The sequence below is a fragment of the Leuciscus leuciscus genome (assembly GCF_965113295.1).
Source record: "Leuciscus leuciscus genome assembly, chromosome: 20".
Lineage (NCBI taxonomy): Eukaryota > Metazoa > Chordata > Actinopteri > Cypriniformes > Leuciscidae > Leuciscus > Leuciscus leuciscus.
The window spans coordinates 3,624,228-3,685,175 of NC_138744.1; the positions used below are offsets into that span (position 1 = coordinate 3,624,228).

General features: G+C 38.3%; 5 protein-coding genes and 1 long non-coding RNA gene across 6 annotated transcripts; 3 read left to right on the top strand and 3 right to left on the bottom strand.

Annotated features, from left to right (window-relative positions):
- The first annotated feature begins 1,079 nt into the window (after positions 1–1,079).
- LOC309484571 lies at positions 1,080–2,898 on the top strand. The gene is made up of 3 exons (XR_014200922.1): positions 1,080–1,212; positions 1,328–1,376; positions 1,574–2,898. It is a non-coding gene; the product is annotated as an uncharacterized lncRNA (long non-coding RNA).
- Positions 2,899–8,103: 5,205 nt separating this feature from the next.
- LOC309484491 (uncharacterized protein) lies at positions 8,104–19,664 on the top strand. Its single transcript, XM_082150865.1, has 4 exons — positions 8,104–8,244; positions 8,441–8,579; positions 18,593–18,700; positions 19,044–19,664. The coding sequence occupies exons 2-4, from the start codon at positions 8,502–8,504 to the stop codon at positions 19,419–19,421; spliced, it is 564 nt and encodes a 187-aa protein (XP_082006991.1). The 5' UTR covers positions 8,104–8,244; positions 8,441–8,501; the 3' UTR covers positions 19,422–19,664.
- Positions 19,665–28,374: 8,710 nt separating this feature from the next.
- On the top strand, positions 28,375–41,429 carry mex3a (mex-3 RNA binding family member A). Its single transcript, XM_082148783.1, has 2 exons — positions 28,375–28,824; positions 31,601–41,429. Exons 1-2 carry the CDS (start codon positions 28,419–28,421, stop codon positions 32,707–32,709), a joined length of 1,515 nt encoding a protein of 504 aa, XP_082004909.1. The 5' UTR covers positions 28,375–28,418; the 3' UTR covers positions 32,710–41,429.
- On the bottom strand, positions 39,601–49,131 carry rab11al (RAB11a, member RAS oncogene family, like). Its single transcript, XM_082148784.1, has 5 exons — positions 48,748–49,131; positions 45,897–46,092; positions 43,822–44,015; positions 43,192–43,272; positions 39,601–42,160 (listed from the first exon to the last, which is right to left on the bottom strand). The coding sequence occupies exons 1-5, from the start codon at positions 48,785–48,787 to the stop codon at positions 42,021–42,023; spliced, it is 651 nt and encodes a 216-aa protein (XP_082004910.1). The 5' UTR covers positions 48,788–49,131; the 3' UTR covers positions 39,601–42,020.
- Positions 49,132–50,927: 1,796 nt separating this feature from the next.
- On the bottom strand, positions 50,928–58,154 carry rab25b (RAB25, member RAS oncogene family b). Its single transcript, XM_082148785.1, has 5 exons — positions 57,870–58,154; positions 53,240–53,435; positions 52,208–52,401; positions 51,514–51,594; positions 50,928–51,383 (listed from the first exon to the last, which is right to left on the bottom strand). Exons 1-5 carry the CDS (start codon positions 57,904–57,906, stop codon positions 51,259–51,261), a joined length of 633 nt encoding a protein of 210 aa, XP_082004911.1. The 5' UTR covers positions 57,907–58,154; the 3' UTR covers positions 50,928–51,258.
- A 410-nt stretch (positions 58,155–58,564) lies between these two features.
- lamtor2 (late endosomal/lysosomal adaptor, MAPK and MTOR activator 2) lies at positions 58,565–60,631 on the bottom strand. The gene is made up of 4 exons (XM_082148786.1): positions 60,447–60,631; positions 59,619–59,781; positions 59,278–59,367; positions 58,565–59,179 (listed from the first exon to the last, which is right to left on the bottom strand). Exons 1-4 carry the CDS (start codon positions 60,512–60,514, stop codon positions 59,123–59,125), a joined length of 378 nt encoding a protein of 125 aa, XP_082004912.1. The 5' UTR covers positions 60,515–60,631; the 3' UTR covers positions 58,565–59,122.
- Positions 60,632–60,948: the final 317 nt, after the last annotated feature.

A 60,948-nucleotide genomic window follows, 5' to 3' on the forward strand; every position in this document is an offset into this window, starting at 1 on the left:
TGAAAAATTATCTAGTAATTCTGAGATAATTAACTCGTTAATTCAGAAAAACAGAGTAGATTTTTTTTCTCAAGTGAATGCAATACGCTTCCGTAGACTGGTAAAACTGAATCAAAAGCAAAAGTAAAATAGTATGAGCCGTATTTAGACTTAACATCATGCATGACATGGTGAAAAGAAAGGCGATAACAAAAACATGTTTATGTAACATGAGACAAGAAAAGAAGCAGGCTGGGAAGAGGATCCACGTGCAGGGTTAGATTTATTAAAATCCGAACACAAAGAAACTGATGAAAACACACTAAACCAGGGAATGTCCATTCAACGACTGACAGAGAACAAGTGAAACAAAGGGCTATATACATACACAGGCAGACAAGCTTAACAAGATAACAAGGGGGCGTGGCTAATTAGAAACACCTGGGGAGACTAATCACTAATCATAAACCTACAAAAAAACTGCAAAAAATGGAGCGAGACAGGAAATAACATAAAAGTCCAGGAACACAGGTTGGAATAAAAGAAGAGGGTAACCGATTTGCATTATTTAACTTCAGGTCACATGTCACACTTGAGTACTTATATTTGGCCTATCAATTTCTGTATCTATCATAAACACTGTTTTCAGTCTCATTTATACTCCTGACATCATCAACATCGTCATCATCATAAAATCTGGAAATATTACTGAAATGTTACGGTATAGTATTTGGAATTAGCTATTATTTTGTAGTGAATGTAAATAATTTGTCGTTACATGGTGAAAATTATTGAATAATAAATATTTCAGTAAATGATACGGAAACCATGGTATATTTGAGTGCATGATCTCATGATCAGTTATTTTTTTAATATCAGCCAAACAACAGCAACACAATGACTACTAATATTAATATAATTTATATTTTTAATCGTGCTCTCATTACAATGATCTCACAATATTTACAAAACACATAAAATTGTGTCTGCCATTGCCTATATGATCTAATTAAAGAAATATTTCATTGTAAAACAGCTGTTTTGCCTTGTCAAGTTCATGATATTCTCATTCTTGTACTGCATCTCTTTCAGTTTCTCTTCTGACTGCGTCAGGAACATTCCCACTGACAGATGGGTGGAGATATTGTTATTTGAGACTCTGAAATCTCTGTGGGTCTCAAGTATCAAGTCAGTTTGCATTTAGAATTTTGAAGAAGAGCATCAAGGAAAATGGTAAGAAAATAATGAATTGCATTTGGCATGTTTTATTAAAGTATTCAGTTATTTTTGTTTGTATAAAATCCAAGCTGCATCAATACTTCTTACACGGCTCATTTTTAAACTTAAGGTATAGATGTAAGTGTGACCCTGAGGAACAGCACAACCCTTTTCCTCTGGTAAGAGTGTCAAACAAATTCCAAAATATTTCTTTACAAGCAATGAAGTCCAAATGAACTAAAAGTAAAGATTTTTTTTTTTATTTAATTGTAACTTAGGACCGTGTTTACTACAAACCCAATAACAAAAAGGTTCAGTCAGTAAGTTACAACTTGTAGAAAAACATTTCTTATTTTATATTTTCTCTTAAATGCAGGAATTGTTTCAGTCAAACAACAACATCCAGAGGTCCATGGTCAAACCAACAAACGGGGTAATGACTCGACATTACAACAACATTGAGCAAGGTGTTCAAACATATCAACGTGTAATCATGAAGAACGGCCAGGCTGTTGAAACTGAAGAATTAAGGACTTATTCATGCGATTTAAAGGCTGATTAAGTCACCAAATCAATGTAATGATTCATGTAATGAAATTCTAAGTACTTGTGAGGGTTTATAAGTTATATGCTGTGTATTCTCAGTGATTTCTTTTGTCTGTAAATTGAGTTTAATTTGATCCATAATGTGTTGACATGTTGCCATTAAAACTTAATTGAACTTTCAGAAAGCAGTTGAGTTGACTGATAGTAGAAGAAACTGATCTTAAGGCTCCTAGACAGACTGAACATTTTGAAAAAACAAACTTTTCATGGTATTTAACAAGTTATTCATTACAAGGAATTGGAGAGGAATTGACCAATTAAACGCTGCTTGAAAATAAGGAAAATGTGTTTTTGATGTAATGAAAATGTCTTTCTGTGCTGTTTCATATCTTATGAAGTATAGAATGGCCTACATAAAATGATGATGACTGCTGAATCTAAATTAGATGTTAATTCTGTCTATGTGCTTTACTATACTGTAATTTGTTGTGGCGACTTTTTCCAAACCTCAGAGTCATGACATCAACTTAGTGCATGTAAGAGTTGATAAGTGAAATGCTGTGTAGGCTATTCTCAGTGATTTCTTTTGACAATAAACTGAGTTGGAAGTCCATAATGTGTTGACATTGCCATTAAAGTGTACAAATTCGATCGCTATTCCTCCCATTAGCTATTAACATCAAATCCATTTAGCTATTTAATGCCTTTAATAAAAAAATAAAAAAATTTATACAGGTAAATATTATTGTGTAATGGAAAAGTGACTTGATATACTGATTTTATATGAAACAAAATCGCATGAGAGCTGCCAGCTTTCAAATTCTGTCAATTTTATCACAAAATAAAAACAATAATAGCCTACCGTTTTGGCGCTCTTTATTGTGGCGCGAGAGATCACTGTAGGCCTACTTCCTCTTTACTAGGTTACAGAACGAAATAAACATGAATGAACATCAGAAAATATGTTGAAATGCAGTCCAACTTACCGAAATCCGTATCATGTCTCTCATGTAATCGCTCAATCAGTATTTCAACCACAGAAACAGCATGCAAACGTTTACCATTAACTTGATAGTCAGCAAGACCGCAGTCGCCAGTCGCCACCAAGTGGACAGGAGTGAGAATTACAGACAAGTCACAATCAGATCAACCTCAGTGTAATAATCACTGCTAAAAAAAAATCATTGACGAAAAATGTTCAGTTAACGCGACTTCTGGACGAAAGCTAAATTTGCTTGTAAGCCAGTGTTTTTCTGTTTATAGCTTTATTGGAGATGACTAAACTATTAATTAAAAAGATGGATAGCCTACAAAAAGGGAAAAGGGAAAATTAATCTTGGAAGTACCAGGTGAATTAATGCCATGCATCACAAGACAACTGCATACAAATCTGTTAGTAACATTTATCCCCTGTGACATTTTGCAAAGACAAGCTTTTCATGGTATTTAACAAGTTTTAGCCATTTAAAGGCTGTAACGGTCACCAGCTGGAGTGCCCTTGAGAGCCACCAGAGGGCACTCCACACCGGACTATCATATTTACTCAGACTACAATTCCCATCCTGCATCTACCTGGACTGATTACTTCATACACCTGCACTGCACTGATTACACACACCTGCACCTCATTCACACACACATAAAAGCCACTTCCACACTCCACTTCTCTGCGAAGTATTGCATTGCCCTGGCTTTCAATTCCGAGCGGTTATGCCTGTGTTTGCTGTTCTCATTTACTGACCTTGGACTGTGTATCTCGACTCCTGATTGTTCTCTGCCTGCCTTTACCCGGATTGTTAATTGGACTTTGCCTTTTGCTGCCTGCCCTGACTTCTGCCTGTGACCCCGATCTGCTCTGTGTTCTCTCCGTTGTTCTGTCTGCTGTTGTTTTACCCTGCCTGTCTGACCACTCTAAATAAAGCTGCAAATGGATCCCTCCTCGTGCGCTGCATCATTACAAAGGCTGTTTGAAAAATAATGAAAATGTTTTTTCTTTCTGTGCTGTTTCATATCGTAAGAAATATAGAATACATAAAATGATGACTGCTGTAGCCTATGCTTCATCTAAATTAGATGTTGATTCTTTCTACTGACTATTTGCTTTAAAGGGATACTCCACTTTTTGGGGAAATAGGCTCATTTTACAGCTCCCCCAGAGTTAAACAGTTGAGTTTTATCGTTTAGCCGATCTCCGGGTCTGGCGGTACCACTTTTAGCATAGCTTAGCATAGATCATTGAATCGGACAGGACCATTAGCATCTCTCTCAAAAAAATGACCAAAGAGTTTCGATATTTTTCCTATTTAAAACTTGACTCTTCTGTAGTTACATCGTGTACTAAGACCGACGGAAAATGTCCAGCAGGCGTAATGATATGACGCAGTGCCTGAAAATAGTCGACCCTATAGTCTACCGAGCTGGGGACTATTTTCAGGCGCTGCGTCATATCATTACGCCTGCTGGACTCATGGTACGGCAGCAAAGTTTCTTGATTATTACACAGGAATGAGAGTATAGTTCCTAGCCATATCAGCCTAGAAAATCGCAACTTTACATTTTCCGTCGGTCTTAGTACACGATGTAACTACAGAAGAGTCAAGTTTTAAATAGGAAAAATATCGAAACTCTTGGGTCATTTTTTTGAGAGAGATGCTAATGGTCCTGTCCGATTCAATGATCTATGCTAAGCTATGCTAAAAGTGGTACCGCCAGACCCGGAGATCGGCTGAATGGATTCGAAAACGGTAAAACTCAACTGTTTAACTCTGGGGGAGTTGTAAAATGAGCCTATTTCCAAAAAAAGTGGAGTATCCCTTTAAAGCCTTGTTCTGGCATGAAACTCTAGATGGCGCAGGCTGATAGGTCCTTAATTCATTTAGTAGTGATCACATCATTTTCTATGCGCAGCTTATTGGTTGCTGTTGCATCAGCAGCCAATGAGCTGCGGCTCAACATTCAAATACTGGTTGTGTTGCTGTTACAGAAACCCTCCACCTTCCCCAGCTCCACCTGTATAGATCTGCTATGGGGGGTATTTTATTTAATGTTATATGTGCAGCAGCAGCAGCAATATGTCTTACATTCTCACTGTAATGTCTGTGAATGTATTCGCAGTAGCAAGTCTCTGTACTTGCTCTGCAGCAGCAGCAGCGAAGCAGATCTACTCCACCAAGACCAAATAGCCTACATTAACATTGCCATATCCATTACCATGCCAATCTCTCAGAGAGTTGTTATGACAGAACTATACTGTAATTTGTTATGGCTTTTTTCAAACCTCTGAATCATCACATCAGCTTACATGTAAGGGTTGATAAATGAAATGAATGCTGTGTACTTTTTTTTTTTAGTTTTTTTTTTCATACAGGTAAATATGATTGTGTAATGACTGAGTATGTAAATACCTATGAATGAACAGTATGTAATTTCTAGTCACTAGAAATGACATACTGTTCATTCATATGTATATAGGCTACGGTATATTGTCATGCATGATCATGTACAGAAAGACACTGATCTGAAGACTGAACAGAAAACAAGAAAGAAATCAGAAATCCTTAAGATATTATAATCATTTTGCAAAGATGGTATTTAACAAGTTATTCATTACAAGGAATTATAGAGAGCTGTGATGAATTATGGGAACAAATGGGATGACAGGGACCTCTAGTGGTGAAACGGAGAATTCATCATTTTAAAATTGAGATTTCAAGGCTTGGAAAAGTCATGGAAATAAGTCAAATCTAAAACAGTCATGGACATTCCTACAGCGAATACACATTTTACATACTGATCTAAAATATTTCATCTGCTAGATTTGTGGAAAGCAGAAAATGCTTGCCAGTGTCTTTCTGTTTATAGCTTTATTTGGAGATGACTAAATCTATTCATTTAAAAGATGGATACACCCTCACATTTATGTTAAATGATTTCCTGAAAACCTTTATCTTTCATCTCTGATTACTGGAAAGGGGAAATTAATCGTAAAAAATTGTGCGAATCTTGGAAGTAGCAGGTGCATAAATTCCATTCATTACACGACAAATGCAAATCTGTCAGTAACATTTATCCTCTGTGACATAATATCAGGAGATTTGACATTTCCCAAGATCTTTTTGTTCAGTTTCAATAGCATGACTGATCAGTAAAATTTACTATTCTTTAAAATGTTCGGTTTCAAATCCATATAGAGACAATAATGCGCTTCTATGCACTGCTGTCCTTGTAAAGAACAACCAATAATTAAAAAAAAAGTCTTCTGTACATTTTTAAGTCTGTCTGGAAATCAGTGTGTCAATTCCTCTGAACAAAATTTGAGTAAATATTATTAATAATAAGAATAATACCTGAAATACGAAGGTATAGTCACTGATGAAACCAGAAGTTTTTAGAAGCATTCCTCTGACTCGGGACATTAGAAATGTTTTTCTGGCATGTCTATGTCATTTCTGATACTTTCCTGTTGTTCAAGAACTATGATTACTGTGACAGACCTGCTTTTCAAATAAGTGGATCCACAAACCCGCGGGAAAAAAAGAATCGCTCTGCTTTATCATCTTTAGCTTTCAAGCATTTAAAATTTGCAAACAATCCATGAATTCCTTGAATGATTACTGCGTCAGTCCCCTTTGTATAGCCTACTATATGTTTCAAACACATGAATTCTTAAAAAAAAATACTTTCATTTTCTTTTACAGATGGTGGAGATTCTATGATTTGAGGCTTGATCTCCGTGGGCTCAGTTTACTGTCACATGCAGAGGAGCTTTAACAGGGGAAATGGTGAGGAAATAATACATTACTTTTGTATTAAATATTTAACACTTTAGAATACTGTTCCGTAATTAATGAACTGAGTAACACAATATTAAAATTCTAATAACTACTATTAACTAACAAGAAACTCTGATTAACAAATTAGTAATTAATAGCGCTAAATGTGGTAGTTCACTATTGGCTAATCAGTTTTTTTTTTTATATACCATTCAGAGAACTACTAAGAACTACTATATTCAGGTTCATAATTAATGTGAATAATGCATAATGCATTAATCCTAAAGTGAAGATCATGGTAACCCCCTCGTAATGACTCAAGTATTACCAAATCCTTCAGAAGGAATGATTTATTTGGATCATGTATTCTAAAGTGAAAAGCATGATAACTCCTTATTATTGACTGAAGTCAAGGAATTACTATCTTACAAAGCTTACAATGACTTCAGTCATTACTGAGTTATCATGCTTTTCACTTTAGAAGCCTGATACAAAAATTAATTAGTAGTTCCTTCTGAAGGACGTAGTAAAACTTGAGTCATTACTATCCAAAAGCTACAATGATTTCAGACATTACTAGAGAATTATCATGTTTTTCACTTTGAATTCTGATCCAAATTATAAGTAATTCCTTCGGAAGGAAGAATTTGGTAATACTTGAGTCTTAATGTCGTTAACATTAACATTACAGTCGTAATGTTTTTAATGAATTGAGTGTTTATTGTGTAAGTTTTGTACTTGCTGTTTTACTTTTAGATTACTGATGACTGATAGTGGGTGGCGATCATCTGGTGATAGGTTGTTTTTTGTCTGTCTGTCTGTCTGTCTGTCTGTCTGTCTGTCTGACTAACTGTCTGTCTGTCTGTCTGTCTGTCTGACTGTCTGTCTGTCTGTCTGTCTGTCTGACTGTCTGTCTGTCTGTCTGTCTGACTAACTGTCTGTCTGTCTGTCTGTCTGTCTGTCTGTCTGACTGACTGTCTGTCTGTCTGTCTGACTAACTGTCTGTCTGTCTGTCTGTCTGTCTGTCTGACTGTCTGTCTGTCTGTCTGTCTGTCTGTCTGTCTGACTAACTGTCTGTCTGTCTGTCTGTCTGACTGTCTGTCTGTCTGTCTGACTAACTGTCTGTCTGTCTGTCTGTCTGTCTGACTGTCTGTCTGTCTGTCTGTCTGTCTGTCTGTCTGTCTGTCTGACTAACTGTCTGTCTGTCTGTCTGTCTGTCTGTCTGTCTGACTGATTGTCTGTCTGTCTGACTAACTGTCTGTCTGTCTGTCTGTCTGACTGTCTGTCTGACTAACTGTCTGTCTGTCTGACTGTCTGTCTGACTAACTGTCTGTCTGTCTGACTGTCTGTCTGACTGTCAGTCTGACTGTCACACACACACACCCACACACACACACACACACATCCTTTTATATCCTGTTTCTTTAAATAAATAAATAAACACTATTGCATTGTGTCAGTTCACATGGTCTTTGATGTAGAATTAATGTAACATGATGATACATTCCTCAGCATCAATACAATACATTTTATTACAATCAATTAAACAATGAATTAATCTGAATTTTTAATTGTTTCTCCAGATGGCTTTTTCAACTACTACTTATGGTAAAGGAAACTTTGGAAAGGTGTATAAAGTAACCTTTGGAAATACCCGTGCAGCTCTTAAGAAAGTGCCCTGTACTGTCGTAACTAAAGAAGAAATTCAGAAAGAGAAAAATATATATCGGTGAGTATTTGTATATACGCTCAAAAAAATTAAAATGATTTTTTTTTTTTTTTATGAACTAATGCAACACAATTCTTGCACATTTTGCACAACTTAACTGCATTAAATTCACCCAAATTTATACACTTCATATATTTATCCTGGATACTGCCTTTTATGATATATTTCATATTTTGCACAAGTGATCTTATTGTAGGTCATTGCGTCATTCCAATGTGGTGAAGCTCCTGGCAGATCCCTGGCTGGACTCTAATGGTATGTGGAACATTCCCTTGGAATTAATCTCTGGGAAAACTCTGGAAAAACTTATGTTCAGCTCACAGTCATACATGAAGGTAAAATTAAATTTTATTGATTTGTTTGTTTGTTTGTTTGTTTTGTTAAAAATTCAAAGATTCATTCATTTTTAACTGATATTTTCTTAAAGGTACACTATGTAACTTTTGGCCCTTTAGCAGTTAATAAACAATAAACATGCATGTCTGCGTGACTGTGTATATGACCCTTCACAATAGATATTGCTTTACACTGAACTCTGTTAAGCCCCTTTCACACAGATATTCCGGAAAATACACGGATAAAGTGACCCGGGATTTGACCCGGGTTCGTTTGATTTTGGTTCATTCACACTGCCAGTGATTTTCCGGAATCAGAGAGTTCACACACAACCCGTAAAAATTCCGTAAAGACACGTGACATCGATGTGACTTGTAATGTCTCCGCAGCGTGTTAAGTTTGCTTATGAGCTGCAATTTCTCTCTCTAGAAACCACGCTTGTGCATTTTTTCTCTGATTCGATCATAAACTTGCGCATTACGTACCGTTTCACAGCTGGCGAACGATCGCGGCTTCAGCGTCATCACTACGACACGGCATTGTTACGGCTTTTGTTCACACAGCGCGCGTTCCGGGACTGAACACGGCAATGTTACTAGGTCCCCAACCCGGCATCGATCCCGGCATCAATCCCGGGTCGTGTTTGCGTTCACACAGAAGGTGTTCTGGCAATTTGCCGGCAATTTGCCGGGTTCAAAGCGCTGTGTGAAAGGGGCTTTAGAGAGCTACTAATGACAATTAACCTCTACAATAAAATACCTTACTCACCTGTTGAAAAACGGCATCTCCGCAAAGTTTTTAACCTTTCAAATCCATCAGTTCTCACCATGTCCGAAAAGCTAAGCCATGTTGATTCTTGTTTTATTAAGAGCTCTGTCGCATTCTCTTTTTTTGCCAGCGTAGTTCACGATTCCCCAGAGGTTAGAGATTTAGCGTGCTGCATGTTAGTGTTGTCAAAAATATATATTTTTTGATAGGTATCGATACTGAAATATCTAAAATGGCTCCAATGCTCATTTTCCACAGTTTCAATTTGATTCTGTCCGACAGCAAGTTGATACACACCTTCCTCTCATTCGCTCGTCTCATTCGCTCGTCTCATTCCCTCGTCTCATTCCCTCGTCTCATTCGCTCGTCTCATTCCCTCGTCTCATCTCATTCGCTCGTCTCATTCGCTCGTCTCATTCCCTCGTCTCATTCGCTCGTCTCATCTCATTCGCTCGTCTCATTCGCTCGTCTCATTCGCTCGTCTCATTCGCTCGTCTCATCTCATTCGCTCGTCTCATTCGCTCGTCTCATTCCCTTGTCTCCTTCCCTCGTCTCATTCGCTCATCTCATTCCCTCGTCTCATCTCATTCGCTCGTCTCATTCGCTCGTCTCATTCCCTCGTCTCATTCGCTCGTCTCATCTCATTCGCTCGTCTCATTCACTCGTCTCATTCGCTCGTCTCATTCCCTCGTCTCATTCCCTCGTCTCATTCGCTCGTCTCATCTCATTCGCTCGTCTCATTCACTCGTCTCATTCGCTCGTCTCATTCCCTTGTCTCATTCCCTCGTCTCATTCGCTCATCTCATTCCCTCGTCTCATCTCATTCGCTCGTCTCATTCGCTCGTCTCATTCGCTCGTCTCATTCACTCGTCTCATTCCCTCGTCTCATTCGCTCGTCAAATTCGCTCGTCTCATTCGCTCGTCTCATTCGCTCGTCTCATCTCATTCACTCATCTCATTCACTCGTCTCATTTCCTCGTCTCATTCGCTCGTCTCATCTCATTCACTCATCTCATTCGCTCGTCTCAGTCGCTCGTCTCATCTCATTCACTCATCTCATTCGCTCGTCTCATTCGCTCGTCTCATTCGCTCGTCTCATTCGCTCGTCTCATTCGCTCATCTCATTCCCTCGTCTCATTCGCTCGTCAAATTCGCTCGTCTCATTCGCTCGTCTCATTCGCTCGTCTCATCTCATTCGCTCGTCTCATTCGCTCGTCTCATTCCCTCGTCTCATTCGCTCGTCTCATCTCATTCGCTCGTCTCATTCACTCGTCTCATTCACTCGTCTCATTCCCTCGTCTCATTCCCTCGTCTCATTCGCTCGTCTCATCTCATTCGGTCGTCTCATTCACTCGTCTCATTCGCTCGTCTCATTCCCTTGTCTCATTCCCTCGTCTCATTCGCTCATCTCATTCCCTCGTCTCATCTCATTCGCTCGTCTCATTCGCTCGTCTCATTCCCTCGTCTCATTCGCTCGTCTCATCTCATTCGCTCGTTTCATTCACTCGTCTCATTCACTCGTCTCATTCCCTCGTCTCATTCCCTCGTCTCATTCGCTCGTCTCATCTCATTCACTCATCTCATTCACTCATCTCATTCCCTCGTCTCATTCGCTCGTCTCATCTCATTCACTCATCTCATTCGCTCGTCTCATTCCCTCGTCTCATTCGCTCGTCTCATCTCATTCGCTCGTCTCATTCGCTCGTCTCATTCGCTCGTCTCATTCGCTCGTCTCATCTCATTCGCTCGTCTCATTCGCTCGTCTCATTCCCTTGTCTCCTTCCCTCGTCTCATTCGCTCATCTCATTCCCTCGTCTCATCTCATTCGCTCGTCTCATTCGCTCGTCTCATTCCCTCGTCTCATTCGCTCGTCTCATCTCATTCGCTCGTCTCATTCACTCGTCTCATTCGCTCGTCTCATTCCCTCGTCTCATTCCCTCGTCTCATTCGCTCGTCTCATCTCATTCGCTCGTCTCATTCACTCGTCTCATTCGCTCGTCTCATTCCCTTGTCTCATTCCCTCGTCTCATTCGCTCATCTCATTCCCTCGTCTCATCTCATTCGCTCGTCTCATTCGCTCGTCTCATTCGCTCGTCTCATTCACTCGTCTCATTCCCTCGTCTCATTCGCTCGTCAAATTCGCTCGTCTCATTCGCTCGTCTCATTCGCTCGTCTCATCTCATTCACTCATCTCATTCACTCGTCTCATTTCCTCGTCTCATTCGCTCGTCTCATCTCATTCACTCATCTCATTCGCTCGTCTCAGTCGCTCGTCTCATCTCATTCACTCATCTCATTCGCTCGTCTCATTCGCTCGTCTCATTCGCTCGTCTCATTCGCTCGTCTCATTCGCTCATCTCATTCCCTCGTCTCATTCGCTCGTCAAATTCGCTCGTCTCATTCGCTCGTCTCATTCGCTCGTCTCATCTCATTCGCTCGTCTCATTCGCTCGTCTCATTCCCTCGTCTCATTCGCTCGTCTCATCTCATTCGCTCGTCTCATTCACTCGTCTCATTCACTCGTCTCATTCCCTCGTCTCATTCCCTCGTCTCATTCGCTCGTCTCATCTCATTCGGTCGTCTCATTCACTCGTCTCATTCGCTCGTCTCATTCCCTTGTCTCATTCCCTCGTCTCATTCGCTCATCTCATTCCCTCGTCTCATCTCATTCGCTCGTCTCATTCGCTCGTCTCATTCCCTCGTCTCATTCGCTCGTCTCATCTCATTCGCTCGTTTCATTCACTCGTCTCATTCACTCGTCTCATTCCCTCGTCTCATTCCCTCGTCTCATTCGCTCGTCTCATCTCATTCACTCATCTCATTCACTCATCTCATTCCCTCGTCTCATTCGCTCGTCTCATCTCATTCACTCATCTCATTCCCTCGTCTCATTCGGTCGTCTCATTCGCTCGTCTCATCTCATTCACTCATCTCATTCACTCGTCTCATTCGCTCGTCTCATTCGCTCGTCTCATTCGCTCGTCTCATTCGCTCATCTCATTCCCTCGTCTCATTCGCTCGTCTCATCTCATTCACTCATCTCATTCACTCATCTCATTCCCTCGTCTCATTCGCTCGTCTCATCTCATTCACTCATCTCATTCCCTCGTCTCATTCGGTCGTCTCATTCGCTCGTCTCATCTCATTCACTCATCTCATTCACTCGTCTCATTCGCTCGTCTCATTCGCTCATCTCATTCCCTCGTCTCATTCGCTCGTCTCATCTCATTCACTCATCTCATTCACTCATCTCATTCCCTCGTCTCATTCGCTCGTCTCATCTCATTCACTCATCTCATTCGCTCGTCTCATTCGCTCGTCTCATCTCATTCACTCATCTCATTCACTCATCTCATTCGCTCATCTCATTCGCTCGTCTCATTCGCTCGTCTCATCTCATTCACTCGTCTCATTCGCTCGTCTCATTTGCTCGTCTCATCTCATTCACTCATCTCATTCACTCGTCTCATTCGCTCGTCTCATCTCATTCACTCATCTCATTCACTCATCTCATTCACTCGTCTCATTCGCTCGTCTCATCTCATTCACTCATCTCATTCACTCATCTCATTCGCTCGTCTCATTCGCTCGTCTCATTCGCTCGTCTCATTCGCTCGTCTCATCTCATTCACTCATCTCATTCACTCATCTCATTCCCTCGTCTCATTCGCTCGTCTCATCTCATTCACTCATCTCATTCACTCATCTCATTCCCTCGTCTCATTCGCTCGTCTCATCTCATTCACTCATCTCATTCGCTCGTCTCATTCGCTCGTCTCATCTCATTCACTCGTCTCATTCGCTCGTCTCATTCGCTCGTCTCATCTCATCTCATTCACTCGTCTCATTCGCTCGTCTCATTTGCTCGTCTCATCTCATTCACTCATCTCATTCACTCGTCTCATTCGCTCGTCTCATCTCATTCACTCATCTCATTCACTCATCTCATTCACTCGTCTCATTCGCTCGTCTCATCTCATTCACTCATCTCATTCACTCATCTCATTCCCTCGTCTCATTCGCTCGTCTCATCTCATTCACTCATCTCATTCGCTCGTCTCATTCGCTCGTCTCATTCGCTCGTCTCATCTCATTCACTCATCTCATTCACTCGTCTCATTCGCTCGTCTCATTCGCTCGTCTCATCTCATTCACTCATCTCATTCCCTCGTCTCATTCGCTCGTCTCATCTCATTCACTCATCTCATTCGCTCGTCTCATTCGCTCGTCTCATCTCATTTACTCATCTCATTCGCTCGTCTCATTCGCTCGTCTCATCTCATTCACTCATCTCATTCACTCGTCTCATTCGCTCGTCTCATTCGCTCGTCTCATTCACTCGTCTCATTCCCTCGTCTCATTCGCTCGTCTCATCTCATTCACTCATCTCATTCGCTCGTCTCATTCGCTCGTCTCATCTCATTCACTCATCTCATTCGCTCGTCTCATTCGCTCGTCTCATTCGCTCGTCTCATTCGCTCGTCTCATTCACTCGTCTCATTCCCTCGTCTCATTCGCTCGTCAAATTCGCTCGTCTCATTCGCTCGTCTCATTCGCTCGTCTCATCTCATTCACTCATCTCATTCACTCGTCTCATTTCCTCGTCTCATTCGCTCGTCTCATCTCATTCACTCATCTCATTCGCTCGTCTCAGTCGCTCGTCTCATCTCATTCACTCATCTCATTCGCTCGTCTCATTCGCTCGTCTCATTCGCTCGTCTCATTCGCTCGTCTCATTCACTCGTCTCATTCCCTCGTCTCATTCGCTCGTCAAATTCGCTCGTCTCATTCGCTCGTCTCATTCGCTCGTCTCATCTCATTCGCTCGTCTCATTCGCTCGTCTCATTCCCTCGTCTCATTCGCTCGTCTCATCTCATTCGCTCGTCTCATTCACTCGTCTCATTCACTCGTCTCATTCCCTCGTCTCATTCCCTCGTCTCATTCCCTCGTCTCATTCGCTCGTCTCATCTCATTCGGTCGTCTCATTCACTCGTCTCATTCGCTCGTCTCATTCCCTTGTCTCATTCCCTCGTCTCATTCGCTCATCTCATTCCCTCGTCTCATCTCATTCGCTCGTCTCATTCGCGCGTCTCATTCCCTCGTCTCATTCGCTCGTCTCATCTCATTCGCTCGTTTCATTCACTCGTCTCATTCACTCGTCTCATTCCCTCGTCTCATTCCCTCGTCTCATTCGCTCGTCTCATCTCATTCACTCATCTCATTCACTCATCTCATTCCCTCGTCTCATTCGCTCGTCTCATCTCATTCACTCATCTCATTCGCTCGTCTCATTCGCTCGTCTCATCTCATTCACTCATCTCATTCGCTCATCTCATTCCCTCGTCTCATTCGCTCGTCTCATCTCATTCACTCATCTCATTCCCTCGTCTCATTCGGTCGTCTCATTCGCTCGTCTCATCTCATTCACTCATCTCATTCACTCGTCTCATTCGCTCGTCTCATTCGCTCGTCTCATTCGCTCGTCTCATTCGCTCATCTCATTCCCTCGTCTCATTCGCTCGTCTCATCTCATTCACTCATCTCATTCACTCATCTCATTCCCTCGTCTCATTCGCTCGTCTCATCTCATTCACTCATCTCATTCCCTCGTCTCATTCGGTCGTCTCATTCGCTCGTCTCATCTCATTCACTCATCTCATTCACTCGTCTCATTCGCTCGTCTCATTCGCTCATCTCATTCCCTCGTCTCATTCGCTCGTCTCATCTCATTCACTCATCTCATTCACTCATCTCATTCCCTCGTCTCATTCGCTCGTCTCATCTCATTCACTCATCTCATTCGCTCGTCTCATTCGCTCGTCTCATCTCATTCACTCATCTCATTCACTCATCTCATTCGCTCATCTCATTCGCTCGTCTCATTCGCTCGTCTCATCTCATTCACTCGTCTCATTCGCTCGTCTCATTTGCTCGTCTCATCTCATTCACTCATCTCATTCACTCGTCTCATTCGCTCGTCTCATCTCATTCACTCATCTCATTCACTCATCTCATTCACTCGTCTCATTCGCTCGTCTCATCTCATTCACTCATCTCATTCACTCATCTCATTCGCTCGTCTCATTCGCTCGTCTCATTCGCTCGTCTCATTCGCTCGTCTCATCTCATTCACTCATCTCATTCACTCATCTCATTCCCTCGTCTCATTCGCTCGTCTCATCTCATTCACTCATCTCATTCACTCATCTCATTCCCTCGTCTCATTCGCTCGTCTCATCTCATTCACTCATCTCATTCGCTCGTCTCATTCGCTCGTCTCATCTCATTCACTCGTCTCATTCGCTCGTCTCATTCGCTCGTCTCATCTCATCTCATTCACTCGTCTCATTCGCTCGTCTCATTTGCTCGTCTCATCTCATTCACTCATCTCATTCACTCGTCTCATTCGCTCGTCTCATCTCATTCACTCATCTCATTCACTCATCTCATTCCCTCGTCTCATTCGCTCGTCTCATCTCATTCACTCATCTCATTCGCTCGTCTCATTCGCTCGTCTCATTCGCTCGTCTCATCTCATTCACTCATCTCATTCACTCGTCTCATTCGCTCGTCTCATTCGCTCGTCTCATCTCATTCACTCATCTCATTCCCTCGTCTCATTCGCTCGTCTCATCTCATTCACTCATCTCATTCGCTCGTCTCATTCGCTCGTCTCATCTCATTTACTCATCTCATTCGCTCGTCTCATTCGCTCGTCTCATCTCATTCACTCATCTCATTCACTCGTCTCATTCGCTCGTCTCATTCGCTCGTCTCATTCGCTCGTCTCATTCACTCGTCTCATTCCCTCGTCTCATTCGCTCGTCTCATCTCATTCACTCATCTCATTCGCTCGTCTCATTCGCTCGTCTCATCTCATTCACTCATCTCATTCGCTCGTCTCATTCGCTCGTCTCATTCGCTCGTCTCATTCACTCGTCTCATTCCCTCGTCTCATTCGCTCGTCAAATTCGCTCGTCTCATTCGCTCGTCTCATTCGCTCGTCTCATCTCATTCACTCATCTCATTCACTCGTCTCATTTCCTCGTCTCATTCGCTCGTCTCATCTCATTCACTCATCTCATTCGCTCGTCTCAGTCGCTCGTCTCATCTCATTCACTCATCTCATTCGCTCGTCTCATTCGCTCGTCTCATTCGCTCGTCTCATTCGCTCGTCTCATTCACTCGTCTCATTCCCTCGTCTCATTCGCTCGTCAAATTCGCTCGTCTCATTCGCTCGTCTCATTCGCTCGTCTCATCTCATTCACTCATCTCATTCACTCGTCTCATTCGCTCGTCTCATTCGCTCGTCTCATCTCATTCACTCGTCTCATTCGCTCGTCTCATCTCATTCACTCATCTCATTCACTCATCTCATTCGCTCGTCTCATTCGCTCGTCTCATCTCATTCACTCGTCTCATTCGCTCGTCTCATTCGCTCGTCTCATCTCATCTCATTCACTCGTCTCATTCGCTCGTCTCATTCGCTCGTCTCATCTCATTCACTCATCTCATTCACTCGTCTCATTCGCTCGTCTCATTCGCTCGTCTCATTCACTCATCTCATTCGCTCGTCTCATTCGCTCGTCTCATCTCATCTCATTCACTCGTCTCATTCGCTCGTCTCATTCGCTCGTCTCATCTCATTCACTCATCTCATTCACTCATCTCATTCACTCATCTCATTCACTCGTCTCATTCGCTCGTCTCATTCACTCATCTCATTCGCTCGTCTCATTCGCTCGTCTCATTCCCTCGTCTCATTCGCTCGTCTCATCTCATTCACTCATCTCATTCGCTCGTCTCATTCGCTCGTCTCATTCGCTCGTCTCATCTCATTCACTCATCTCATTCGCTCGTCTCATTCGCTCGTCTCATTCCCTCGTCTCATTCGCTCGTCTCATCTCATTCACTCATCTCATTCACTCGTCTCATTCGCTCGTCTCATTCGCTCGTCTCATCTCATTCACTCATCTCATTCCCTCGTCTCATTCGCTCGTCTCATCTCATTCACTCGTCTCATTCGCTCGTCTCATTCGCTCGTCTCATCTCATCTCATTCACTCGTCTCATTCGCTCGTCTCATTCGCTCGTCTCATCTCATTCACTCGTCTCATTCGCTCGTCTCATTCACTCATCTCATTCCCTCGTCTCATTCGCTCGTCTCATCTCATTCACTCATCTCATTCGCTCGTCTCATTCGCTCGTCTCATTCCCTCGTCTCATTCGCTCGTCTCATCTCATTCACTCATCTCATTCGCTCGTCTCATCTCATTCACTCATCTCATTCGCTCGTCTCATTCCCTCATCTCATTCACTCGTCTCATTCACTCATCTCATTCACTCATCTCATTCCCTCGTCTCATTCCCTCGTCTCATTCACTCGTCTCGTCTCATTCGCTCCAGTTGAACAAAGTTGGTGTTACAGGGCCTGAATTATAACAAATATTACACATTATGTAACTCATTCCCGCAGCTTTGACCCTCATTGCTCTTGACTAAATAACTTTATTAACTTTAATTGTAAGGATTATTCTTTAGCCTTTTTAACTTTTTTTCATGCTCATCCTTTCATGAAATCATGCTTCCTTTTAGCAACAAAATTACCCCATTGTAAAAACACAAATACATTGAGTGAGCAAACATTTAGGTGAGATAATTATAAAAAAATACATTTATATATGAATCTGGTCATCATATGATGGACAAAAACATATATTAAAAATATATATATATGGCAGGTTTTCCCCGTGGTTACGAAAATGGTATAGAGTATCGATATTTTTCACGGTATCATATCCAAATTCTAGTATCAGGCGCATATGCAATTTCCTGTGAAAACCATCCCGACAGAAAATATACACTTACTGGATAGTAGGCTTACCATAGTGAATCAGGGTAAGACAAAAACACATTTTGGAAGAAGGATTGATAATGTATTGACTCATTATTTAAATTTAGCAAACAAAGTTATACATAAAACCTAGCATAGTACACTAAAACAATAACCATTAAATAATGCATCTCATCCAAAAGGTTCCAAAAGATTTTTAATCGTGATGCAATAGAAAAAACATTTTGGAATCACTAAAGAACATTTTTTAAACATTTTTCCTTAGTGTAAAGAATATTTTAATAATCTGAGGAACCTTTTTCCACTATAAGAACCTTTTGTGCAATGAAAGTTTCCATGGATATTAACAGTTCTTCAAGGATTATATATTAATTTATTTTATTTCTCTACAGCTAACAAAGCCAGTCATAATCACTATTATTAATGGTATGTGTGAAGGCCTCGCTTACATGCACAGCAAGAGCATCGTCCACCAGGACCTCAAGCCTGACAACATCATGGTGAGATATGCTTTGTGTGTCGAGGGTTTTTCCCAAACAGTTGTCCTGTGGACAGATGATGTTTCCCCCCACATATAATTTTAAGTCAATTTAAAATATTTTGAGGAATTTTTCTCTAGAAATGTATCTTTCTAAAAAAGTTTATTTCAATCTGCTCTCCTAAATGTCTAATTAGCTCTATATTCTGATATATAAAATTGTACTGTATCTCAATATGGAAAGTTATGAATGAACTTCAATGGTTTTTCAGTGCATTTTACTAGTCATGAGTGACTCATAAACTAAAAATCCCAAAACAGTTGACTCTTATCAGCTCAGTCATTACAGTGTGTCTCGTTCACAGGTGGAACACAGCACTTATCGGGCCGTCATAATTGACTTGGGACTCGCCAGGTTTCAGAAGAACGGCCTTTGCTTTGGCACAGAAGGAGGCAATTGGTGTTACTCCGCTCCGGAGATTTTCCAAGGAAAATACAGAGACCAGTACTCTGATGTGTGGGCGATGGGGAAAATCCTAGCAGAGCTCCTGATCGTGCCCAGAGCGAGACTCCCTCCTAACATCACCCCTGTTTATGTGGTTGCAGCCATGAATATGTTTCCATATGGTCTCCCGGTCTCTAGAATGGTGAACAGACTTGTTTTATTCAGACCTACAATGGCGCAGATCTCAGGAAAGATTGTTCAGGCGGGGAGATTGTGGATTATGTTACTAGCTTTTTAGGGAATGAAGGAATAGCTTTTTAAAAGATTCTCACGAAGCTTAGATTTGCAATGAGTTTATTACTATTCTACATTTAGAAAACAAACTCCTTACATTTCACTCAATTCAGTAAAATCGAATTATTAATCAACTAATATATTAAAACGAACAACACAACTGTTTGCCACTGTTTGAAAAATAAATGATCATTTCAAATGAAGCCTGTTTTTATTCCATTAAACAGACACTGTTTATATACCTACCACAGATACCTATCTGACCGCTACCATTTTGTCTATTTAAATGGAGAAAAATCGATCATAACTCCAGTAAACTATGGAGTGCCGCAGGGATCTGTGTTAGGCCCTCTGTTATTCTCAATATATATGATGCCACTCGGATATATTATAAGGAAACATGGAATTTGTTTCCATTGTTATGCTGATGACACTCAAATATATATTTCATCACAGCCGGATGAAACCGCTAAATTTTCCAAATTGACAGAGTGTGTTAAAGATATAAAAGATTGGATGACGCGTAATTTTCTTTTATTAAATCCAGACAAGACAGAGGTAATACTTATCGGTTCAAAAAACCGCCCACAAAACCTCGCACAATACAACTTTAACATCATAGGATGTCCTGTTACTTTATCCTCTACAGTAAAAGACCTGGGTGTTATACTCGATTGCAACCTGTCTTTTGAAAATCATATTTCATATGTTACAAAAACAGCCTTTTTCCACCTTAGAAACATTGCTAAGCTACGTAATATGCTATCAGTTTCTGATGCAGAAAAGTTAGTTCATGCATTCATGACCTCGAGACTGGATTACTGTAATGCTTTATTAGCTGGTTGTCCTGCATCCTCAATAAACAAGCTACAGTTAGTCCAAAATGCCGCCGCTAGAGTTCTTACGAGATCAAGAAAATATGATCATATAACACCGATTTTATCATCACTGCATTGGTTACCTATAAAACTCCGTATTAATTACAAGTTATTGCTACTGACTTATAAAGCCCTAAACGGCTTAGCTCCAGTCTATTTAACGGATCTTCTATCACCCTATAATCCATCGCGCTCTTTAAGATCACTAAATTCAAGGCTTTTGGTCATACCTAGGATATCCAGAACCACCAAAGGAGGGAGAGCATTTTCACATTTGGCTCCAAAACTCTGGAATAGTCTTCCTGATACTGTTCGTTGCTCAGACTCGCTCTCCCAGTTTAAAACTAGATTAAAGTCGCATCTCTTCAGCCAGGCATTCATATAATCCTATAGTTCAAACTACAATCCGGCCTCTAGCTCATAAATGCCAGAGGAGAACTGGCCCCCGACTGAGCCTGGGTTCTCCCAAGGTTTTTTTCCTCCATTAGGTCACCTGATGGAGTTTTAGGACACCATTAGGTCACTTGATGGAGTTTTTCGGTTCCTTGCCACTGTTGCCTTTGGCTTGCTCAGTTGGGGATATTTTGGGGATATTTAATTTAATTTTATCAATCAATAAATTCCTCTTGAAACAAACTTTGTTGTATTATTTTAATTTAATACTGTGAAGCTGCTTTGATACAATCTGTATTGTGAAAAGCGCTATACAAATAAACTTGACTTGACTTGACTTGACACTGATCATAATCAAACTATATATATATATACACTACCGTTCAAAAGTTTGGGGTCTGTAAGATTTTTTATGTTTTTAAAAGAAGTATCTTCTGCTCACCAAGGCTGCATTTATTTGATTAAAAATACAAACAAAAACAGTAATATTGTGAAATATTATTCCAATTTAAAACAGATGTTTTCTATGTGAATATACAGTAAAGTGTAATTTATTCCTGTGATCAAAGCTGAATTTTCAGCATCATTACTCCAGTCTTCAGTGTGACATGATCCTTCAGAAATCATTCTAATATGATGATTTGATGCTCAAGAAACATTTATGATTATTATCAGTGTTGAAAACAGTTATATACATTTTTATTTCATGATGCTTTGATGAATAGAAAGTTCAAAAGAACAGCATTTATCTGAAATCTAAAGCTTTTGTAACATTAAACACTACCGGTCAAAAGTTTGGGGTCAGTAAGAATTTAATTTTATTTTTAGGGGAAGGAAATCAAATAAATCAATACTTTTATTCATCAAGGATGAGTTAAACTGATCAAAAGTTACAGTAAAGACATTTATAATGTTAGAAAATATTCTATTTTAAATAAATGCTGTTCTTTTGAACTTTCTATTCATCAAAGAATTGTGAAAAAAAAATTGTACACGACTGTTTTCAACACTGATAATAATAATGAATGTTTCTTGAGCATCAAATCATCATATTAGAATGATTTGATCACAGGAATAAATTACAGTTTAAAATATATTAAAATAGCAAAATGTCATTTTAAATTGTCATAATATTTCACAATATTACTGTTTTTTTTTTTTTTTTTATCAAATAAATGCAGCCTTGGTGAGCAGAAGATACTTCTTTTAAAAACATAAAAAAATCTTACTGACCCCAAACTTTTGAAGGGTAGTGTATATATGCATATATATATATATATATATATATATATATATATATATATCCGTATTACGGAAGCGTATTGCATTCACTTGAGAAAAAAAAATCTACTCTGTTTTTCTGAATTAACGAGTTAATTATCTCAGAATTAGTAGATAATTTTTCATAAAAAATTTTTTTTATTCTGTTTTTCTGAATTAACGAGTTAATTATCTCAGAATTACGAGATAATTTTTCATAAATAAAAAGTTTTTACTCTGTTTTTCTGAATTAATGACTTAATTATCTCAGAATTATGAGATAATTTTTCATATTTTTTTTTTATTCTGTTTTTCTGAATTAACGAGCTAATTATCTCAGAATTACGAGATAATTTTTCATGAATAAAAGTTTTTACTCTGTTTTTCTGAATTAATGAGTTAATTATCTCAGAATTCTGAGATAATTAAGTCATTAATTCAGAAAAACAGAACAATTTTTTTAAAATGAAAAATTATCTCATAATTCTGAGATAATTAAGTCATTAATTCAGAAAAACAGAGCAAATATTTTTATTTCAAGAAAAAATTATCTCATAATTTTTAGATAATTAAGTCATTAATTCAGAAAAACAGAGCAAAAACTTTTTATTCATGAAAAATTTTCTCGGAATTCTGAGATAATTAACTCGTTAATTCAGAAAAACAGAGCAAAAACTTTTTTTTCATGAAAAATTATCTCGTAATTCTGAGATAATTAACTCATTAATTCAGAAAAACAGAGTAGATTTTTTTTCCTCAAGTGAATGCAATACGCTTCCGTACTCAGAGGTTGCTCTTTCATGCCTCAGAACACTTAATGGAGATCTCATGCGTGTTTCAGATGTTTCTTTTAAAACAAAGTGTCAGTTTCTTTCAGTTTCAGTTCAACCACTAGAGGGTGTGTTTGGTCACAGATAATGTTCATCCAAGTTCCAACTGAAGGATGTTGGTTTAATAAATAGATATTGTTGTAATTGACAAAGAAGAAAAAGAAAAAAAAAGCAGTATAATTTTTTTTAACATATTTGTATACTAACATTAATCATAAGCACGAATATGGTTAAAAATATGGTTTTCCCCAAGGCACCTTCTGGGTGTGTAATTCTCTTGAACGTTTTGAGGAAACTTGTCAGTTTAAAAAGAAATGCATTCTTCTGTGCATTCTTGCATGTTTCCTGTGTCTCCCAACCTGTTTGATGACATTTCCCAGAAGTCAAAGCAGGGGCTTAAACCTGCTTTCCAGTAGGAAAACTTACAGCATACTTTTCATAATATAGCGATGAGAGTGTAATGAAAAATGTATTACACATTAGAACAACAACAAAAAAAAAACGTTCTTTCTTTCTTGCTTTCAGAATGAATGGACAAAAAGCTATTACACATTAGAAAAATATATATATATATATGTCCTTCTTTCTTGCTTACAGAATGAATGGATATAGAATGGATGGATGGACTTGTCTTTAATTGTTCCAAAAAGCATCTTGCATTTCAATAAAAGCAAGAACATTTGAACTTTTTTATTTATATTAATCGATTACATGTGTTTAATTAGCTTATCAGTTCTATAGCACACCCTTATATAAAAAATAAGTATACTTCAAGTTCATTTTATATGCTTAAGTAAAGTTAAAGTAGGCCTCGTAGCCTGGTAAGTCTACTAATATCAATTTACTAGAAGTGTACTTGTAAGTGAACTGTTTCAATACTACTTGGAACCAAATTGGCCCACTTTTAGTGTGTAAAAGTATACTTTTAAGTGTAACAGTAGTAAACTTTGAGTAGCCATACACAACTAGTTTATAGCCTATCTTCGTTTTTACGTTACATTAAATGTAATTAACAATAGCCATTTTGTAGTAAATTTTAAGTAGGCCTACAATTGATGATCTAGAGGATATTCATGTCAGTGAAATTTATGGACAAAAATCATATGCAGTGATCTACGCTGTCGCTAAGTATTATCTGCTGAATTAGCAGTGCGCGTTATTTGCAGTTCGTTTTTCCAGCCGCCAGAGGGAGTGTGTGAACGCTTATTTCTACAACAGCAGAACTTCTATCAGTTAAAGGTGCATTGCTGTGAACGAAAATGTGTCTGTAAATTTAAAGTAAATCATATAACTTGATTTTATATTGATTGACACACATATTTATGTGTGAATAGTTGATGATCATTTCACTTAGATACAAGTGATCACATTTAACAAAACAGATTTGTGTTTGTCTTCGAAAAAAATACACCTTAACCTTGCCGGAATGTGACAAAAATAATGTATTTGTACACTACTAATCAAACGTTTGGACACACTTGACAATTTATGTTTCTTACAATCTTAAAAACATTTACATATAAAGGCTGGTTAAACGTATGAGATTAGTTTTAAAACACATAATAATGACCTAATAATACAAAATAATAATATGTCTTAATTCAACCTTAACATTTTTTTTTTAAAGAATGGACCATAAACATTTACTGTATTGCAGCGGGCTGTGGTTTCCATCACCTGAGGGTGTGAGCATCATGTGACAGTGAGAATCTGAATCATCACTGGGGTGTGTCAGTGGTGAAGCACCTCTAATGATTGGCTCACAGAGGAGAAAGAGTGCCAGAGAGATACATTACCTCATAGCAGGGGAAAAAGAGATGAGCTCATACTCACCTGACTCATATTCCCAGCTCAGAGAAGCATTTACACTCAATGTAAAGACCCGAGTGTTTATGTGAGAGAGAGAGAGAGAGGGGAGAGGGGGAAGGGTCAGTCATGGTGTTCAATAGCAGGAAGACCTGAGTGCATACTAATATCTCTTGAAATATAAATGATAAACTAAGGAATTGCCAAATAGAAAATAAAAAGGCATAAATGGAGTTAGAATCTCTTAGAACAAATATTTTATTATTATTATATACTATTATTCATTGTTATTTATTATTATTATTTACAAATATATAAACACAAATCGCATAATCTAATATCAGTATAATGTATAATATAATGTAATATCAGTATTAGATCAGATGCTGAAATTCTTATTCCACTGCATTATTACTTTTTAATATTCTCAACAACAACGACAAAAAAAAAAAAATTAAAAAAAATAATGCAAGCAGAATTTCAGCATCTAAACTGATACTATCATATAATATAATAAGAATTATAATTACTTGACAAAACATAAAAAAAAAAAATCTTATTAAAATTACAGTTTTGTCAAGAAATTCAAGAAAAAATTATTTCAATATATTCCATTATGTATTAGTCAAGTTTGGGGTATTAATGCTGACTGATTCATTTCATTGTTACATGACACCACATTACGGCATGGCATGCGTACTGACAAATGCTCTGCTGGATGATGTCATATTAGGTCATCATTTACAGTATGTGGGTGTAATATGAGTATATGCAAACATATTGCTTCTGCGAGGAGAGAGAATCTTCAGCACAGACTTCTAAAGACGTTTCCAATGATGACTAGACATGCCGGTTCTGAGTTGAAAGACAAAAGGGGGACTTTCTAAACAAAAGACCCAGGCCCACAGTCAGGCTGGGCAGGCCAGGAAACATGATCTGTTATCCATAGTTGATATTGATTTAGGCCTTGGGCTCCCAGTAGACACCATTAATGGAGGCAAATGACCTTTTGGACATACTGACTGTCACTAAGGCGCTGGCTCTGATCCAGAATGTGTGAGAAAGACCCGTCCTGTACATCTCATATTAGTGTTGCCATCTGATCGACTGATGCTGCAATGATCTCCTTAGAAACTCCGCGTGCCAAACTGTTTGACTGGCCAATTAAAGACTCTAAAACTGTAGATGCAAAGGTTCAGAGAGCCGATCACCTCTATATTTGCCATGAGAAGAATTTCTTAAGCATCTTTAGTCGAGTATATGCTTGCCTTTGATGGTAAAGAAATATGACTTTTGTGGTAGTCAATATGCATGTAAATCAAACCAGCTGCAAGATTTTGCAAACTACACTACAGTCTCATGATGTCACTATAACATTTTTTTTTTTTCACAGCTGATGCATTGCATACATTTAAGTCTAAAACTGCTTATCATCCACACACACAATTTTACAGCATGTGTTAATTGTAACTTCTATTAACCAAAATTTGTATTAGTATTTTAACTGTTACCTAACCCTAGCTTGCCTATAAATCATATTTAATAGGTTTGAATGTGACAACTTACCCCATATAGTGTGATTATATGCCCTACTTCAAGGTCAACACATCTTAAATTAATTAAATACTTTTTTTTTGTATTCACATGCATTTTTCCAAACTATCAATTTTTTTTGTGTTGAATTTTTGTCCAAAAGCTTTTTTGTTGTATAAATATATGTAAATACAGATTAGGAACTGATTTTATAAAATAAACCCACCCTGAAAATATTCACTGGGGTAAAAAGTGTGACAAGGACTGTTATTAATTTGCTTAATATTAACAAAATGTTTTTTGTTTGTGTTTTGTATCAGTTCTACAATTCAAGCTCTATTGTGTTTGTATTATTATTATTACTGTTATTATTATTATTGCTGCTGCTGTTGTGGCTGTTGTTGTTGTTCCAGATTTCATCTTTGCCGCCAGGCGTGGCATCATGAGGACAGTGGCGTCTGAAGTGGAAACACGAACGCTCTTTGTTCAAGGTTTGCCTGAGATGTTGCTAGACACGTGCTCTCTCTCTCTCTCTCTCTCTCTCTCTCTCTCTCTCTCTCTCTCTCTCTCTACCATAAATGTGCAGTGCAGATCCTGCAACGTCTGTGTGATAACTCCCCATGTCTCTTCTTCTTCTCGCTGGCCGTGTGCTCTTCCTCTCAGTGTAACAGCACTCCATGCGCAACGGTAGTCCAAACAACAACTCAGTGACCCGCTGCAACCAACGGCAAACAGGGTGGGCGGACCCCCGAATTATGTCAGTTTAACTCTTTCATTCTGGGGAAATACTGGGGACATATGTTTCAGTTCCTCCGCTTAAAAACCACGAATATTCTCCGGAAAATTTCGGTCATGATATGACTCTTAATTGATGAAGCATCATAACAGAACTGATGTTGTTGTAAAGGTAGAAAGCAGCTGCACGGTGTTGTTTTCAGGCGCACATGTGTTACCATTCTGGCACGCCTCTCCGCACAACAGAATACGATGAACTATGATGTTGAAGCCTAATATTTCCGCATAAAATTATGTTTTGGATTATTCATTAGGAGTGAGTTGTGGGTTGCTACAAAGGAGTCTGAAATGCAACGGGATGGATGGATGGGTGGATGGATAGATGGATGGATGGTGACTGTCTCAGCGAGGCAGGGCATGGCAAGCTGTTTGAACATTTATTCTTATATTTCTCAAACTGCATCAAAATGCACTGTAAATACTAACACAATATTATAAAATTGTAGATAAATTAATTTAAAAATAGCAAACAATTTTCATAGTAGGCTACAAGCGTAGTCTTCTATGTGTAATGCTGCAGTACTGCACTGGTGTTCACATTAATATTTTTATGAATGATGGTGACTCACTTGCGGTGATAACACACTTGTTGAGCTTTCTTAATAATTAAATTACACCATGCAAAAAAAATGAAACAAATTGCTTTTTTAAAAAAAATTCCCATAAATGTAAATAGTAGGCTACTACTAACAATAAACGAAAATATTAAAATAATAATACAAAATATTAAAATATGTATAATATATATTTTTATTGTTTTTACAGACAATATTTTGTGTTTAAGTAATGATAAACAAAAAAATTGTTTCTGTATTAATTCTACTTTTATTAATAAATAAATAAATGCAGCCTCTGTATGACAGATGTATCCCTTTTTTTCTTTTTTATTCAAAAATATTCCCAAATTTGTTATTTGTATCATGAACTATATGATGTATTGCGATTATCAAATATGTGGAAGTGAATGTTTTTTGTCGTTTAAACACCTTTATAATGATCATGTTAGTTGACCTATAAGGTGTGTTGGGCGCCGGTCCTACTAAACAATCACAATATGTATATATTTGATGCATCTTATGTTTTTGTTGTTGATTTTTGTAATGTTTTTTTTTTTTTTACTTATTAAAAAAGGGGAACAACAACATTTATTACAATTTTGTTTATTGTTACTTAAACATAAAAATAAAACAGTATCGTAAAATAAAATGAAATATCGCTCAGTGTCATAAAATCGATTGATTGTAGGGAATACAGGCTGCAATGGCTTGCCATAGGCGGGGACTGAGCGAACCAGACGGGGTGGAGCATCAGTTAGCCTGGCCCTTCTCGGCGCAGACATCCTTGTGTCCCGTTCGCCTTCTGCGTATCGGAACCGGAGAGGGGGCTGGTCTGTGGGAGGGACTAGCGCAAAGGGGGGACTTGGACCAGGAGGGGGCGGGGTGGCGGCGAGGGTGCTGTTTCTCCAGTCTCTTACCAGTGTCTTTGTCTCACACTCTTTTGTTAGCCATGCCTAGCTTGCTGGTTCTAGCAGGGATCATGGAGAAAAATGGGGGCTACGGCGGGGATTTAGCCGGCTCCGGGTTCGGTAGCGAGGGTCTCCTAGTGCCGCCCGAGGAGGAGGAGGATGATTCCCGTGCCCTTAGAGTTGCGCTGGGCCAACTGTCGCTGCTGGGTCTTGGAGAGGGCGAGGACGGGGCTCCTGCGGGTGGTGGTGGTGGAGGAGTTCAAGACAGGAGTAACAATAACCACCACAATCACATCCCATCTGAATCAGGGATGTTACAAGGGAAGAACAAGTTGTGCGCCCTGTACGAGACCTCGCCGACCGAAACCAAAGGACGGGGCTGCAACATAACGGAGTGCGTCCCCGTGCCAAGCTCCGAACATGTGGCCGAAATAGTGGGGAGGCAAGGTAAATACAACGATGCGCACTTTCACATGCTTTCAAACTCGTTCTCCAGGGTGTGCGGCTCAAACTAAGTGTGGAGCTGTCTTAACAAAGAAAAAGGGAGTGGTAATGCTTTTTAACGTGTCTGTTTTTGCCGAGCTGTGCTACTATTTCAGCCCGTAGATGCCATATACATGGGCATTTCCTCTTAGCTTTAAGCAAAGTTACCAGCGGGTACGAGAACAAAGGCGTTATTCCACATCCACGCCTTCAATGTCAGCACGCTGCTTTCCCTTTGTCGTCTGAGGGCGCGTAATTCTGTTTTTTTGAAACAGAAAATGGAACGCGTGTGCGCTCGCTGGATACAATGTAACAGTCAACGGTCTTTGTTGACTGGATACATTGTGTCATTCGCTCCTTCGCGCGCCTCTGTAGTTCCTGCGGGCTTTCATATGCAGCAGCAGCAGCACCACGTTGTTTATGTTAGGCTCCCTCAGACAAAGAGGACTTGTCGGGTAACTTAAGTCCACCGCTTATCTCCGTAATATCGCGAAGCTCATGAAAGTGGGTCTCGTGAACAACTAAAAGTGCTGAAATTCTGACAGCGTTGTCAGACAAAGAAGTGAAAGTCCTTGTGTGTTTTGAGGGCAAAGCTCGCGAGGGGGGGAAATGGGAAAATACAAACATGACTTGGCGGAAAAGTTATATTATGAATGTGTGATGATATTTGGAATAAGTTGAGGAGGCAATCTCGTGTAGTTGACCCTGTTGTCTCATTGTGATTGACAATTCACTTCATGATTCGTTGAAAGCACAGTATACAGTATTCTAGAAAGCCATGTTGCATTTGGTCCTGTAGAGACAGACTATAAAGACTGTATTAGAGTCACGCCCCGTCTACCAGTACAGCAGCCCTGCACTCAAAGCATGGGGTTAGGAAGCCTCTATGGAGCACACTGTCCATTCATTAAAAGTGTAATATCTTACCCAGATGAAATATGCACTAATAAACGTCCCCCTGCATATAACGACTTTGTCTAGTAAAGTGGCCTGCGTGTTTCAGAAGTGAACGCTTGAATCCAACTTGGGATGCAGTGAGCGCGTGGATTGGAAGTTGCTGATTAAGAGGATTTGAAATGGGGTCTTTACCTCATTAGTTACTGATATAACGGCCACATCCTGAGCTGAATAACTAGACATTTGTTTGGCCTTTATTAGGTTAATTTAATTGCATTTTTTCTATGAATAGATTTGGCCTGATAATAACAAGCGAGAGTGATGGTGAAAAAAGCAGCACTTATGTATCCTTGTTATCGCCATTAGTTGGGAATTTGAGCTGTGAGGTTCCAGTGCTTTGTTCACCTGCAGTGGCTGCCATGCCTGTTAGGAGATGTGCTCCTGCAGCGAGGGGGACGATTCAGCGGCGGGAGGGAATCTGTGCTCCCCGCTGTCAGTGCTAGACAGTCCATCCAGGTTATTTTTTTAGCTTCTGCTCTACACAATGAGGCATGAAACCAGTGTGTAGAGATCTATCCACTGAACAGGCCCCTGGGCGGAGAAAGCCACCCCACTCTTGATAAGACACCACTGAGGTGCTAATAAATACTCTGGTGCTGTACACGAGGCAAGATGCTGTGGAGCACCACACCTTGTTATGAATTCATATCTCAACAATAACTTTATGGGGTATTTAGCTTGCTTGCTTGCAATGTAAGAGAATAGTTGGGGAATTTACATCTGAAAACACATTTGTTTCAGTGCTGAATATCATAGTACCTGTGACTGTCTGTAAGCACATGGCACTCTTGCAGAGGAGACGTCATTCAGGACAACAGTGGTTTTTAAGAGCTATTGTAATCACAGGTTTGTTTTTTGAATTCTATTAGGATACGTCAAACGCAGACTGGAATTTTTTTAATATGCTAAATGGGATTTATTATGGTAAATACTTAAGATAATTTTAAGCCAACACATTTCTTTCTATATTATGAATAAACAGCAAGAATATTACAGAGACAGTGTAATGCAGCACAAAACAAAGCCATTGTTTTAATCGATTTGTACGTTTACCACAACAGAGAAGAGTGAACAGCCATTTCTAAATTCACTTTGGGCCTCATTCATTAAACACGAGCAGAAGAAATTTCAGTGCACAATGTATAATCAATAGTTTTACGAATCGAAACGACAAAGAAAGAAAAATTAACACAGATTTTATTCTGTTTATGAATAAGGTTCAGTGGGTTTAATCAAATACAACAAATTGCAAGACAATCTTAATTTTTACTATCAAAAATTGTACTTTAGTATACTGTATACAAAAAATAAGACAATGCAAATTTTTATTACCAAATAATTTTATTTTAATATATTGTTTACAGAAAAATTAAAGCCAATGCTAATTTTTATCATGAGAAAAAAAAAATAGTGTGTTTGTATATTTGGTATTATGGTTACAATAGAAAAAGCAAGGGCAGGCCCAGAACTGCTGACTTTTGCAATGAATCTGCAGAATTTTGTATATTCGAGCATGGTAAAATGATAAAACGCAGTCAATGATGAATTGTGTTAAACAGAGTAACTATACCTTTAATGAGAACTGAAAACACAATCAAATGATCCAAAATGTTTCAATAAATTACACTTAAGCGATGGAGAACATGAAGAACTTTGTGAATGAGTTCTGCTGCAGATTCGGAGCATGGGTGACCTTTTGACCTGGAAACAAGCAAGCAAAATAAGTGTTAATAGACAGATATTAATAGTACCACTACTATAATATTCCTTCTCCACTCAACAGGTTGCAAAATCAAAGCTTTGCGTGCAAAGACGAACACCTACATCAAGACCCCCGTCAGAGGCGAAGAACCAGTCTTCCTCATCACCGGCCGCAAAGAGGACGTGGCCCTGGCCAGACGTGAAATCATCTCTGCAGCCGAGCACTTCTCCATGCTGCGGGCCTCCAGGAACAAGCTGGGCGTCTCGTTCAGCGGCTCGCCACCTGCACCGCTCCCTGGCCAGACCACCATACAGGTGCGGGTGCCCTACCGCGTCGTGGGTCTGGTGGTCGGACCCAAAGGCTCGACTATAAAACGCATCCAGCAGCAAACGTGCACTTACATCGTAACTCCGAGCCGCGACCGCGACCCCGTCTTCGAGATCACCGGCTCCCCTGGGAACGCCGAACGGGCTCGGGAGGAAATCGAGGCGCACATTGCTTTCCGCACGGGTGGCCTGCACGACCACAACAATGAGAACGACTGCTTGGGCCCTGACAGTGGCAACGGGGGTCTGGAGAGCCGCCTGCAGCAGGTGTGGGGGCTCCAGGGGGCCCCGCGCAAACCGCTTGCCAGCAGCTACCGCCAGAATTTCTCAGACACCATGGTCGGAAGTAGCGGAGGAGGAGGAGGGGGAGGGATTTACAGTAAAGGTGACTTTACCAACCACGGCAACGGGGACAAGCCGTGCTCTTACTTCGGCTCGGAGGGCACTCAAAGCTGGGGCGATCCCGACTATCCCAAACAGGTGGCCTACTATGCCCAGCAGCGCTCCAAAAGCTTTGGAGGCCTGCCTCTCCCTCTGACCAGACTGTCGCCGGGACTGCCCGAACCGTGCGGCACCAACAACTCCAACGCCGTGGGGTCTCCTCACGCCCAGGCCCGCCGTGCCCACAGCGAGCCCACCGCCACCACGGTCACGTTCAGCGGACGTCTCCCCGTGCCGGATTCACCGCCTGCCGTGGCTCGGGACTGCATGACCTGCTTTGAGAGCAAAGTGACGGCCGCTCTGGTCCCGTGCGGTCATAACCTCTTCTGCATGGAGTGCGCCATCCGAATTTGTGAGCTAAACCATCCAGAGTGCCCTGTCTGCCACACCCTGGTCACACAGGCTATCCGAATATTCTCTTAAAGAGTTGTTTTTTTTTCTCCGTTTTTTTGTGCTTTGTTTTTACTCTGTAGTATCAGTTTACTTTTAATCTTTTTTTATTTGGCCAGTATTCACTTTTTTATTTTTCAGAAAACACAAAACCAAAACAAGCAGATATTTTAGAACACACTGCTTGCTTTACTAAAAAAAGAGGAAGAAGTATTTTCAGATTTTTCTTTTATATGTACACATATATACATATATATTTTATAAAAGTTTTTTTAAAAATGGAAAGAACGTAGTTCTTAGCATGTTCATTTTAGTTTTTTCTTTATTTTCTTTTATTTTTTTACTGGTGCTGTTTTTTTCCACATGCTGTGTGGACAGTAACAGGAGAAATAATGTGAACATTTTACACTTTTCCTTTGCTGGGGAGGTATAAAAACAAAATATCATTACAAGTTTATTTCCTAAGATTGGAGTATAGTTTTTCATCCCAGCATCTTCTGCAAATGAGCTAGTATTCTTTTTTTAAGGTAATCTAGAATCTTAAATCTTTGCACCTTAAAATTGATGTAAAGTGATTGTCAAAAACATTACATTGCTAGATGTCTATGCGAAATAGATGGTTATAGAAATGGCCAATATGGGCTGATATATATACGACCTGATGTCGGTGTGGCTTTAAATTTGGATCATGTTCTAAACGACATAATTACACAATTAGTATCTGCTTTGCTAATCAATATTTGAACGGGTAATTGACGAGTAAAACAGGGAGTTTCTCTTTTTTGTTTTTGTTTTGTTTCTGCACCAGTCAGCCTATTATGTGATGCATCTAAAAAGGTCTTATTAGGTACAATACAAGAAAAGGAAAAAAAAACTGTTTGTTTTGTTCAAAAGGTCTTTTCCAGGTTCTTTTTACTAACGAGTTTTTATTCTCATTTCTGCACTCAGTATGTTTTTTTCTCTTCAATTTCCACACATTTATTTGGTAAAACACTGATTACAAGCATAGTGCATGAGATGAAGTGCAAAAAAAAAAAAAAGCTGAGGGGGCGATTGAGGGGAGGGGGTTTGTAATCTGATCCTGAATAGACCAAATAGACAAAAGCAAGCAAGACTTCGAGCTACAGTACAATGTAAATCACCCACTCACGAGGTCCTGCATTTGAGTTGCAAAGCGTCCTGACTGTCTGTCTGTACTGAGGCAGGTGTTGCATATCGTACTTAAGATTAAGTTTTTTTTTTCTCGCTCTAAAAGGTTGGGCTGTCAGGGGGGGGAATTCTACTCGCTGCTCCGTGCATCATATGCTGTAAAGACTACAGAGCTCCTCCCAGAGAGTATATTGTTTTGTCGCAGTGGTGGTACAATCCCCGGAGCGCCCCGACATGGCCTGCCCTAGGAGGAGCTGATAATTAGCCATACATCAGAGTCCAGGTGCAAAGCAACTGCTGTAGGAAGGAGGGGTGGCGTACAGTGGCGTGAATGAGGATGGACGGGACGCCACGCAGGGGGCTAAACTAGGTGCAGCTGGGGCCCCTCCTGTCGATCGCCCTCTCTCTCTCTCGCTCTCCCCATTCTGGTATTCCCAATGGGGAGAAAGGGGGCCTCTTTTGTCCTGCCACGGGGTAAAAAAAAAACAAATTCAAGAGCAGATTTTATTTCAAAAGAGAAATCCTGGCGTTCTGGGTAGAGAGTGACGAAATAGACCCGAAGCATTTTTAATTCAACTTACCGAATTTCTCGTTTAATGTGCACGAGAGGCAGGCCGTCGAAGTTTCCATGGAGTCTTCCTTCATGTGCGGGACATCCTGCCGTGACCCCCTCGAGACAGCCCCGCCAGTGCACGGTCACAAGCAGCCAATCGCAGAGCAACCTTGAAACTCCACAATGAAATCAGACAATTGTAATTGACAAGAAAGTAGGGGGGGGGGGGGGGGGAAACGCCCAATTTGGTGGCCGCTCATGCTGAATCAAATTACACACACACTGCCTGTCTCATTGCAGGCTAGGGGATTTTGGAATAGGGGATTAGAGCATTCGGAGGTTGGGAAACTGTCTTTTTTTCCCCTCTCGCTAGAAGGCCACTACAAAAGAATGGAGCCACTACTGTTTGAAATGGGTCAGTTTTCCCCCATCAAGCCTCTCTGCGCCATTGCCACATGTGCACGGTGTTAGAAGATATGCTAGGGTAAGCTTGTGATTGTATTTAACTTACTATAACGATTTACCTTTGAGCCATTAGCATCTTAAGCATTAGTTCTGAAAAACTTTTGACGCTCAGTTTGACTGTTACAGTAGTTTGTCTGATTTGATGTATTACGGCCGCATTAGCGCCTGACAGTGTTTTTGTTTTGCTCTTTTGTTTTACGAGAACAAGTACTTTCTATAAGTGTCAATGTAATAAGGTACTTTCTTTAAATCGAAATATATTTCAAGTCCCTTTAAGTAACTCTCAGATTTGAGAAAGGCTTAAAAAAAATTAAAGCTCTTAAAAGCACCTTATTTTTAAGAACGCAAACAGCATTTGCAATCGAAAAGCTAGTGCATTTCTCAAATGGCAAATATTACCGTTATTATTGCACTTAGGTTATAGTTTGGGTTAGTTGGTTGTATTTGCACGGATAGCGCATTTTGAACAAGTCACTTAGCGTTATTTCTAAATGTCGCTTTAGAAATAGCATCTTAATTTCCTTTAAATAAAAGGACACCAATACGACGGTAGTGAATAGAGGTTTTTCTTAGCTTTTTTTTTTTCTTCTGGTTCTTCAAATCCCCAGCACTGATCAGGGACAGATGCTCATCCATTTAAGGAATGTATGATTGTGCATTTCGGTCATTTATATATATTTATATATATATATATATAAAAACCAAAAGCATTTTGAAAAAGGAATTGATTATGCAAACCGTAATAGCTCGAATTTCAGAATCTGATTCAGAACATTTGTCTGGCTATAAACCACATTTTTGTTCTCCTGCCTCTTTTTAAGGTCACCAGGTCAGTGGATGCAGGAAACAGCAATAACTATCTTAATACTTAATAAAACAAGATATCAGTTCATCTTTATCTAAAAATGCACTGTTACAGAAATGCTTTGCAGTGGTAGATAACCCTAAGAATTATTTAAAGCCATGCACATTGTATTTACACAATTAAAGCCCTTTTTGAGAGCAAAACAAAAAGCAGTAACGACTTTCCCAATTTGAAAATGCAGCGCTTTTAAAAAAGTTTAGTTTCTTAATCAAATGTCGCAACTTCAGAGTGATGATATTGTTCAAAGAATGTAACCTGAGTCAATAGAGAAGGTGCTGTTTAAGTATTCAGAGCGAGATTTTATTCAATACAGGCTTTGAAAGGGAGACATTTTAACTGTTAAAGACTTTATACAGCCAATCACAGCAAAACCTTTTTTAAGTATTATTTATTTGATAGGAATAAGACTATATTTATTGACATTTAGGGAGATATATAATAAAGACTGACTACCATAGGCATATCATTGAATATATTTCATTATATAAGCAATTGTAATAGTCTTTAATAGCCTACTTGCTAGTTTGTAATATTACGTAAGGCATCATCCCAATAGAAATTAAATAAATAAAAATAAAGTGTGAAGGTAATGATGCCCCAAAATCTGAAAGCTCTTCAGAAAATACATAACCAAAAATTAGGGTTATCACAATCAATTAATTAATATATAGTTTAGTTTGTAGCATTTGCTATGCCTATACTGAATGCATACAGTTATGACAATATACACATTTCTACACACCCTATTGACAGGATATACTGCATGTAAGAGCAGCTCATGAGAAATCAAAAATGTATTTAAAATGCATATCAGAACGGTCTAATCATCTTCATTCCATTCATTTCAACCGGCATAATTTCAGAATGACAAGGACATTACTGTTATGCCTAATCCAAAATAATAACTGCTCATGCAAAGAGCCATTCTGATCGAGAGGGGGGGAGTGGTCACAACGTGCGACAACAGATTCACAAGGAAAAGTGGTCCGGTTTAGGGTCTAACAGGTTTAACAAGAATGTGTTGTCTAACGTGAAGCTTAACATTAAGAACCACTGTGAATCGTTTCCGCTTCTGCTTTTTTTCCCTCTCTCAGTAATTACGTGGTGTTGTTAAATAGTTGCAATTCAACAGCTTCTCTCGCTTCTTTTTAGTTGTGCATGCTGGAAAATTATTTTACAGAGCATTATTTAACTTTGAACAGCCTGTGTAGATAAAATATAACAGAGCCACTTGTACTACAGAGAACTTTAGTGAGGACTACAGCTGGTGTTTAAAATGTAATGCTGTACAATGATACCAGTTTATTTTTCCAAACCTATTTCTCTTACCCAACATAAAGTATCTAATGCACAAATACCCCGATTTGTACAGGTTTTTTTTGCTCATGTTTATACACACCCCTATAGCAGAATCTGTTTAGGTGCATTTTAAAGATTGTATTTTTTCTTTAGTACCGCCCTGATGCCATATAGAAAATAATTCCCTTCAGAATTCACATACTCGAGCATCGATGATTGTTTGCAGCCTTTTGTGAAAGCTGCACGAGTCCCTCAATTGTCCCGAGTGTCAAAGCTGAAGATCAAGATCGCATAGTCGCTGTGGGGAAGAGCTCAAATGTGCAGAGCATGCTGGGAAACCAAAGAACTTGGGGGATGTTTGTCAAGAACAGTGCGATCAGGACAAACCAGAGACTTATCGCTTAAGATTACAAACAGTCATTGATGCTATAAGATGAGGAAACACATGATATTAAACAAAGGCATGTGAGCAATGTTTGAACAATTTTTTGTCTTGTGGAATTTCTTAAATATCTGCATTAGGGATGTGCTAAAAAATAAAATGCAATAAAAAAAATTCTTAAAGGGGTTTGCAAATTTATGAGCTGAACTGCATTCCCATAATGGATATATTTGCATTTTTAGATTTGTTCATATTTTCTATACGCCCGACTAGGCGAACAATAGCCTATATATATGTTCTTACATAGCAGATAGCGAAGCTGCATGTATTTATCTGTGAACACTGCAGCGTCCTCTCCATAGAAATCACCAGAGAACATATACATGATGCACTTAAGCAATTATAATGCCTTCCAGTATAGTACAAAAGGGCAAATAATGTATTTGAATGTAAAAAATGGCCACCCAACCAATGTCTAATTTTGCCTTTCGTTTCTTTATCAAAAGTTAGCTTTAAGTTTAAAATTCATGGCTAGAGAAATATCACCATGTCTGTTTAGGTTCTTCCTCACAGCATTTATACAAAGCAACTTAAAAGGGAAAAAAAAAAATGTCTTATAGCTCTTTCGTAAGATTCTATTTTGCTAACATGCATTATTATTTCATAGAGGAAGAGGTCAGTATCTGGATGTTATTTATGAATATCTTTAATGAAGCAAACATATTTATAAGTAACTTCAAGACGTTTTGTTTTTTAATTAATAAATTAAAAAGTTAATATATTTCTAAAACGCATGAAGTTGATTTCTACTAAAATGATTAAAACTATAGAATTTTTATTTATGAAAGTTAGAGAAAAAAAATCCTTCACACTTCTGACAAGCATAAAAACGAGTGGGGGTGGGGTTTCAAAGGCTTATATTTTAAAACGTCAGATACGTGCCGTTTTAACGTGTGCATTAACAATGGGATAACGGCAGAAATATTTTATAGCATTCGGGGGAATTTTAGTCACTTCAACTTTGTGCCTCAATACCGCGTTTTTGCATACTAGAAGCACTCAGAAGTGTTGTGTACCTGTCCTTGAACACCTCATAGCTGAGTGAATAAGGGGGTCCCTTCCTTTTTTTTTTTATTAAATTGCTTTGTTTTTAAATGCAATTGTTATGAAGCGATAACAGGCTGAAGTATAACAGGGTGAAACAGAAAAATGATTGTGCATAGTAATACAAGCAAAATTCAACTACATGTAATGACGTTCCGATTTCCAAACGTTTAAAAATATGCATGACAAAACTTAAAAAAAAAACTTTAAAAAATGAAGAAAAACAAAACAAAAATCACACTTTTTTTCTGCAAATCAGACATTCCGTTATCATATTCGTTTCCAGATATGTGAACGGGATGCAATTTCGAGCACACTCACAGTAATACCGTTATTTGCATGTAACTTGTATCATCTCTTAACTGGCAACCTGTTTTGTCACATACAAATGAGGCTTATGTACAAACTACACTCAAGGGCTGATGATTACAGTTCATTATTACCGAGAGTGTCTCACACACGTCAAAGCGGTGAACTATTGTTTACAAGATTACACGGAGAAGCATAGTCTCTCTCAATACTTACTTCATGGTGAACACGCATCTCGACTTTGTTTTGGCTCTGTGGTGGCAATGATAGTTGTGTAGTGGTTTCAATTTCAGTCAGACAGGAACATGGGGGTGGGGGGGGTGGGGGGGTTAGGATGGTCATTGATGTGACCTCGCTTGGGATGAGTTACTCCAGTCCGACAAGTCTGTATTTGGTAGCTTCCAGCACAGTAGAAGTGTTTCATACAGCTCTCATAGTGGTATTAGTGCATTAGTTTGGTCAAGCATCTCCTGGTACTAGTGTTCAATTTATTGTTGATAAACGAGGGGTTTGCCATATCATAGACGAGGCTAGCCGATACTCCACGAGTCGTTTTAATTTCATAATTCAGTATCGTGTCTACACGGGGCACGCAAACTGCAGGTTTTTTCCTTAGAACATGTTCTTTGTGACCTTCATTTTTGATATTTGATCAATGTATCTATGCCATACTAGTTTTGATTCTTTGGTTACTTTCAAGAAATTGTATTGTAAATGTTTCTAATAAAACAAACTGAATAATCGGTCACTGCTACCCTGAATTCTGTTGGTCTCACACACACACACACACACACCTGATGATTTGAAACAAGACTGATTTTATTCATAAATGTCATTAACATACACAGAAAAAAAAAAATCACCAAATCTTTCAAAAACAGAAGTGTTCATGGGTTCCCACATTCATGGAAATATGCGGAAGTATCAGGGAATTTTAAAATCGCCTGGAAAAGTCATGGAAATTAATAACATTTAAAAAAAAGCTCATAAATATTTCATCAACTAGAAATTGCTTGTTGTGAGTGCAATCTCTCTATACCATGACTTCACTTATCCAGCATTCACAAACGACCGGAAAGGTCATATGGAAGTCACTGGTCAAAAGATGTGGGAACCCTGAAAAATCACACAAGCTTCCGAGTGTCTATGTAAACCCAAGTTAAAAAAAACAAAACAACAGCTGATAAACATCCATGTTCATTGAAAATGTATTTGCCGTATTCAGAGCCTTTGTTCAGGAGTCCCACTGGGAAAAGAACAGGCACGATGACAAAATCTTCCCAAAGCAGTAATTATCAACGTCTCCGGCTAAACGGCTGATATTCAGCATAACAGATTGATGGCATTAGCATTAATCTTTCAGGCAAGGCATTTAGTGAAGCACCTTGTGTCGTGTATTTGAACAAATTACAACACTACTATAAAAAAAAAAGCCAAAAGCACGACCCCCGACAGGCCCATCCTGAGGCGAGGACAATTTAAACGCCACAGCAAACGTACGCAAAGATAAAACCCACACCAAAAGCACAGAAGACAGAAAAGCTGGGACAGTGAGTGAGATCTCAAGAGACCTGCTGCTCTTCGGGTTACATGTAGCAGATAACAAGGGTGGCCAGAGAGGAATTCACTTCCAGTAAGAAAAACTCAGCAATACATCACAAGCCATCAGTTCCTCTGCCTTGCAATATAATATGGTCAATGTACCCAATGATAGAAGCTCCTCTTAGAGAACCGAATCCCACCTGCCACTCGTTTTCCCAAGCAAAAAAACAAAACAAAAAAAAGACTATTAGTCAAAGACAACACCCAGAAGCCAGCTTAAAGCGAAAATAATCATGCAAGTGTGCACAGAAAGTGCAACAAAAAGATATAAAGCAGAAAAAGCGTCTGACCCGCATTTGTACTTTGAGTAGGGATGGGAATCGTAGGTGTTTAAAGGAATGGTTCACACAAAATCAAAAATCTTATCATAATTTGAGAACATTTTTAATTTATAGATGAACTCTTCCTTACGATTCTGGTTCTTTTTCAAATGTTTAGAAAATGAATATTGCATTCTTTACCCTCGTAACAAATCTGTTGTGAAATTCTGAGAAATTCATCAGAACAGTAATGTAATTTATTATAATATTTTTTTTTATTTGGGGGTGGGGGGGGGGGGGGTGGTAATGCTTCACATTAGAAATATATACCACAAAAATTGAGTTTCCAAACTTTTTATAATAGCGGGAAACAAAAATCTAAGTTTACTTCTGATTTTAATGCACAGCTGATAAGAAATAAGATGCATAATGATCGCAATTGCATAGGACAAGTTTAATGCAGCTCTGATGCATATATTGCATATTTTATGCATATTTCATTATGCTGCATACATTCAAAAATTGATAACAGACATATCATTTGGTAATTTTTTTTTTTTTTTTTTTACCAGATAACAATTCCCAACCCTGAATCGGAATAGACGACACTCTTATCCTCAAACACCACAGCACGTACATCTGTCTATAAGCTTCACCTACTAACAGTACTCTGATCCACAGAAAACACTCCCAGCACTTGTACAAATGAGTGCCATGACTAGAAGGAGAAACCCTTGAGAAATTCTGATCAATAATCTAGTGATATATATATATAAAAAAAATACATTCACAGAAGCATGACAAAAGAAAGCAAAAATACCACAGTAAAACAAGATCATATTTGCATTCAATAAATACAAAAGAGCCGTTACAGCGGCGCCCGTGTAAGAATTGACCGAACAGGCGCTATGACCACCGGTGTGAATTTCTCTGGAGTAGAGATGCATGAAAAAGTTGTCAGACTGCATCTGCGGTGGCACACTAAAGGAGAAAATATAGAATTTCACTAGTGAATCCCTATTGTTTGTCAGTGACAAAAAGAGCGGAGAAAGAAGACGAGCAGCCACGTCTGAGCGCCCCTGCTACCTGCTCATTTCTAATTAGTCTGAAACAAGAAGCATGGCCTCTTAGTTCGGAGAAAATGCTTGATCCATTGAATTTCAACATCTCTTATTGTCCAATTTTGAAGATTATTACTCACTGATTCTGGGCATAACCAAGTAAGTCCGTTACATACATTAACCACACCACGCGCAAGGGAATACAACGCAGTCGGACGGTCACGGTCAACCTCGCAGCCCAGCCCAACGAAAAGTTGCCGATTTCCCCCGGATCCCATGGCGGCGCTGTAGCAGCTCAGTTATTCTGACAGCAGGCGCCCTGCTTGCCAGAATTCTGTGTAGGCTGTACAGTAATGGGAACCACTTTGGAGCTGGGGGAGAAGCTGTCTTCACCACGCCCTGACATCTGCCTCTGGGACACGATACGGTAGATTTCTGTGTGAGAGAGAGTCGTAACGCCGTTACGGAGAGTTACCTGATAAAAGTGATCTAACAAAGTATGTTATTGACAGTGGAACAAATTCAGCTGCGGTTCACATAGAAATGAACCATGTAACTGTGAGACACTGCGTGGTTGAATAGAGGCACTTCCCAGTCCAAAAAAAAAAAAAAAAGAAAAAGAAAAATTGCAAAAAGCAAACCAGTATTTCTGTGAGGTCAAACTTTTAAAGTTTGACTTCAAAACACAGTTTCACTCATTCACAGGAATCGCTGAGTATTTCTGTAGCCTGGAGTTTGCTGCCATCTAGAGGCGATCCTTAATAACAGACAAGCACTCTGGGTTTGGATTGCATACTACATCTGATTGAATCTTACAAAAACTGGCAAATGTCACATTTATACCTTTTCACACTTTTTTATTTAAAGAAAAATGTTTCCTGTTTTTTTTTTTAATACAATTTTGTTCTACTAATTTTTTTCTAATACATTTCATGACCAAGTAGAAATTTGTAACTAAGCAGATTTCCTCAACCCCAAATTCTCATTAATGTAATGTGACAAAATAATGATATTTTTTAAAACATAAATTACATTTTTAAAGAAGCCAATTGTATTTATTATTCTTTATTATTTTTAATTAAAAGCTTTTCTGGATGATTTTCATTTCTGTCCTACAACAATGAGAATTGGATTTTTTCACAAAGTAATGACAATATATCTGGGTCACATTTCACCTTAAAATTAAAATAATAATAAACGTCATTTGAAAATGCCCCCCAAACTCTCATTATGGCAATGCATCTAAATGTTTCACTTTTGAGTGTTTTTAATCCTCATTATTCATGGTGTTTCTTTGAAAAAAAATCTGTTAATACAGTAAAAATTACTGTAACTTATGCATAAAACTTATGCATTAAAAAAAACTATGCATAAAATGCATTAAATGCTACTTTTGTCATTACAGTAATGAGAATGTTCCTAACGAAACATGGCAGCTTTAATGAGATGATTTGCTCAGGACTGACCTGTAAGAATGGTCTGAAAGGCAAGTTCAACATTAGAAGAGTCCAGCGCTGAGGTCTCCAGGAAAGAAAGTCCATGCTTCTCTGTAACACACACACACACACACACACACACACACACACACACACACACACACAATTCAACAGAGCACTTCACATCTCCTAAACACACACAAATATATATATTATTTTTTTTACTTTATATCTTGCTTCTCAAATGCATTATTAAAGAAAAATGGTATAAATATCTAGACAGAACTAGCTAGCTAGCAAACCCTAATTCTGAGATAAACAAGTAACATGCAACATACATAAAAAAAATATTACTAACATTCAAAGGTTAATAGGTTAAGAGCATGGCACTAGCAACATCAATGTCATGGGTTCAAATCAATTAGTATTTGAAAATATATGAAGCAAATATAACAACACCCGTGTCTTCAGTGTCAGTTGAAATGTTTAACTAAAGGCAACCATTCATTGCTATGCATCTTGGGTGTAGTTTTATTCTAACTGTATTTAGGTGTAACTTAATCAATTATACATTTGATTTGCCAGAAAATGACTCAGCTGAAACTCTTAATAATGAGTAGCATGAGAATTACAGTTCAAACTATCTTCCCCAGCACTAACCTGCAAACGCCTTGGCTTCATCCATAGGAACAGCCCTCAGATGGCGCAAGTCGCTTTTGTTCCCTACTAACATGATGACAATATTGCTGTCAGCATGATCCTGCAGCTCCTTCAGCCAGCGCTCAGCGTTTTCATAGGTCAGATGCTTGGCGATGTCATACACCAGCAGGGCTCCTACGGCACCTCTGTAATACCTTTGAATACAAGGTTTTAAAATACACACAATTTATTCCACAACCTAAAGTGCTCAATAATAGTGTGGTTACCAATGTGATTATAACTGTTATTAGTCTCTTCATCTTATCTGAATGTACATCAAGCACAAGCTCATTGAACTGCCCCTTAGTACTTGGGAGTCTATGGCATCCCATTATTTACTATACAGTAAAAACATAATGAGTGGGTCATTTTTTACTTGACTGTTCAAGGCTTCTGGCGTCAGTCGCTTACAGTTATGTTAGCTGTGCACAAACAGTCTGCTATGCTGTTCGATTTTGTGAGGAGGTATTTGTTATCATATTATTTTAAAGGGTTAGTTGAAACAAAAATGAAAATTCTGTCAGTAATCACTCGCCCTCATGAACACAAATTAAGATATTTTTGATTAAATCTGAGAGCTGGCTCACTCCTCCATAGGCTGCTAGGTAATCGATATCTGCCATCCCAGAAAAGTTAGTAAAGACATCGTTAAAATAGTCCAAGTGACTACGTCAGAACGTAGGCTCACTATTGGCCAGCATCACACACGTGACCAGCGTCAGCCTATGTTGAGCCTATGTTCTGACGTACGACCCAGAAGCGCTGCGCTGTTACACTACGTGAACTCACTCAGAGGCCCACACAGAAGAAAATGTATATTTTTGTTTTGTTTTTTGCGCATAAAAAGTATTCTCGTCGCTTGATAAACTTATGGCTGAGCCACTGTAGTCACTTGGACTATTTTAACGATGTCTGTACTAACTTTTCTGGGATGGCAGATATCGATTACCTAGCAGCCTATGGAGCAGTGAGCCAGCTCTCAGATTTAATCAAAAATATCTTAATTTGTGTTCCGAAGATGAACGAAAGTCTTACAGGATTGAAACAGCATGAGGGTGAGTAATTACTGACAGAATTTTCATTTTTGGGTGAACTAATCCTTTAAAGCAACATTAAGGAACTTTTCCTCTTCGGTCGCCCTACAGGTTGGAAGCGGAATTGTTCATTACCGCTGTCATAAATAATTTCGCCGCCCGCAGCCTACGGTCGCACGCACGCCGACTGTTCACCCAGCACCGGCTTTGAATGAACGATGTCCACAGACAAGGTAGAGTATGTTGCATGATTTCATGAAAGTATGATGTATTGCGACATCAGAAACGAAGAAAAACTAAATAATGACTATTGTAACGCTTGCCGTAAAGCAAGTCAAATTTGTAGTTTTCTTATGTCTCATTAGAACTACAGAAACGCGACCCGGTTTGGCAAACTTGCATAGTGTGGTTATAGCAGATATAGGGCTGCAAAGCGAATCCAGAAGTGCCGTTCACCCTGTTACGACTTGATGAGCCACTGACACGATTTTGGAAACATTATTTTAAGGTAAAAAATTTGACTGAATGGTTTTACCGTTTACTGCACTTGCACATACACAGAAAATAGCTTCTATTCTGAAAAATAAGATGGACATGGCAGGCCCTGAAGTGTCAAGTATATATTTATAGCTTTTCTTTTTAACTGAAATGCCTACAAACTGAACTCTTTTGTTTAAAATCAGAATTAATTAATTAAAATGATTCACATAGCACATGAAATAATTTGACATTAACTTGGATGCCAAATGGGACATAACATTGCATCTTTATAGATGATGAAAGTGCCACAAAAATGGGTAAGAATCATAAAAACTTGTAATAACATGGCCTTTAAATTATGCTTTTTGTCTCTATTAGTGTATACTTTCCAAATGTTATATTAAATTTTTAAGGTTCAGCACATGCATTCCCACAGATTTTTGTTAGGTGTGTGTGTGTGTCTGTGTGTGTAAAAAAGGACATAAATTAGCTGATCTTGATTGATTTTATGAAGACACTTACGCTGATGTGATGGCCCTGTATCTCTCCTGTCCAGCCGTGTCCCAGATCTGGGCCTTGACGGTCTTCCCCTCCACATGGATACTGCGAGTGGCAAACTCCACCCCGATGGTGCTCTTGCTCTCCAGGTTGAACTCATTGCGGGTGAAGCGAGAGAGCAGGTTACTCTTGCCTACACCAGAGTCGCCAATCAGAACCACTGCGGACGACAAGGACACCGGTGCGTGAGATCAACTGGCTCAACTTTATGGTGCTTTTATATATATATATATATGTGTGCTATTGACCCAGGAGACACACATGACTCTATGAGAGCTCTTTCAAGCGGACTCCATTTGTGCGCGGGCTAAAACCGCCATGACTCCACAGCACAATAGCAATTAGAGTCGAATGTTTCACACAGAGGGTGTGTTTCCACAAAGCTTTTAACAATGAGTGAAAAGGGCAAGACCAATGAGCAACTCCCTTCTTCACCCACACAGGCAGACTTATGAAATACTGGGAACGTCTCTCCTCCGCAGATAGAGGCAAAAATTGAATAGATATTATTGAGAAGTTATATTTACAGTTACACTACTGTTCAGGTAGTTTGGGGCCAGTAAGATTTTTTTTTTAAAAGAAACTAATACTTTTATTTAGCAATGTAGCATTACATATAATTTTTTATAACAATGTAAGAAATCTTTACTGTTTCAAATAAATGCTTTTCTTTTGAACTTTCTATTCATCAATGAATCCTGGAGAAAAAAAAAACATGTTACCGTTTCCACAAAAATTATGAAGCAGCACGACTGTTTTCAACATCAATAAAGATAATAAATGTTTCTTGAGCAGCAAATCAGTGTATTATTAGAATGATTTCTGAAGGATCATGTCATGTGACACTGAAGACTGGAGCAATGATGCTGAAAATTCAGCTTGACATCGCATGAATAAATTACGGTTTCAAATAGAAAAGAGTTATATTAAATTGTAATAATGACAATTTTGTTATTATTCTGTGCAGCCTTGGTGAGCATAAGAGACTTCTTTCAAAAAGATTTTAAAAAATGTCCAGACCGTAAACTTTTGAACATTAATTTATAATTTGTGCCTGAGGTTTCAGAACTTAAATGCAGTTATCAAACCTCATGTCCCTCCAAACTTGCCAGTAGAACACAAAAAGTGAATCATAGGCCTGGTTTCACAGACAGAGCTTAGATTAAGCTATTAAATAGTTTTAGCCTTAGAAAAGAAACATTACTGGTGTGCATCTTGAGACAAAACAATGGCACTGACATTTTAAAATATGTCAGTGAAAGATGCTTTCAGTTAAAACAACTCAAGCATGCATTTTAGCCTGAGACTAGCTTAAGCCTTGTCTGTGAAACCGGGGGTTAATCTTATTTTTCATATAAAGAGACTGGCGACATAAATGAAAAATGACACACACACACTCTAATTCTAATAAATCTTATTCTCAAATCTGTATATTCAAACCATCACGTGAGAACCAATCGTTTTTGCCTTCAAGAATTTCGAATTTTTTACATCTGAACGTGGAAGTCAATAAGAGTTCAAAGCTTCAGCGTATGCAAGGCCTATCAGTGAATAACAACGTGCATTTCAGTCTGTTCGTCACACAAAGTTATTGTATACCATCACAAGACCAGAATATGACATGAAGGTGATTAAATAATGACAATTTTAATTTTCATTTCACCTAAATCTAAACCAATCTTGGCTAATGCTGTCAACTCATTAACATGAAAGAATAAAATCCACCAACACACGTCTCAGCTATATTTGCTCTAATGATAATGGTCTGAGTTAAACACACAGGAATGCACTTTGACAAAGACTTTGCTCGTTTTGAAGCTTAGTGGAAGAGCATGTTTAAAGAGCAGAGCGGCGATTGAACAGCACTGATTGATTCATGATCAAACAGCCAAAGGTGCACGGACATCTTAAACACACATGGAGGTCGAGGGCACAACTATGATTAATGGAAGTGTCGAATCCAAGGACATAATCACCATAGAAGTTAAAGAGGTCAATTTCATTAGTATTCGGATTAGTCAATCACTGTATGAAGAAATTCTTAAACAAGACAAATGGATGACCTATTCTTCCGGATAGTTTTCCCTGTTTTAGGAATCAAATGGGTAAGATATCATGAGTTTTAAAAACCTCCTGAATGCAAACCCATCCTGAGAAAGACCTGATTTATACAGGTCTTACCAGTTTAACTGTACGTATACTGCTCACACTATTGAATGAAACCTCAAAATCAGTTTTACACACAAAAGATAAAAAGTTTTTTTTTTCCTTTTCCATATGACAATTGCATTAAATATTCAAATTGTCCATTTCCATATCATACAATCAAATGTCTGATTTATATTGAATTATTACACATTAAGAAAAGCCAATCATGTGGTGTATTATATAAATCAAGCAAAAAAAAAAAACGACACTTAGAAATGATTAAAATGTATATGTTTATGCCTTTTTAAGTATTTGCCATCATATTCATATTAACATGGTAGTGGAACAGGTAACTTGCTTCTCCTTGCTGTAAGATGAACATTAGCTGGTTGACCTGCCACCATGTCCCAGTCGTACCTTAAGCTGGTATGACCAGGTGTTTTATTGCTAGTCCAAGGTGGTCTACCAGATATTGACCTACTTGGACCAGCTTGAAACAGTTGACAAGTTGCAAACCACATGTTGAATATGCTAAACTGTGTTTTAGAATAGAAAAAAGCAGACTTCCTATAACAAAATAGAGACATGCAGCATATGAAGACGACATGCAGGAGCTCATCTGAAAGTCAGCTGTTCTGGAAGTGTAGTAACGTAGTAGCCTACTCACCTTTAAAGAGATAGTCATACTCGTCCTCTCTACCCGTCATGACTTTAATCTTCTTACCGGCTTAACTCAGTGTTTTCAAATATTAAGACGTTATGCTCTTCTTGAGAACCACAATGTGCTCTTATATTAATTACAAGGCCAAAAAAACTTTGTTTATGAGACGCATCAGCTGATCACGAGCACTTCATTACGCGCGCACTTCATACGTTACAAACAGTCAGAATCAAAAACAAAATAATACCACGTATCTCCTTTTGTCGACAGTTATATAAAATGTAATCGTCAAGCAAAACAGATCCCTGATTAGTCTAAATTACACTTTGATACGATGTTGCTGTGCTACGTCAACCAAGTTTCGCCCTGCTGTCTCATCTTAAGGCACACACTTACGTCATCGTGCTGAGATGTAGCCCCGCCTTTCCGGTGCTCTGATTGGCCAGAAACACTTTCCATCACACGAGTGTGCCTCTGTCACCCAATGAAATGCTTAACGGGGCTTCCGCACAGGTGTGTAACGTCACAGGTGTGTCTTTTATAGTCGTCAGGAAAACACAACGTATAATAAATTCAAATACAATAAACACACGTCTTTGAATAAAAACATACGGTGTAATAAAACACAAGGTAGCCTGTCAATACAGTAGACAAATGGCTTAAAAGAAAGCGTTACAGGTGTGTGTAAGATGAGTTCTTCCACATTCCACAGCGTGACTTCACTCATGCTTTACAGAGGATGATTGGGCCTGAAAATGCCACGTAGGAGGCAATGAGGAGGCAGGGCTGCGCACCTTTCAGAGACTGAACAGAGAATGCCCTTTAAATTGCCGATTCATTTATGAATTTTTTTTTGCTTGTGCATGATGCATGTGTTAGTATAGGAGACAAATAGAAACATTTGCTAATTTAGTTGTTATAGAACAAAATGTAAAATTATTCAAAGAGGCCATCTTACCACAGGTAGGCTATACCCCCGGCTAAACTTTTACAGAATGTATAAATTACTTTTTGATACAATTATTATTAATATTTATATATTTTAAAGTGTCATTAATGTAAAATACTAAATAAGTATTTTGAATTTAATTGATCAACCAATGACAAACAAATCATAATCCAAGTAAAAGAGATTCATTTGAAAGATAAAATTATTCTGTGACTATTATAGGCATATGAATATTTACACATTTAATTTCCCATATTGTAATTGAAGATGTCATAATAGCAACAACTATGAATGACAATTGAATGATTTCACTCAACTATCCTATAGGTTTTAATGAAAGCGAAGATGACTGAAATGTACATCTAATTCATGGAATACCGAATAATAACTCCATTAATTGCAATAATTATTACATTTATAAATAATAACACTAGTCACAACATGCCACTTGGGACCCTCTGTGGCAATTCATAATAGATCACTATTTTCCAAAGACACAACATTAGATAAATTAACCTCAAAACTCTTTCGCTTGACTTCATCTCACAAATGTTGACATCTGAGAACTCATCTATATTCAGGAGAAAAAAATTAAGGTGGCATCTTACCCTGACATACCCTATATATATATATATATATAAATATATATATATACATACACACACATTTTTCAAACTGCACTTGAAATACATTGTGGAAAAACAATTCAGACTTCTTTTTCTTTCATAGCCCTTCTTTAATTATTATTGGAAAATTACATACTGGATATATTTTCTTTTTAGCTTCAACAACAGCAATGGATAACACCTCCAGCATCAGTGATCATATTATCATAATGATAATGACAATATAACATGCCAAAATGTCGAGCATTCATTACAAATAATGAAGATAAAAATCAGCACTTTGCTTATATACACATTTCATATATTTTTTAATAGCACAAAATATTGATTTAGCGCTGTTTAGTCTTAAATAATGAAAATAAGTTATGTTTTTTTTTATTTTTTAATTAGGCGTATTAAATTAATCAAATTAAAAACTAATGTGAAAAAAAATCAGAAATGGAAAAATATGTTCTTTCCTCAATCTTATCAAATTACAGTGATAAAGTTATTTCTCCAGCATGTATTGATATCAACAAGTCGAGTAAGATGAACTGCTTGTTGTATTCCTCGTTTGTAAGTCACCTTGGATAAAAGCGTCTGCTTAATGCAAGTAAAAAAAAAATTAAAAAAAAGTTTGGCTTGACATTTCTAAAATAATACAAACAAAAAAATCCTATACTAAGAGGAAACATATAGGGAATTTTTTATTTTTTTATTTTATTAAAACATTTTAATATGATGTAAAATTTACATGAATCCATGTAAAACTTGACAAATATTAAAATGCCTAGTATTTAGGAATACAAATATGGCTATGTCAGTCAATGAAATGGATTTCCTTTTGCTTTTTACCATACTGGTTCTTTCTTAATAATAGCTCTACTGCAGTATACAAGCTGAATTCACAACTCCATTAGGATCCTTTGTGAAGTCCTTCTGAACATCCAGAATGTGGTTCTTTCACATGTTCTTGCAGCAGGCCTTCTTCTCCTGTGTGTCGTCTGCTGGAGCATTAGGTTGGGACAACGTCACGGCATTGATAGAGCCTCGGGTCACTTCTTTGCTACTCACCTTTTTATGGATTTCTGAGAAAAACAGTAATGACAACATGATTATGATAAGCCTGGCTGAAGAGGAGAAATCCAGAGGGCAAGGAACACATGTAAAGTACATGTAAATAAGGTCTGTTGTGTTCAGAATACACAGTAGATATACCTGCAAGCACGGTGTTGAATGCTGCCTCAACATTTACTGAATCCAAAGCTGAGGTTTCCATAAACAGAAGACCATTCTTTTCTAAAAATGAGAGAGAGAAAAAAAATTATGATAATATATTAATAAAATTAAACTTGTGGTTTGCTGGAATACATATATACACTGCCCAGTCAAAAAAAAGAAAAGAAAAAAAGGTCGCTGTTTGGATTTAAATAGGCAAATGCTTAAGAGTCTATGATTGGATCATCATTGCAGTGATTATCATGTTTGGCTCTAATTGATGGAGTGTGTAGCTTTTCATTTCTTAAACAACCATGTAGGAAGACACATCATGGCAATATTCCAGATGACAATGTCATGATTCATCAGGCTCAAATTGTGAAAGAATGGTTGGGAGGAGCATGAAGAATCATTTTCACTCATGAATTGGCTCCTCTGAGTCCAGATATTAAATTCATTGAAAGTCTTTGTGATGTTGCTCTTGCATTGTCAATACAATATCTTGACTAAAAACAGAAGCACCTCTTGATGGAAATAACATCACAACATTTATTTCCACCAAGAGGTGCATTGGAAAGTCTCCTCCAGCACATCCCAAAGGCTTTCAAAGAATTTAAGGTCTGGACTCAGAGGTGCCAATTCATATATACAGTATGTATAAAATTGTATATATATATAAGTCTTCAAAAATGACCTGCAAAGTCCTTTGCGTCCTCTGTTGGAACCGACCGTACTGCTGCCAGGTCCGATTTATTGCCCACAAGCATCACTACGATATGAGCATCTGCGTGATCGTAGAGTTCCTTCAACCAGCGCTCGGCACTTTCATACGTCAGGTGCTTTGAAATGTCGTAGATTAGAAGGGCTCCAACTGCTCCTCGATAATATCTGAAGCATAGGAAGCCAGATCATATCAGGTTAGGTGACTGGATTCACTTCCTTTTCTGAATGAATAGAACACTGTCATAAAACATTACGTCATATAGAATGACAGAACTTGATTTAGAATGACAGGTGAGAAATTAATTGAATAGCAACTAGTGGTGAAATAATGCTGTTACATATAAATACACTACCTTTCAAACGTTTCTTCTAGTTTTATTCATTATAAGACTTTTATAATGTTACAAAAGATTTCTGTCTCCTTTCTTTTCCTCAAAAAAAATCCTGAAAAAAATGCATCACGGTTCCTAGAAAAATATTAAACAGCACAACTGCTTTCAACATTGATGATAATCAGAAATGTTTCTTGAGCAGCAAATCATCATATTAGAATTATTTCTGAAGGATCATGTGACACTGAAGACTGGGGTAATGATGCTGAAAATTCAGATTTCTATATTAAAATAAGAAAAAGGTTATTTTAAATTGTAATAATGTTTAAAAAAAACATTTATGTATTTTTTATCAAATAAATAAGCATATGAGACCAAAATTTCGAATGGTAGTGCATAAATATATATTAAAAAAATATATAAATATTATAATTAAATAAAGTAAAATAATTTCTTTTTATTCTTTTTTTGAGCTCCACAGCTATGGTCAACATTAACTTTTATAAAAAAAATAAAACAAAGAAGTGTGTTATGTTCCACAGAAGAAAGAAAACCATGGCATGATGCTGAGTAATTGATGTCAGAATTGCCCTTTTTGGTGAATTAGGGGCGTATTTGCTTGTTTAGCAGCACAATTTGTAAGGTCCTTAAATGTTGCATGCAAAACTCACGCAGAAGTGATGGCCCGGTACCGCTCCAGTCCGGCAGTGTCCCAGATCTGAGCTTTGATGGTGAGACCATTTAGCTTCACGGTTCTTGTGCTGAACTCCACTCCGATGGTCGTCCGGCTGTCATGACTAAATTCATTCTTGGTGAACCGTGACAGCAAGTTGCTCTTGCCAACACCAGATTCTCCAATAAGAACCACTGCAACAAAACATAGAGGTGCATATGAGTCACAGAGTCTACACTCTTATTAGAAATGAAGATTCAGTTCTATTTATTTACTTTTAAAGAACCCTTTATGCCAAAAACGGTTCTATATAAGGTGAAATGTCTTAAATGACTGCAAAATACTTTCATGTTTTACTTTTTTTTTTTTTGTGATAAAGCATGTTTACGAGTTGTTTAATTCATAAAATGTAACCAAAATATAAGATGATTAAAACAAAATTAATTAATTAAAACTAAATCCATTAAATTGGGAACCCCTAAAAGATTCTATGAAGTGCTTGATAAAAGCCTTTAAGATTCTATATAGAACCTTTTCTTCTAAGAGTGTATAGAAATGCTACCAACCAAGACTTGGTGTCATGGCTGTATAGTGTCCTCTTGGCATAGGGCACTCATTGCATTACAACACAAACACTGCTTGGTGAACTCAGTAAACACTGCAAAACAATCATGGTGTTAATCGCAAATTTGTCATGGGTGGGTTCAATGAGTGTCTTATGGCAAGAGGACACTATATATATAGCATGACACCAAGTCTTGGTTGCTACTGTAGCATTTCTACACTCTTTAGCAACACTGTTTGTGTAAAATCGATGATTAGTTGCGGATTAAATGACCAGACATTCACAGACTCGTGATGCAATTGTCCAAAATGTAATATGTGTTGTCTTGGACTTTTTTGAATTTAAGAAATTGGGAATTGGGAACAGTGATTCTGACTTTAAATTATGATTAGATAAGCCACATTCAAAACATTTATATTAACGTATTTGGTAGACACTTTTATCCAAAGTGACTTGCACTGAATTCAAGATTTTTAATTAATGCATTGTCTTGGAATCAAACTCATGACCTTGGCATTGCAAGTGTTTAAAGCTGTTTAAGCTACAGAAATGCCAGGAAACCATAGAATGTTGTTGTAAAATACAGATAAATGCACACAGAAACACACTGAAAGAAAACAAATGGAATTGGCGCATGGTATTTTTCTGTTCATTAAGTTTACAGACATTTCCTTTAAAGGAACACTCCACCGTTTTTTGAAATAGGGCTTATTCACCTTCTTTCCTACATTTAGATAGGTGGGCAAATGCATTTTTGTCTCAGTGCATGCATTGTTTTAGTTTGACAGGGTCGGCGCTAGCTTAGCTTAGCATAATGAATGGAATCCTTTGTTGCCAGCTAGCATGTCCTGAGTAAAAGTGATATAAAAAATTTAAAAAACCCACCTAATTACTTCTTGTGGCCTGCGTATTCACAACAAGTACAAATAGCGATGCAGATTAACACTAGACGATTTCCTATGCAGATATTGACTTGGGACTATATTAGGGGGAAGCACATGTGAAGCACTGCTACTTGGGCGCAGAGATATCACGCCCAAGTAGCAGTGCTTCGCCTGTGCTTCTCCCTAATATAGTCCTTAATATATAAGTCAATATCTACCTAGGAAATCGCCTAGTGTTAATCTGCATCACTATTTGTACTTGTTGTGAATACGCAGGCCACAAATAGTAATTAAATGGGTTTTTAAAAAATTTTATATCACTTTTACTCAGGACATGCTAGCTGGCAACAAAGGATTCCATTCATTGTGCTAAGCTAAGCTAGCGCCGACCCTGTCAAACTAAAACAATGCATGCACTGAGACAAAAATGCATTTGCCCACCTATCTAAATGTGGGAAAGAAAGTGAATAAGCCCTATTTCAAAAAACGGTGGAGTGTTCCTTTAACCTTAAAAAACAATGCAATGTGCAATTGAAAATTCCTTCATATTAACACAGTATATTGGGCCCTATTTGTACTTATCTTAGAGTGAAATGTCATGGATTGAAGTCCCAGAGAACACACAAATTGATAAATTGCTTTGGATAAAAGCTTCTGCCAAATGCATAAATGCTTCTCTATCAAGTGAGAAATGATAACACCACTTCTCCCTAATGTCATAAATTTATTTCAGCCATTTACAGAGAGAGAAAATAAAGCAGGGGGTTATTTATCTTTACAATGTTCCACCATTTTACTCCAAGTGGGTCATGTTTCAATGTAATTATTATTCTTTTAAAGTGCAACATTAAAGGTAAGGTAGGAGATTTGCAGAGAGGCTAGCGATAGCGAGCTAGCTTTGAAAGCATAAGATCCCACCCTCCCTTCATAGCCAAGCCTCCTTCCAAACACATGAACGCATACAGCAGAGAGCGAACAAAAGCGTCAAGAGAGACGGCGTTAAACTACCTCGTGTCTCAAACATATAACATTACAATAATAATGAACATAAACAACTTAAAAAGCACTGACCTGTAGCACCTGACTGCTGCAGATTCATTTCGACGTTGATAGTGTTGCCAATGAAACGCATAAATTCGAGTTACGAACCGCTCCGAGTATAACGTCACGGGTTTCCATCTCTTCGTAATTACGGTATATGGCGTGAACGCAGCATACGCTTGTTGTTTTGGTTCAGGAGGAAGTGTTAAAGGCGGCTGCTGTTTCGGTTGCGGTGCTCGCTGACTGTCGTCTGTCTAACTTATGAAGCACTCTGATGACTTGCGCGAACAGGTGTGCGGAGGTATGGATATACATACGTTGACAGGCAGGTAAGATATCATATCATTGCATTCATACCGAATTCAATGATTGGACGAACATTTTATGGTCCTACGTCTTCCAGACGAGATTTTTTACACATAAATATATTTAGACCACTTAACTTACGGGCTTCCACTTCATGCGTTTTCCCAGATCGGATTTAAACCCGATCTTCAATTCCCGCGCTATATGCAGATTTAATGGGGTGCACGTCACCGAAAGCAACAGATATGAGCTGCATTTTAATGATCATCAGCTAAAATTTCAAAATCAAAGACTGCAATAAGAGAGAGCGGCAACAGCCCTGGTAAGATCATTTCGTTTCTTTACTTTTAATGATGATGATTGTGTGTTAAGCGTCTGCGACTTACTTTCACTTTGATTTGCGATAGTTTGCACGTTGGCTTAATGAATAGATGCTCAGCTTCTCATCTCAGGTGATGCGTGTTCCAGTAGCGTCGTCACGTCTGGCTACATATCGCCTATAACACGCTCTCACACGTACATTTTTTTTGCATTTTCGGGAGGAGTTCAATTTACATATGTGGTTTCAACAACCAGATGCATTTACACTTGTCCAGTTTCGTCTGGAATGCGTCTCAGATCTCCTCCTGATGTGGTTTGAGCGATCGGATTCAAATCCGTCTCGAATGCGTTTCGGAGGGCATTTACACCTGGTCTTTTCACGATCGGCTAGCTATCCGATCTGAGAAAACGCATGAAGTGGCCAGGTGTAAAGGTTTCAGGGTGTGAAGAGACTTTCAGCAAATGCTTCTGGAACAAATCGCCTACCCTGCCTTTAATGTCTTATCTTATGCAATCACACGTCGGCATCCTGATGAGGAAATCGTCCAGGCTTGTTGTTCATTAAAACTTGCGACAGAAGTAGATCTAATCCTTGCTTTATTTTGCCAGAACAAACCCACACTGGATGAACAATGTGTGTCAGTCCCAGTCTAACACTTCACTTTATGAAAACCCTGTTAATTGTAGGTGCAAACAAGAGTGACTCAAATGAGTCAGAAGTAAAGTCAACACTCCACCCATGTAGGACAATTATGACATTAATTTATCATGTTATGTCAGGAAATGGGACTATTATTGAATGAAAAAAGTGTTAGAAAATGAGAAATACACAAGGTTTAAGCATATTATAGTAGCCTACGTATAAATTAACTCATGCACAACTATCTGTGTGTATTGAAGGTGATATTTTCATGTCATTTTTGATTAAACCATCAGGACAGGTGATAAACATACTAAAGCTGGCCCTTCAAATGATCACGATTTTGCTTCTTTTAAATTGTTTCCTTTAAGTACATTGTGTTCTTGCCGTTTCAAATTAACCCGAAATGAAACCAACACACAATGCAGGTCATTTTAAGTAGTCGCTGTGGTTTGGTGTCATTTGTGCAGATCACGGTTTCACAATGGGCTTCTTCAACAGGTACAACTATTTCCCCTCCTATATTGAGTAACAGACCTCAGTAATCTTGTGTAAACAAACCCTTGTTGTCATGGAAATCAGATTTCAACCAACCTATAATAGGACAGCATTTGTTTCGTGGTAAACCGACCCTCTGAGCTTTACTTAAAGGAGAAATTCAATTGCATGTATTTCTAACCAATGATAAAACTTTTTTTTGGGTATAATATAACAATGTGCAAAGTAAGTGACATTCTCTACAAGTACTGCAAAAACAGTGGGATGAATGCATACTGATAATGAAACTTCATCTGAAAGACAGTTTAAGGTTACATTAGATTCTGTCTATTAAGCATTGCCACCATAACTATACAGAAGTGTCAAATCTTACCTTTGAAAACAAAGTTGTAGGCCTCATCAGACCCCATATTGCCACTCTTGTAAGCAGATCTGTCTTCACTAATCTAGATTAATGCTGCATGAGTCAAAATCCCAAGGAGAATCAAGAATGATAGTTTCCCCGCACTGTGATTCAGAGGCGGACCTAAAAGAGCAGAAAAACAGTACTAAATATAAATGAAATCCCACTGTTTATGCTGGCCAGTTCACTTGTTTGTACAAGGAACTAGCTCTGTTATTTAGCCTGGCAGTTCCGCTATGAGATGTGCCGTACCTGGGGAAGGTGGGCGTGACTTTAGTAGCGCTCAAGTCAGGTCAAACAGGTAAGGCGAGAACAGGTGCAGTCACGTGAAACTGGGTGCAATAGTGCACCTGCTCAGCCAATGAAAAGACGACATACACACCATCCACAACCAATCAATTGCTTTTAAGCAGTCTCTCCCAAGATCAGGAAGACAATGGAAGAGCCCCTCCCGTGGTACATATTTTGATTTACATGGTTGAAACATAATTTCTTGAAACACAAATATTATAACTGATTTAACAGTGATTTTTTTTTATCTTTAGACACATTGCAACATATATAATGTTCAGAGGAATAAAATGCATATAAAATATTCCTGATTCTGTAAGTTTTTGTTTCAATTAATATTATTTCAGACATAAAAAAGGCAAAACAACAACATGTAACAAAAAATTTATTTATTTCATATATTGTTGACACATGCAACACTATGCAAGCTTGTTTTAGCCACAGAATAAAAAAGGTAATTGCGACTTTATATCTTACAATTCAGACTTTATAACTCGCAGTTGTGATTTATTTGGAGAAATTCAGAGAGGATTTTTTTTTTGTTGAAAAATGCCTTTACTTTTTTACCACTCGCAATTGTGAGTTTTTCTCTCACAATTCAGATTTTTTTTTCTTAAAATTGAGTTATTAACTCGCAATTGCGAGATATAAATCTGCAATTACCTTATTTATGTTTGTATTCTGTGGCAGAAGCAAGTTTCCATAAGACACGGCCTGATCACTGACTGTAAAAAGTCCAAAAACATAAATAAACAAAAAGGAAAATAAAAAAAAGAGAAATGCAGTTCAAATGTATTAATTCATGTTTATGAAAATAACCGCCACGTAATTTGATACAGCAATCAACTTGAGTATGGAAATAAATAAAGCCATATATATTATTGTATAAAGGCCAAGATCTTGTACTCAAATCCACACATCAAAAGTACATCCTACGACGCCGCCACTTGTGTTAGTGGTTCCTCAAGGTACTGCACTAAAGCCTCAGCCTGTGAACATAAAAAAAACATTTATGATTGTTCAAGAAAAAACATAGAATGTAAACTTGAGCCTTAGTAATTGAGAGTTCATGTACACCACATCTCACCTTGGCTTTCAGCATCCCAAATCCGACTGTCTCCTTGGCATACATGCAAAGCAACAAGTTTGCAACACGTGTAATGGCCACCCTTCCCTCCTGTAATGGACAGAGAAAATACAGTGCAATATAAAGAAAAAATGATGATAGACAAATAAACACCTGCAACTACAGTAGTTCATCATATTATTTCTGGTAAGGTTTAATTTCTAAAAACAGATTATAACCCATGTATTTAGCAATGGCCTAAAGCAGCTGCTGTGCTAAATTTGTGCATATGTTATTGCACATCTCAAAGATCAGCATTCACAATCATTTACTATAACCCAACTGAACAATTTCATTCCTACCATACAATCCATCAGAATGAATTTCAGTTTGTCCTCATTAAAGGCCTGGTGTCCGTTCTTGTCGTAAGCCGCCCAGATGTTGCTGGCGATAGCTGCAGTGACTCTTGCATCGGTGTCTCCATATCCAGAATACGCCAACAGGGAGCCTTCGTTGTTCAATAACCTAAAATAAAACACACCACAAAAACACTTCATGTTATATGACTTTGACTCGTAAAGTAGGCAAAACATTTTATTAACACCAAATGACATCAGCAACCAAAATTTGACAGAACTTCAGTTTTATTCATCGTTTTTGCTCAGTGACTTTTTAAATAACTGTTGTTTGGGTGGTTTTTAGTGGATGTATGTCAGTCAGTTCTCCTTGAGTTCACAGTTAAACAAAAACGTGTTTTATTTTATTTTATACATGATTTGCTTGCTTGCTTGCTTCCTCTCTCTCTCTCTCTCTCTCTCTTTTTATATATATATATATATATATATATATATATATATATATATATATATATATATATATATATATATATATATATATATACACACACACACACACACACACACACGTTTTAAAAAATTGTAATTTGATATTTAATAAATTATTGCAAATACATTCCGATATTTTTAAGTATTACTCAAGTCTCCAATCACGTTTGGAGCTACTGCACGAATATGACATTTGTTAATGATTTAACATGCAAGACAACAAAACCCAAGGACACAAAATACCTCAATTGAACATGTTTTGAATGTACAATCATTGTTTCATACCAGTGTATCTGCCAGCTAAAGCTACTGATATGAGCAAAGATTGCAATTTCATATACTTACAGTGTGCTTTGAACGCCACTGGTGTTGGCTTGACTGAGTACTTGTGTTAATGCTTTAGGACGCAACATAATTTAAATGAAAAGAGGAAAGATACTAATAAACGTTTAAAACGTACGCGAGAATATAGCAATAACTTCCAGGAGCACAACAAGAAGATCAGCTGACTTCGTCCTTCCGCGCTGATGGTTCATGGGAAATGTAGTGTCACGGTAGTGCCTAGGAACTACAAAAGCGTGGCCTTGACTAAAGATCACGTGGAGAGAAAGAAAAAAAAAACTAGAAAACTGAACAAAACACGGATGATTTATTTACATGTTTTCGGGGCATTATTAAAAGGAAACCCTAAAATCAGTGTTCTTTTTAGAGGTTCTTTTAAGGGGATTTCTAGTCATTTTTGGGCGCACATAAACAAATACTTTAAAACTTGTATTAAAACGTTTTCTTGTATATTGGCGATGCATATGTGTTATAAAATCACAAATAATGTCAGTACTTTTTTATC

Excerpts from the sequence above, each read along its gene's own strand:
- LOC309484491 (XM_082150865.1), top strand. The coding sequence starts at position 8,502 with ATGTGGAACATTCCCTTGGAATTAATCTCTGGGAAAACTCTGGAAAAA. Across the intron at positions 8,580-18,592 it reads GCTCACAGTCATACATGAAG|CTAACAAAGCCAGTCATAAT; the intron begins GTAAAATTAAAT and ends ATTTCTCTACAG. Across the intron at positions 18,701-19,043 it reads TCAAGCCTGACAACATCATG|GTGGAACACAGCACTTATCG; the intron begins GTGAGATATGCT and ends TCTCGTTCACAG.
- mex3a (XM_082148783.1), top strand. The coding sequence starts at position 28,419 with ATGCCTAGCTTGCTGGTTCTAGCAGGGATCATGGAGAAAAATGGGGGC. Across the intron at positions 28,825-31,600 it reads CGAAATAGTGGGGAGGCAAG|GTTGCAAAATCAAAGCTTTG; the intron begins GTAAATACAACG and ends TCCACTCAACAG.
- rab11al (XM_082148784.1), bottom strand. The coding sequence starts at position 48,787 with ATGACGGGTAGAGAGGACGAGTATGACTATCTCTTTAAAG. Across the intron at positions 46,093-48,747 it reads GTATGACTATCTCTTTAAAG|TGGTTCTGATTGGCGACTCT; the intron begins GTGAGTAGGCTA and ends TGTCGTCCGCAG. Across the intron at positions 42,161-43,191 it reads CTTTCAGACCATTCTTACAG|AAATCTACCGTATCGTGTCC; the intron begins GTCAGTCCTGAG and ends TCTCTCACACAG.
- rab25b (XM_082148785.1), bottom strand. The coding sequence starts at position 57,906 with ATGGGGTCTGATGAGGCCTACAACTTTGTTTTCAAAG. Across the intron at positions 52,402-53,239 it reads TACCGGGCCATCACTTCTGC|ATATTATCGAGGAGCAGTTG; the intron begins GTGAGTTTTGCA and ends CCTATGCTTCAG. Across the intron at positions 51,595-52,207 it reads GGACGCAAAGGACTTTGCAG|AAAAGAATGGTCTTCTGTTT; the intron begins GTCATTTTTGAA and ends TCTCATTTTTAG.
- lamtor2 (XM_082148786.1), bottom strand. The coding sequence starts at position 60,514 with ATGTTGCGTCCTAAAGCATTAACACAAGTACTCAGTCAAGCCAACACC. Across the intron at positions 59,368-59,618 it reads TCATTCTGATGGATTGTATG|GAGGGAAGGGTGGCCATTAC; the intron begins GTAGGAATGAAA and ends TGTCCATTACAG. Across the intron at positions 59,180-59,277 it reads TTGGGATGCTGAAAGCCAAG|GCTGAGGCTTTAGTGCAGTA; the intron begins GTGAGATGTGGT and ends TTATGTTCACAG.